We start from the raw sequence: 60,948 nt of genomic DNA, 5'->3' as shown, positions 1-60,948 counted from the left end.
ATTTTCATAAAAGCTATTTCAACTACTAAACTCTAACGCTATCATTACATTGCTAAACACTCATATTTTATCTATCAACTAATGGTTTGACAAACCATTAAAAGTTACTTGAAAAACTACTCAAAACTACCGAATGCACCCTTAATCTTGCTTATTTAAAAAAAATAAAAAAATTATACCCCAAGTATGTTAACAACTCGTCTTGTGCGTGGTTGGCCGCATCGTGTGACCACTTATAAAAAAAAAAGTAACTCTTGTAATATTGACCGAGTAACCCTTATAACACTGATTGAGTAACCCATATTACAATGACCAAGTAATCCCTTTAACACTGACCAATTAATCCTTTTAACACTGACCAAGTAACCCCTATTACACTAATGAAGTAATCCTTACAATGGTTGGCCACACGGTATGACCAGCCACATATAAGACTTTGTGGTACGCTAATTATATGGTATAAGCACGTATGCAGAATGTCATTACTTTGTTACGTAATCTCAGACCAAATCTCCTTATATTTTTTTTACCATAAATAGATATTTACACTCTAAAATAAAAGTATACTCTGCAAACATAATACGCATCATGATCTGATTTCACAAAAGATGAAAATATCTATCAACACTTTCCGCGCTTAGAAGGTGGAGATGAATAGATGATGACCACTTTGTTGGGCTTTAGTGACTAGCAACGATAAAAGATAGATATAATCGGGCTAGCTAAATTTATGCGGTGGATTGGTCCAAAATTCCATGACTAGTAGACTACAAACAGCAACAACAATGATATCATGAAAATCTTATAAAAAAAGAAAAAAAACCTCCAACAAAATCAAAATTAAAATTATCGATTAGTAGCAAAGCAAGTAAAAAAAATTTCGATATTGATTTGGCCGTTCTGACCACCCATACCCCCTCTCTCGTCTCCTCACCCCTTTCGCGTCCTCTCTTCCTTTGCGCTCTTCGTTCTTTCTCTCTCCTCTGCAAACAAACGCTCTCAACACTCTTCCAAACCCTAATCTCTCTCTTTCGTTCTCACAAATCTTCTTTCCCTGTTTTTCTCCTCGAATCTCTCTGCTATTGCCTCGAATTTATCGAATCTCAGCTTTCGATTTCGATCTCAATCCCTAACTATGGCCGACCGTAAGATTGATCTGCCTGACGATCTCCTTTTATCGACTCCCAAAGGTAAACCCTAACATTTCCTTCTTTTCGTCGTCAATTTTGATTTTCGATGTTTTCTAGATTTGATTTTTGTTTTCGTTTCGAGTTTGTATTGTATATGTTAATTTAGGGCTTATCGATCTGAAGAACAATGAATTTGCCCCTTTTTTTATTTGATTTTTGTTTCATTGCTGTAGTTTTGGATCAGATTTTTCTTTTATATTATCGTACTAATGTTGTATAAATATACTAGTATATGTGAATCCTTCTTTTTTATGTAATCTATCTGATTCGATGCTTTTTATTTTTTGTTTAATTATTGCTTTGCCAAAAGGTGCTTGTTTAGCTGAATGCTGTTGCTTGTGTAAGCATGTGTATTCCGTGGATTTCTATTAGTAGCTTTGAAATTTCTGGATATGTTTCACTTAACAGTGTCTCGTATTCGATTTGTTTCCAAAACTTGTGTATATGGAACTCAATTTATTTTGTATTAGAATGCAGTTTGAAGTTAGCCAATATTGTAATGATTGCTTATATGTTTGTTGGGGATGGCGGATTGTTGTGTGTAGTTATTGATTTATATTTGATACACCAAGCAAATTTGCCAGCTGGTTTTTCGGGTGATTGTGAGATTTTATGAGTTTTAAGCTTTAACGTGTCTAATATGCTTACCATGTGTCTTGAAGCCTCTCTAGAATATGATGATGAAAAGGTCTCTATGGGATTCCTTGATGAGGTTAAAGGTATAGTTCATGGTTGTGATGGGTTTGGATTTAATTTACTCACGATCAAGATTCTGTTTTTATTTTATTTTTTATTTTTTTCTGTACCTCGTGTTTTAAGTAGTGTTTGTGAAATCCTTGCAGATCAAGCAGCGTCTGATAACAGCATTCCTTTGTCCCCGCAATGGCTGTATGCTAAACCCAGCGATGCTAAGCCGGTATGGTTTTTGTTTATCATAAAGATTCAAGTTTTCCTCATTTCTTGTTTGAAAAGGTCACTGTGGCATCTCTATGTTTTGTCATAGAGGCATCTTGTTTCATTGCAGGATAAAGTGATTTTTGCAAATCATGGATTTGTTTCTGTTCTATGGCTCAAATTATTCTCAATTTAATTGAATCCATTTTTTAAAAAGTTGACTTGTATTGTTGTTTTCTTGGTGTAATGTTATTTTCTTGTCTTTGATTGGGTACTTAAGTTTACTTTACTTATCTAGTTATCTGTGATCAAGTTACACCTTTGTCATGTAGGGTTACAAAGTTTACCTTAACAATGAGCTTATTTTACAACCTTTTGTGGCTGGCGTTGCCTAGTCCTAGTGACTGGGTATTCTTACTGGTTTAGGATCAAAAAGTTGCTAGGCTATTGATTGTTGGTGTAGTACTTTGCTATGGGAAAGACTAGTTTTGGTCAATTTTGATTGGGAATTTTGTGGATACTCTTTGCCTTCTTGGATGGAAAATTAATTTCAACTATGATCACAAGACTCTAGTTAAGGGGTTTGATCTTAAGTCAAAGATGCTTTTTTCCATTAACAGGAATATGTTGTTTCATCTACTTTTAACAGGATATCCGTGGCCCAAACACTCTGTCTCTTGGAAACTCCATGGATCCATCTCAGAAGGATAGTGACAAGAAGGACTGGAGGAAACTTGCTGCTGAGAATGAAAGCACTAGGCGTTGGCGTGAGGAAGAAAGGGAAACTGGGTTACTTGGTAGAAGGGATCGCAGGAAAACTGATCGCCGCGTTGAAAATGTTTCTGTGAGGGAAAATTCAGAGGCAAGAAACTCACCCTCTTCTGAGCGTTGGCATGATGCGACCAATCGCAATTCTCCCCATGAAACAAGGCGTGATAGCAAATGGTCTTCTAGGTGGGGCCCTGATGACAAGGAGAAGGATTCACGATCAGAGAGGAAAACAGATATTGAAAAGGAAGACACTCATAATGATGGTCAATCCACTGGGAGTGGCAATCGGGATGCTGAATCGCGTGACAAGTGGAGGCCTCGCCATAGAATGGAGCCTTCATCTAATGCACCTACTCCATTCCGTGCTGCTCCTGGATTTGGCCCTGATAAAGGAAAGGTGGACGGTGCTAACATGGGATTTACTGTTGGAAGAGGGAGGTCAAATGGTGTACCTATTGTGAAGCCTGCACTGGGAAGTACAAGTGGCACTGTCAAAGTTGATAAGAATGAGCACATTCTTGGGAAACCAAATCTTGTGGCAGAGCAGTTTCATTACCCCAGGGCTAAACTTCTTGACATTTACCGCTCACAAAAGCTCAGTGGAACTTCTTTTTCCATGCCTAATTCTATGGAAGAAGTGCCCTCCTTAACTCAGGGGGAGGCTGTTGAGCCATTGGCTTTTGTTGCTCCAGATGCTGAGGAAGAGGTGAGAACTATAATTTATTTCTTTTAAATCCTGTAATGAATTAGGCATTTATGGGCTATTATTCTGTGCTGTTTATTATAACAGTCCCTTCTCATGAGAAATTTATGCATAGGCTATTTAGGAGTCTTGAATATGTCCCGGTTGCTATTATTGATATTATATGCTTTATACAGGCGCTACTTAAAGATATATGGAAGGGAAAAGTTACTGGCAGTGGGGCTTCATACAATCCATACAGACAAGGCAAGTTTTCTGAGGTTGCAACAGGTAATTCAATCACAATCACTTTTATTGTTATGAAAAGGAACTGCATGAACTATCTTTTCCTGATGGCAGTAATATGTTTTTCCCAGGTATTGGCAACATGGATCCTCTTGATGAAGACCAGGATGCCTTTCCTCCTATTGATGGGGAGGATATCAGTTTCCACGATTCAGCAAGTGGTAAACCTCGTCAGGCTGATGGTGAGGTTCCTCACTTTCATCTTCATGTTTGTGTATCTTTCAAAAGAATATTGTGTGAATGTCATTTCTAAGTTAAATATTGCTACATGTTTTAGGGAAAAATGCTCAATATGCTGTAGAATTCAAAGGCTGGAACATGGAATCCGAGGGACCAATGTCAGCAGTCTCAAGAATTGCTGATGCAGCACAGACTGATGATGAAAATTACCAAATCACTCCCCTCAAAGCTGCTGAGATTGACCGTGCTACTTTTGATATTAGTTCTAACCTTCCCGATGATTCTAACTCATTGTTTTTGTCAGAATCTCTTGAAGATAGTCGGGGTAACAGTTTGTTGTATGCCCAGAGTGAGAGAAATGGTAATCGTGTTAGTGATGGTGTACCACCTGAGGAGTTAAGCTTATATTACCGTGATCCTCAGGGAGAGATACAGGGTCCATTTCTTGGTGTTGACATCATCTCATGGTTTGAACAAGGATTTTTCGGCCTTGACTTACCAGTGCGCTTGGCAGATGCTCCAGAACATGCCCCCTTTCATGAGTTGGGTGATGTAATGCCACATTTGAATGCTCAAGAAGGGCTTGGTATCAATTCAGATTTAAGTTCTAAGATTGATAACCCTGGAGGGTCCACATCCACCTCAGAGATGAATGATGTGTCCGCTTTAAATAACCAAACTTGGCGGTTGTCAGAGTTGGACAATCATTCAAATCAATCAGCTCACACTCGAATGTTTGAGCATGATGTTTTAGCACAACATGCTTTTTCTGAAGGGAAAGGTTTCCATGATTCTTCTGCTCAAGATGAAGGTATTGCTTTAAGAATCGCCTTTCTGTGTTTAGTTTTTTATCACGTGTTTGTTGGTGAATGTGACTTTATAATGTTAACACCATCTCCTTGCTTGTGCTGCAGAGATTGTATTTCCTGGAAGACCAGGGACGGCTGGGAGTGGTGGTAACCCTGTTGGGAGACGTTTGAGAAGTGCTGATGGGCCTGTGACAAATCATGTTGGTTATCATACACATCCAAATGAAGCTAAAGAAACTGGCATGCCAGTTCAGAAAGATGATAAGCTGCACCCTTTTGGATTGTTGTGGTCTGAACTTGAAAGTAATTCAAACAGGCAAGCCCAACCTTCAAGTATGCCCTCTACCATGGGTATGCCTGGTCATCTTATGGGTCATTCTCCTGGGAGGAATGCTCCTTTTGGTGGCCTTTCTGATCAAAATAATGAGGAATCGTGGCCTAATTTCTATGATAAAGGTCCTATTTCTAATTCTAACATGTTTGGAGATGCATTGGAGAGCCAACATTTTTCTCACCTTGATCAAGAATCCAATCACCGTGAATTAGCTGAGCAGTTAATGTCAAGACAACTTCAGCAGCAGCATATCCAACAGAGAAATATCTTGTCTCAACGAAATCACTTGAATGAGTCACCTCTAGAACAAGTCCCTGGCCGAGGATCACTTCATCACCAGTTGTCAAATCAATCTTTGTCTGAGGTTGAACACATCTTGGCTCTCCAGCAACAGCGGCAGTTGGAGCTCCAACGACAGCTGGAGATCCAACAACATCAAAGTCATCAATTGCAGCCGCAGCAGCAGCAGCAGCAACAACAACAGCTTCAGCAAATTCTCTTGCAGGAGCAGCAGTCCCAGGCTAGGCAACTAATCCTTGAGCAGTTTATTCATGGTCGTGAGCCTGGCTTTGCTCAATCTCATATGGATCCTAGTTCAGGCTTGGATCAGATGTTGCTGAAGCAGCATCTTCTACGTGATTCCCAAACCCATTTGCATCAGCCTTCAAGGCACAATGATCCTTACTTGGAACAACTAATACAGGCGAAGTTAGGCCAGGTAACTCATCATGATCGCCAGGCTGATCTCTTGGAACTGATGCAGCACACACGGCATGAACAATTTCTGTCTCAACAATTGCTTCAGCAGGAGCAATTACAGGCTCGGCAGATGTCAATGGGCCTCAGGCAGCAACTGGAACTGGGGGAGGGAAGATCAATTGGCTCAGGTTGGCCAGTGGAAGAAGCAGAGCAATTTCTTCGCAACCCTGTGGCCTCTCAACGAGCTCATTCTGCTGCATTCAGCCCACCTCCGTTTAGCCCTCTAGATATGCTGCAGCAGCAGCGAAGGGCACAGCAGGAGGAGGAGCAGCAGCTAAGAGAATTGGAACGGAACCTTCAAATGCAGGAGCGATTGAAAAGAGGGTTATATGACCCTGGGACATTACAGTACGAACGTGCAATGTCTATGCAAGGTGGAGGTCCTGGTGTTAACATGGAAATGGCTAATGCTATGGCTCGACTGCAGGGTTTGGATATTCAAGATCCTAACAATCATCTACACTCTGCAGGTCAACTGGGCTCATTAGGTTCTGGCACCCATTCTCATCATCCTCATCACTCTTTTGTTCCTAATGAATTTAATGCTTCTCATTTTGATGGCGAGGGCCGCTGGCCTGACAGTGATAATCGCTTGTCAAATGATTGGATGGAATCCCATATCCAACAGCTGCATCTTAATGCTGAACAACAGAAGAGAGAGCAACAACTTGATGAAGATAACTCAAAGAGATTGCTCATGGAACTGCTGCATCAGAAATCTAACAATCAACCAACACAACCCCTAAGTTTGAATGAAGGTTTGGAGAGAAGAACTCCTGCATTTTTTTCTGGGCCTAGCTCTAATGACCATATGTTTAACCTTGCCCATGAGCGTGATGTTGGTTTAGCCAATCCTGCTGCTGTTCCATCCTTTGTCAATATGGCAGCTGAACAAACTCAGCTCCGACTGGCTGATGAGCAGGCTGGTGGTTTTGACAATAGTGGGAGATTGACTGGTCGATCCAACTCTGGAATAGTTATGGATGGAGATGCTATATACACTGGAATCAGTAGAAGTTCTTCGCTGAGGTACCCTAATTCTGATATGGGTGGTAACACTTATATTGATCGTGAATTCTCTGAGGTGGAGGGAAAGAAGTGGGCTCCCAAAATTGAAGATATGGTGAAGGGTTCGTTGATGGAGAATCCTGAGAATATTTCAAAGCAGCATGGAGTTACAGCATTGGATGGGAGGGAGATACCATCTAGTTCCATTAACAGGCAGGGCTCTATTGGTGTTGCTGGTAAATTTTCTGAGATTTACTAATACTAATGGTTCCAAAATTTTCAGAGTCGGAAGTAAATGTGGTTTCTGTTGCTTGCAGCTGGACAAGGAGGATTCTACAATGATAAAATTGGGCGATCTAATTCCTTTACTGAGGAGGTTGATAGGTAATGTATCTGAACGGTTATTAATGGTTATTATTACTGTTTTATGCTGGTGGAATTGTAATAACTGGATTTTTATGTATAATATTGTTTTTGACGAAGATTGGAAGTAGATTAACAAGATCGCTATCATGATGCACTATGTGCCAGGCTTGGATCTGTGTTTTGGTTAGATTGCCATCCATGTTGTCAATGTGGTCACTTTGATGGATATTATCTTATTCTCTTCAGAATTCTGCTTGGCCTGAACTCAGATGTTTAGGTGACACATTGGTAGTGATTGCTTTAAGAGGGGTGCAATCTTGGATAATTTGAAGGGAAAATAATCCTTTTTTTAAATCAGTTTGCTTCATTGTCTTTACCACTACCATTTGACTGTTTTAGAGACCTAAAACATGACGTAAAATCTAGATATTCAGGCCCATTAGTGTGTGGGATGGAAAAGGGAAGGAAGTGTGTCTTTGTGGCTATTAATGGCGCTTGGAGAAATCATCAAATTGTAATATTTGTAAATAATTTTGTAAAAAGATGGTTGTTAAAGAAATATAATACATGGTTGTTTGTGGAAAGTGAGATGTGAATGGTAGTTACCCACAATTTTTCCTAAATTAAATAATCAAAGTTTGTTGCCATAGGAGAAGGTATGCAGAGCAAGGTCTTGCTCTGAAGTACAATTTGCTGCTTTAACTGTATATGACGAGGCAAGAGCTAAGAGGAGACCAGAAGAGCTGATATTATTCAGGTGCTTTGGTAGATAAATATACAAATCAAATTGCTGGTTAGGTTACCATGTGGTTTAGTTGGCAGTTGACCACTATGGAATCTATTGCATTAGTTTGTATCTTACAGTGAAGGGCATGTTAAATATACTGAAACTGTGTACATTTAAATGAGATTAGAGAAAAGAAATTGAAATTAGACTTTCATCTTCTGCTCTTTTGTTGTAAGAGCTTTCAACTGAATTTGCCTTTTCCTCTTGATGTTTTAGCGTGCTTGAATTATGATTTCCCTCCTTTTATCCTCTTGCTCTTAATATCTACTATTGCCATCTATAAGTTGCCTTTTCTATCTCTTTGTAACCTTAGTTTTAGCCCACATTTTGTTGTTTTTGGTTTAAGCAACCCTTGGATATTATTTGATGTTTAGCTGAGAAAAAATCATGGTGGCAAGTTGAGTTCCATGATGCTCACCCCCCTATAGATGTTTACATAAGATTATTTAACTTTGAAGGGAAGAACTGTTTGGGGTCATGGTGGTGAGTTGAGCACAAAAATCTCTAATTCTCTAGGGAATGTGCAGCAATTATTTTATGGTCCTGGGCCCATACAACCTCTGAGTTGGATCAGTAAAGTTCAGAGTTGTATTGGACAAGCTCCCCTTAACATTCATAGACTGAATTTTCTTCCAAAAAATACTTTGTTTCCCCTGTGTGCAATCTTTGTGTGTCTGTGTGCAATTTTTGGGACCAGAACTATGCTGTTTAGGGTTTTTGTATAATATTGATGTCTGGTTATGGTGTTATAAGAAGAGAGGACTTGATTCTATTGATAGTAATTGCTCTGCTTTTTAGTCAATCTGATTGTTTCTTTGTTCTAGTAGACTCCTTTTAGCACTTATTGTTGAAAGTTTTTCCCCCTTAAATATGTATTTGTGATGCAGGATACCTACTGTTCTTTCCAGAGGTTCAGAAAATGTCATGTTTAAACGTCCACCTGTATCTCGCCCTTTGTCATCTCAGGAGGGGATCTCTTATCTAACAATCGATGCTCCCACTAAAGGAATGAGCTCATCTATTGGAAATCCTGATGGTATGTATACTGTTGCACTTAATTAAGTTTATGAATTGGAATCTTGGAGATCTGTTTGAGTGGCTCTGGTTTCCATGTTTGCTAATATTATCTTTGGCCTAAAACACAGTATAAGCTTTTTATTAATCTTTCCTGGAATTTGGTTGGATGTTTAGGAGTTGTGCATGGGTAGAACGAGCTATTATATACAAGTGTTGCCCTTTTTTATCCTTTTTTCAAAACACGATTTGACTTTAATGCCTCTCAAAGCACAACTTTTGACCATCAATATCATAAATTACTTATATCACTTAAATTTATATATAGTTGACATTTTGAAAGTATGCATTGGGACCAATTTAACAAAAGCTTACATGACTCTGGTTGTCCTTGCTTGTAAACCACAAAAGATAGTGAAAGGGGACTGTGTGAATAGTGTAAAATTACAAGTTGTGTAAACTAATGAAATGTGTGGGTGTCAACTAGATTAATTGGTAAAAGCTTTGGGGGTGGTACTCATTTCTTCGATTGATAGATTACTAAGATACACCAGAATCAAATTTTTAAAGGAATGTTATTGGGGTACGGAGTAATTATATGCTGTATCTATTCACATCATTCTTTATAGGACATAGCAGTTATGTTCGAATTAATATCATAGTAGTTGTCTGTTGTCTTCCTCTCTAGTGAGGACTGTTAATCACTCTTGCTACAAACCAGAGCTTGATTCATACCCTGCTGATCTGAGGAGACATGTTCAGGTTATAGATGTTTACATTGAAGACACTGCATGGAGGATCTCTGTGGTTTTCTTTTTCTTAGTGTTAGTTTATACTGTGATGCTGATACATAGACATTTTAGGTGGAAGACGGGAAAACGCAGCTGCACAAGCTCCTGATACCTCTATCAAGAAGGATATGCGTTTCAGACGAACTAATTCTTGTAGCGACTCTGATGTTTCAGAGACATCATTCATAGACATGTTAAAGAGTAATGCTAAGAAGCCGCCTCAGCCTGATTCTCACGTGACAGGTGCCTCAGAATTGGCTGATGCCCAGGGTAAGAGTGGGAAGAAGAAAGGGAAAAAAGGAAGGCAGATTGATCCAGCACTTCTAGGCTTCAAGGTTACTAGCAACCGTATCATGATGGGCGAGATTCAAAGGATAGATGATTAGCTTTTTTTTTTTTAAAAAAAAAATGTATTCATTGCTGTACCTAATTTTTGTTTTCTTTAGGTCTTTTAAGAGGTGTACAGTTTTTTTTTGTAAAGCCCTTTTCCCTCTTATTGGGAATTCATTGATTTTCAGGCCAATTACCCTGTTTTACCTGTTCATGGAAGGGTTGATAGAAGAGCTGATATAGTGTTTAGGCAAGCTTATGTATCCCGTGTAGTCACTGTAGTGTTCTTGTACATACTGAGCTGAGCTTTTTAAATGAATAGCAGTTGCAGAATGAAAATTTATCTATTAGAAATCTTGGTTTTGAGATTCATGCATCCGCATCTCCCATCGACTAAGGGTGTTCAAAACTACCTGTCCCTTTTGATCTGGCCTGCTGACCCGATTTAATTAGTTGGGTACTAATGCAAGTTTTGAAAAATACTTATCATGTCAATTGGTATGTGTTCGTTATCACACTATTAGAAATTTGTTGAAATCGGGTCATGGGCTGGCAGTCGGGTACCTGAATCCTGGTAATTAAATTCAAGTGTTTAATAATGATATCAATGGAAATTTCCTATTGATTATTAAAAATATTGTTCACATTAACACGTGTACCGATCAAACCGAGTTACGCAAATAAAAACTCGACAATGAAAACTCAAGTAATTCATGTGTAGGATGACTTCAACAAATAGACTAGATTGCACAATTGCACAATTATGAATGAACAAAATTAAAATCTGGCATCAACAAAATATTATTGAGGCCCTTTATAGTTTACCTTTACGAGCTTTATCTGAACCTTATATCTGATAATATAAAGGGGAGAAGAGGAACTGCAGACTGTTAAAATAATTATGCTGTAAAATAAACTAAGGTACTAATACCATATATTATACTGATGAAATGTGTCAAATTACATCAATGTAACGCACCTAAAATCATTCGAAGATAAGCCCTAAACAACACTTAACTAACAGTGTCACTCTTAAACAATAAAAATATTTTTAAAATTAGTTCTACTCTACCTCAAATTTTTGTAGATGAGTGTGAAAATAAGAGATCAATCACTTTTGTGTACACCCGGTTTTCAGTAATTTATTGTAAATCGGGTTCACTTTTGTCAAATTTAATGTCACTTTTGTCAAATTTAGTGTCACTTTTGTCAAATTTATCAATGAAGCATAAATAACTCTTATATATGTCAGAGTAACTTTTGTGCGTTTTAGTATAACTTTTACGCATTTTATTGTCACTTTATAACGGATGTTCATCAGTAATTTACTGAACATCCGTTTTATTTAAAAGTTTGTGATAAGAGATAAACCTAAAGAAACAAAGGAAGCAACGAAGAAAACCCCCCAATCCTTGTCAACCCCAACTTCCGACTCCGCGATGATCGTGAAGATGATTTTGTCAACCGTTAGGAAGACGTAGAACCACCAAAATGTCCAGAAATCCATGATCGAGAAAAGACTAATTTGATTACTTAATCGAACAAATTTACCTAATGAGAATCAGGATTGATGAGCTCAGAAAAAAGCAAGGATTCTTCGAGAGTATTCATTCGATCACCATATTCACCAATGAGAATAGCAGTGATTAGAGTGTTAGAGAGAGAGATGAGAGCAATATGGAAAGGAGTTGATTTCACTGAATGAATAATAACATCATTACAATTTACAACTTATAACAAAATTGACTTTTCAACCATCTAAGTCAATTATTAAGCATGTTACAAACATGAAAAAGAAATTTATAAGTATAAACCACATACTTTAATTATTTTTAAAAAAAAACACACACATTCATTCAAAGAAAAAAAATAAAAAGACGGGTAGGCGTTGTACGTACATTGCTATTTCATTCAATTCCCGTGTTACAATTGACAATGACATTTTCAAAATACACAAATCCTTTTAAAAAAAAAAAAAAAACTTCAATTGTACAATTGCAAAATACAAAATCTATAAAAAAAAATACTCCCATTGTACAATTATAAAAGTAACAACCCGGGACAACGCCCGCACTACTCACTAATTAATTTTTTAAAATAGGAATTATAATTGATACTTCCTCCATTATTTTCACTTGATCTGTTTATTTTGTCATCCTTTTCAATGCAAAATTTTAACAATTAATCACTTTTCTTTTGTTACACAAGTACTGTACCAAACAAGGCCAATGGCCAATGAATCGACAATTCGACATTGTTTCTTTGTATCCTCACCTAGAAGGTTTGCACATGAAATTAAAACTTAAGCTTTCTTATAATTTTCTTGTATCTTTTTTACCAAATACTCCTCCAAAGCAGCTCCCACCTCAATTATCTTTGTATGAGGTTTTATATCAACCTTAATCACCTCATCCAACAATCCATCCAATCTTTCCGTCTCCTCTGCCTGAGCAATTCGCGGTATGACTTCTTGCCAAGTACCAATATATGGTGCTTCACCATGTTTAAGAAGCTCTCCAAGCACCTCAAAAGCTCCTTCTATCCTACCCACATTACACAAACCTTTAATCAAAGAATGTGTGATTGAAAAATGTGGGGAACAACCTTTCGAGATCATTTCCTCCAAGTACTTCTTCGCTTCATCATACATCCCTTGATCAACCAAACCACCAACCAATGTTCGATAGGACACCAAATTTGGCAAACATACATTCGAATTCATATCATCCAAAATCTTGATGGCCTCGTGTGCACGCCCCTCTCTACACAAACCCAACATAACCGTGTTATAATGTATTATATTTGGGTTACACCCTTTAACTTTCATCCTGCATAGCAACTTATAAGCCTCCTTAAGCTTCTTCTTCCTACACAAACTATTCAACAAACTAGTATAGCTCAAAGTATCGGGCACGAAACCCTTATTAAGCATATCATCCAACAAATCCATAGCTTTTGTCACTTGACTCTTCCTACACAATGCCTGCATCAAAATCCTATAAGATTCAACATCAGGCAAAACTTCTCTCTTAAGCATTTCATTGAACAGCTTATAGGCAACACTTAATTCATCATTACCACAGAATGCCCTCATCAAAATGTTGTAAGATTTCACATTTGGGGTCACTTCATACTTACTTGCAATCCTAAAAAGATCAAAAGCAGGCCTAAGAAAATTCCTTTGTGCCACTAGAATAGCAAGAACATGATTCAGGTGTTTCGAGGTCGGCTTACAATCATACTCTACGATGCTATAGAACATCTTAAGGGCCTTTTCAGGCATCTGGGCATCGCCATAAATGCAAATTAAGCTCGAAAATAAGCCTGGGGTGGTGGGATAACGAAGGCGTTTGAGCTCAAGAAGAAGCTTTTCCATGAGAGAGAATTGGCGGGCATTTCCTAATTTGAGAATTAGAGTGTGATAAGTGGAGTAAGAATGACGAAAATTGGGTTGACGAGAAGCTAAATCGAAGATTTCTTTGGCTAAAAGAGGGTCTGATTGAGAGGAAATTAGCTTTTGGACTCGATTTGGGGAAGCAATTAGGGTTCTTGAGAATAATCGTATGGCATTTTGGGTTTCTGGGTCATTTGTTGATCGTTTATGTTGTTGTGATGATGGTGGTTTTTGTGGGTTGATTGAAGAAGAAGAAGAGTGGAAGAAGAAGAGATTCTTGGGAAGATAGAGATTACCAGTGATGCGTACAACAGAGTTGCATGATGATTGCAGAGAAGAACGATGCATTCCTTTTTTTTTGAAGGGGTTAATTTTAATTTCTGTTGCTGGGCGTTCTTCGAGTAAATGAGTAATTAGTTGGTTTGGTGGTCAATTACGGGTGGTTTGAGGGACCGTCGAGGGTGGTTGTAGATTAAACATCTTGGATTGTCCGGTGTTTAATAAGGATATTGGTATATCTTTATAGCTCTTTTTAAAATTTAGGAAATTTTGCAAAAAACCACCTTTTAAATCTTGTTTTTTGCAAATAACCACCTTTTAAAAAAAAATGTTGCAAAAGACCACCAATTTCAAAAATTTTGTTGCAAATTACCACTTTTTTAGCCAAATTTATCAATTGTTTTACATTGAATTGGTGGTAAATTGCAACAAAATTTTTAAAATTGGTGGTTTATTGCAACATTTTTTTAAAAGATGGTTAAATGCAAAAAACAAGATTTAAAAGGTGGTTTTTTGCAAATTTCCTAAAATTTAATTAAGGTCATTTTAAGGACCTATTTGATTGATTGAACTGAATTGAACGGAATATTTTATAAGAGGAGGATATTGGGAACTGGACTGAACTGAACTTAAGCTGAAGAGAACATGCCTTAAGTATAATAAAATCTAATAACAAGTTTCAATAAGGTTTAATAAGCTCAAAGATAATGAATATATGAATAAACCTTGTTAGAAATCAATATTACTCTGTAGTTTTGAGTATCAAACCAGCGAAACACCTTTTTTTTTAATTTGTTTTTTTATTTGACATTAAACAAGCAAAACTCAAAATAAAGTAAATTTGGCTCTTGAGCTCTTTTTTGACCATTTTGCCCGATTTAACTCATTTGTGAATTTGGATTGTTGGGATTCAATAAGAATACTCATTTGTGAGTATCAAACCAGCATAACTCGAAATCAATTAAATTTGGCTCAAACAAGTGGAACTCGAAATCCATTGAATTTGGCTCATGATATACAATGTACTCTATAGGTTTGTCTAAATGCACATAATTAATTTTTACACGACTTAGGGCCTGTTCACATTTACTTAATTTCAGTTCAGTTCAGCTCCAATCAGTTCAGTTCCAATCAGTTCAGTTCAGTTCAGCTCTTAATTTCCCTCTCACATAAAATATTCATTTCAGCTCAATTCAATTCAGTTCAGTTCAGTTCCAATCAGTTTAGTTCAGTTCAATTCAGCTCCAATCAGTTCAGTTCAGTTCAGTTCAGTTCAGCTCAATTCAGTAAATATGAACGGGCCTATAAGTCCAAACATTTCGCATAATTTCAAAAATAGATAAGCTAATAATAGCAAGTCCTAACTCCTAACAGTGCTTGTTGAAAACATTACCAAAGAGCGGAGTAAAAGCAACAATTGTATCGAGCTGACCTAGATCTTGAACTTCAAACCTAGCATTCAAGGATTTCAAGCCCTATGTAGCTCCTAGAAAACGTATAGACACCTTGACTAAGCTTTAGGAAGAAATCCAATGGCCTGGAAATAGCTTCATGATTGTTCCACCCATTATCCAATTCAACTCCGAAGCTGTCATGTTCGCTTGCTTAGCTATTAGAGACACGGCTTCTTTTGCTTCTTTGTAACCACATTCGGAAACCACAAATGGAAAGTCACTGCAATTGATAAATTGTTATTGAAATTTAGACTGCTTTGCTGGTTTCTAACCACATCCATTGATCTAGCATGATCGAAAACATATCATACCTGCCCCACATAATTCTATCAGCACCAAAACTTGAAATGATTTGAGAGAATGGAGAAGACAAGTCCTGGTATGGAAATGCCTCTCTCGAAATCCTGAACAAGGCACTGAATTTTACATGAACCTGATAATTTGACAAATTCAGACTGAATAGTCAAACAAATGATTATGAGCAATGAGAATGCCATGTTTATCACTCCATACATTTCAACAATCAGAACAAACTTTCATTGAAATCACTGGAATGTCAACAGAGAAAATTAGAAAAAGAGCAGTAGTGGTTAACTAGCAGATGATGGTTGAGTTGGTATGCTTCTTGGTCTAGAATGAAGTGCAATTTTTGTGGTAACAGTAAAACTATGTTAACCTCGCATGCTCGTGTCCAAGTGTCAGACTTGGGTATTATATAAATAATTCAATATTATTTGTCTATAGAATGAAGTGCGAGTTTCCATACGACGTGCAAGGTTCCATGTATGGTATGATGGTTACTTGAGGTGAGTTTAAGTAACATAGCAATACACCTATGAATGTTTAAGAAGACATATGAGACCAAATTTTCATGTACAACTACCCAAATTTCACCTGTGGAAAATGAGATAACTTCAACAGATTAGAGAAGGCCAAACTTTCATCGTCATTACTGCAATACAAACACAAGAAGTCCAGGTTTTAGCAATCGAAAAAAAAAAAAAGTTGAAGTTACTTTTGAAGAAATAGACTGACAACATTACGTTGGTGGCTTGCAGAAACCCATATGATCGATTAGCACAGGAGTTCTGGGGTATTCTGTACACAGTTCCTCAATCTCAGAAAAATGCAGATTTAGACCCTGGAAGTTCAACATTGAGTAAATAGATGTCACTAATTGTAAATAAATTCATTTCTTGCTGTTCCAAATAAAGACAACTATGTCCACAAAGATGTGAAGTAGCATGAGTGACAAAGGGAGGAAAGAGGGGTATGGGCATCAAAAGTCGAGCATTATCTCTAAGTTGTAAGACCTTCATACACATGAAGCCTACTGGTACACCAAGCTCTCCAGCCTTCGAAAATAGTGCCTTTCCTATCTTATTTGTCATCTGCAGAAGTCAGCAATTAAAACATCTCATATCATAATTCATATAACATAGACATTACTAAGTACTACGAAGTACATAGTAGTAGAGGAGTCAAACTGTTAAAGTACTTAAGTACAGTGAAAGAACATCAGAGAGAACGATATGATAAGCTGAGAAGATGGGTACCTTCTGGCCAGATGGCCATAGGTATGGATTGAAACGAACTGCACAATAACCATCCTGACAAAGAAACGACATTTTGTAAACAGGGGCAACTGGACAACTAGAAGTTTAAACCATGGTACAGGATTTGCAAATCAGGTAGATCAGTCACCTTGGAAACAAGATCCTCGAGTTGTTCAATCCCACTTCCGTCATCTGCAGGATTTGCAAGGCAACAGCCAGCAAATTTGGTGGGGTATTTCTTCAAAATGCTGAACAAAAGTAGGAAAACACTAGTCAATGTGAGGAAAATGAAAATAGAGTAATAACAGCCATTCCATTGGTTAAATTTAACTAAATCATATCAGTACAAGTTTGGTACTTTGGTTGATATGACAAAATTATGCTGCATATACAGAAGTTTTCTAATTCTCAGAATTTTCATAATCTCACCCATTATAGGACTTTGTTACGCTACTAGTTATGCTAGATTGCTAATCAGTTATCACTATGCTGCATCAATGAATGCCCAAATTTGCAATTCTAGGCCTCGACTTTTAATCTGATTAACCTAAGCATGATGTTAAAATTTTAAATAGATTTACACAGACCTTGTAACATAAGAATGATCAAATTTGTGGTTAATTGGCTGCACAATCAAAGCACCATCTACAACTGCTTCATCCATACACTGTCAAAACCAAAGTATAAAATCAGTCACCATTTTCATCTAAACAAACCACTAACAAAGGAAAATGGGGTATGCAAAAACTCTTATTTAGGCATGAAAATGCATAGACTAGATCTGGTTTATGTAACAGTGTAACACAATTTATTGACAAGTGGGGTGACATTTTCCAATATGAGACAGTCTCACACAAGAATTCGCTTCCCACAATTATACCAAAATCTCAATACTTTAATAATCTACATTCTTTGCAAATATAATACCCACTCAAAGTTTAAGCTATGATCAAAATATTGCGTGGATGTAAACTAACTTAGTTGGTTATAATCTTCGGGGTGGTACCAAACCCGAAATTGAATTGATCAAAACATCACAAATTATGTAAGAAGTCATTGATTGAAGTACATAACCTGGGAATTGTACCTCAAGCAAGAATTCAGCATGTCCAGGTAAGGTGGGTTCTTGGCCTGGGAAATAAGGGTATTTCTCTGCAGCCTTTTTCAGTAAATAAATTATATACAAGTAATAAAAACATTAAAATTAAACCCTTGAATTATCTGAAAAATAATGAAGAAAATTCAGGACAAATGCAAAAAAAGGGATTAACCTGTTGTGGAGAAGCCCAAACATGGAGGTGGGAATCAATGATTTTAGGAGGAGATGAAGGAACATGAGCAACAGAGGACATTTTGGCAGCAAATACATGAAAATGAGAGGAATTGGGAAGTGAGTGAGGTCTTAGTTTTGAGGTGAGGCCAATTGAGTTTGTTGGTGAATGGATTAAAATACAAGGTTGCAGTCTCAATACCATTTTTAAGCGTTGGGAATAATATTTGATGTTGCTTGTCGTCGATAAGGGCATGTATACTTGTATAGTGGTGAACTGGTGACCAACGGGCCTTAAAAGATATGACTCATACGAGTATTCATTTTGTGTTTAGTAATTATTCTAATCTTTATACTTTACCTTGTCAAAAAAAAAAAACTTGTATACTTTACATATTTTTAAATTGTGGAAGTCAATGTTAATACGAAGTATGATAATTAATGAAATACGGAGTATATTTTACACAATGAAATTATGCATAATAATCTTATTTTTAATAGCTAGCACAGGGCCTCCAAAATGTTTAGAGTAATATTATAATCTTGCTCTACTTACTAATGCATAGAGATTCTATTAGGAGTGACTCCCAAAACTTGTAGTGAACCTCTTCTTTGGTGTAGGTAAATTGACCATAAAAGGTAGCATCTTGATTTGTCTAAGGTGAATCTTTTCATTTTTGGAGAGACAAAATGAGTTATAACCTCATAAACTATAACATTTTAGAACAGTGTTTTTTTTTTTTTTTTTCCTCTCCTATTTTTTTTTTTACTCACACATTTTATCAATCTTATCAATACAAAATATATAAGTAAATTTGTATCAATAAAAACCAAATCTTCTTTAGTAAAAAAAAAAAAAAAAAAAAAAAAAAAAAAAAAAAAATCAATAAAAATCAATAACTTCATACGCCATAATTAAACACTAATCGATATTTAAATTAATTTTAATAAATACGTAAGAAAAAATTCGTAAAAATCAAGTGAATTAAACAAGACGGCAGATTTTAGCTAAAACTAAATTATCGAAAATTCGGAATATTCTTATTAAATCACCCTCCTATTCCGAGGATATTTTTCAGAAGGAACAAACTACTTTAGTCCTCAACATTGCCATTACCATTACCATTTACACCCTTACCAAATCTCTCTCTATTCTTCGTCACTGTTTACTCACACTGTCTAAAACCCATTTTCATACATACCTCGACCTTCATCCATCAATGGCGGCTTCTTTCGCAATCCAAGTATAAACCCTAGAAATTTCTTGCTCTTCTTTCGGATGATTGTTATTGATTTCAATTTCTCACTGATTGATTCTTGATTTTTCAGGCAAATGTTACTTCAATCTCCGGCAAAAGAGGCGTAGTTCCGATGAATTCAGTCGTTCGGAGTTCTCTCAAACTCCCAAGAATTCCTCTGTCGTCTTCTAATTCCTTCGGTCACGTGTCCCTCACATGCTCTTCTCCTCCATCTCTTCGCCGGGATCCTGCTTCTCTTACCACTGTTCGAGCTTCTGCTGAGGTGAGCTACTTCTTTTGATTCATTTGTCGTAATGTCTTCTTCAATTGGTGAATTTCTTGAGATTTTGTTGAATTTATTTTGGTCAAATTATGATTGTTTTAGTGTTTCATATAGTAAAAAATTAATAGTCACATATACTATTTCGAGATGTTTGAAACAAAAATTGTTGCGTCGCGTTCTTGATAATCAATATTCAATACATTCATCGGTTTCAAAATGTGAGTGGTTTTATATGATTTTTCTAATAATGCAATTTTAATTGAAATGAATATTACTACTTGCAGTGGAAGAAGTAATGTTTTATGATTGATTTCCCAGTAATTTCCCTACGTTGATTTGAGTTTGGCGAAACTGTGAAAGTATATACTATAACTGTGTCTTACAGTAAAATCATGATATATGGTTGATATGAGGTTTTGGGAAATGTGGCAAATAGGAGAACTTATTTGTTTATGAGATGATTTTATATGATGCTTTAATTTGCAGGACACTACGTTGCAATCAAATGTGACGAATAAAGTGTATTTCGATATCAGCATTGGGAATCCAGTAGGGAAGTTGGTTGGTAGGATTGTGATTGGTCTCTTTGGCGAAGATGTGCCTCAAACTACTGAGAATTTCAGAGCTCTTTGCACAGGTTCATCTTTTGAAGTGGATTCTTGAATTAAATTTGGCTGTTTGAGATTAAGTGTTTAAAACTTTTTGATAAAGTAAGTGTTTAAAACTTAGTAATTGTGCTGCTTTGTCTATCAGGTGAGAAGGGCTTTGGTTACAAGGGTTCCTCGTTTCACCGTGTTATCAAGGATTTCATGATTCAGGGAGGAGATTTTGATAAAGGAAATGTATGTAAAAACTTAATCTCAGCTTCCAGGATTTTAGAAACTTCCATGGCATTTCTTCACATGTTCTGCACATAATAGAAATCTTGTTTTAGAATTAGGATTTATTTGGTGTTATTGTGATATGGTCATCTCTGCTTATGGTGGTATTATGGGGGTCGACAGTTGTTCTATATTTATCTATGGCGATCTGCTGATCTGCAATATTACTTAAGTATGATTAAAATTTACTGAGGAAAAAAATAATCTAAATTAGCAATTGAACCTAAGCTGCATATTCAGAATCTTAGAAAGTTCTTGCCCACTTCTTCATAGCACTCATACCAAGTAGCACCTTCAGATGTGAGCTAATTTCGATGGAACTAAAAAGAGTGATAAACAGGTTTTGTTGATTGACATCATAAGCTTGGTTTTGGTATAACTTTAGACATCACTGTAAACGTTTTCAAGGGTCTTTGAGGATTTGAAGATCAAGACAGTTTCTAGAGCTGTAATATAAGGACTTTTAAAATCTTTAAATTTGGCATACAATTATGGAAATATGTCCTTCCTCTTCACAAGTATAACCACAATCACGTGCTTGCTCCCTCCATTAGAGATGATTTGTGTCATGCAAAACAAAGGAAGCCCTTCTCGTGAGGGATGCTGCATTGTTGCCACTGGTTCAATGCTATGGTATTTCCTGTTGTTATTTGTGGTGATGAATATACTAGTTGCTGGACTGCTTTTGAGGTTCATAATTGAAGTAGTATGGTGTTCTGTTACAAAGACCCAAATGATTCCGGTTCATAAAAATTCTGTAGGTACCCTTTAAGGGGCTCTTATTTTGGGAGACTTGATTGATATTGTTGTCAAGATTTGTCACAATGTTTGTGGACTTTGTAAAGGCCATTGGGCTATAGCTTCCAAAGAGAAAGAGGATCCATATATTTCTCTGAGTCTAGTTTATAGTTAGGTAGGCTCTGTTTTCTGCTAATATGGGCATGTTTGAGGCTTGTAGACACTGTGCATAGCTAATAATCTTTTTTGACTCTTTTTTGCCCATAAAAAAAAAAAATTTAAAAAAAAACTTTTCTTTTCAAGTGCCTTAAACTTATGTGCTCAAGTGTTCTTGTAAATTAGAGAATGGCTTCTACAGTTCTACAATCTTGAGCTCTTGAATTCTTGATGATAATATGGACCCTAGGCTTTGGCATTTTTTCTCTAACTTCTGATAAGGACTACATCGTCTGCATGTGTTTCACTTGTATCTTTTGTTAGTGTAATAACTACTATGAAATAAATGTTCATTTAATGTTTTCTTTGATAACTTGTACTCTTGGACAAACAAGAAAGTAAGAAACCACCAATGGTTTATAGGGTATAACTTCCCTTCGTCAATGTTTCAATTCCTTATTTAGGCCTTTGTATAGCTAAAGGCCTAAAGTTTCGTACATCTTCCGGTGTTATCTATGATCATGTGTATTGTTGGACAAACAAGAATAAAAGAAACCTCCAATGGTTTTTAAGGCATAACTTCCCCTCATCAATGTTTCAATTCCTTATTTAGACCTATGTATAGCTGAAGTTTTGTGCTTCTTCGGTCCCATTTTACTTGTCCCATTTCCTTTTTGATTAATTTTTCTCGACTTTTTCTCGAGTTGGGTCCCACACTCACCTATTCATAATTTTGTATTCTTGTGTAAAATTTAAAAAACATGTATACAAGGAATGAGGGAAGATATGCTTCTTGTCTTTGTACATATATCACTTCGTGATAGCTTGAAGGCACCCATTATTTGTCCCTATCCCTTCTCTACTTTTGGGTGACACCCCTTTGTGTCTTTTTAATCATAAAAAAAGAGAGAGAGAGAGAACATTATGGAGTATTATGGACCTTAAGAAGTGGTCGTGGTGATTATGATTTCTTGTCCAATTGTTTTTTCCTAGAATTAATGTGCTTAAAATGTGATGTGTAAATTTGGAAATGGATCTTTTAGAAGCTTGAAGCCTGTTCAAGTCAATGTGTAACTTATGGCCAGGACTCCCAAAATCCATAGAGTACTTGGGCTAGTATGATTACTTGTCACAGACTTGTTATTTTAAAGGCTTAAAGCCTTATATGGGCTCACAGTTGCAAGCAACCTCTAGGATGCATTGGTATCACTAGAAAGTTTTCATCAGATATCTATCATGATATTTGCAGAGATCTGACATTTATGAGAATGATCAATAGGTTCTTAAGGCTTGCTTAGGATACTTCAGCTTATGTTGAGACAAACATGAAGTATCCACCACTTGTCACCCAAGCGGAGGGGATCTGACAAGTTGGGGAATCAAGATTCTAAGCTTCCTTCATCCCTTATAGTAGTTATATTAAATTATCACTTTGCTATTGATATGGGTTATGTATATAGCCTTTTTGATACGGTTAGACTGACCAGATATTAGTTGGATTTAAACCATGTTCAATTAGTAGCCAATCCCTTATGTAGAGTTGATTGTTGAGAAGAACCAGTCATGTGAGCATATAGCTCAGCCAATCAGCCTATATAATCATATTTTTGCATACTTTCACACATGCTGTTGCATTACAACTGGACCTTTTTCCGCAATGGAGGACAATGGATGTATACAGTGAGCAATACTGTAATATGTATGGTTAGATACTTGCTCACTTTATAGCATGGTGTGGTACAGTCTAATTTTCCTGTAGATTAGCTGCTAGATTTCGCCTAAAACCTAAAGGCACTTGCCTTACTACATTGTTAAGATTTCAGGATAATCAGTAGGTGTGTAAGGATATATAAGTGTATTGGAAGGATTGTGACTTGACTCCTCACTGGGGATTATGTGGAGGAATGAATTGAAACCTTATTTTTAGGAGACAAGAACTTGAAATTCTCCTCTTGAACAGCTAGACCTTTTCATATTGATCACTGGACCAACCCATCCAATGATCTTTAACTGTAGTTGGCCAATAATCCCTTTTTTTTACTCGTTAACCTATAATCCTTTACTTGGGGATCTTGGTTGGTATATTGAGTGAAACTTTGTGTTTGGGCGTTTTAGTCATTGAATGCATTTTAAGGAAATGTAGACCTCGTCATACAGTATGGAAGACTAGCCTTCCGCCCTTGGACTCTGGAGCGCAAAGTAATAATACTGACATTACTTAATCTTACTTTGTAATGTTGCTCTAACAACCAATAATTTTGTAGAGGTGGATGATCCAATGGCTGAGGGTCATCTCATTCATATTTTACATCACCTTATACTTTCTTAGTAGCTTTTATTTTAATGTCACCTATCATTAACTATTGATGCTTTCTATCATGAAGGCTAAATATCAAGTTTACAACTTTATAAGTAAGCATATCTTAGTTCACGATGACCCACTTTATGGCTGAATGCTAACTATGAGAGATCTTTGTTCAATTGTTCTCTTTATTATTTGCATGGCACTATAGCAGTATGGCCTATATTTTCTCTTTATGGATGGAGCCTACTGAGGAATAGTTTGTGGTTAATTATCAGCAGTCATTCGTGTTTCTATATGAACTCTGAATGTGGATCTATTAATTTATATATATTTTTATATTAATTTTATTGCAGGGAACTGGAGGTAAAAGCATATATGGCCGTACATTTAAGGATGAGAACTTCAAGCGTAAGTTGAAATTGGTTTAGGACTTTACTTTTGAAGTGTTCTTGATTTATTGAGCTGTATGGGGAATTTTTAACTTTTACAAGTTCTTGCTGTGCTGTGTCATGTCTCATGAATTTATGATTTGTTTTTTGAATTCCTGCAGTGTCCCATACTGGTCCTGGAATTGTTAGCATGGCCAATGCAGGCCCCAATACTAATGGCAGCCAATTTTTTATATGCACTGCTAAGGTACTATATACCTTTGACATTTACAATTTATAATTTTTTGATCCAGCAATCTCTTTTGGCTACTAATAACATGGTTATTAACAAGAAATAATTTCAATCACCTCATTTGAATCCATGAATAATTATTGATGTGCTTCCTCAAGTGTCTCAATTGTCAGTTTGTATCCTGCCAAGCCCTGGGTCGGGAAAAGTCAAATTTGGAACCATTTACTCCAAATGGCATTATCCAACTGGGTTGCTGATTTCTACCGGGGAAATAAATAAATAAATAAAAATAAAATAAAAATAAAAATAAAAAATAAAATAAATAAACAAAACAAAACAAAAACTGGGTTGCTGACAACAACTTCAGATGTGACAATCTGTTTCTAAGGTTAAATCTGTAATTAAGGTTTGATTGGTCTTTGAAAATAGTTTTTTTTGTTTAGGGCTAAGGGGCACCTTCTCCATTGCTTACTCCTGTATAGCTTTGAATATTCAGTTCTGCTTTATTGTTCAAACACATAGGTCAGATGGAAACGCATACCTCATAGGTCAAAACTCAGAAGGACTCATAACAGCTAAGTAATTTTAACTGAAAAAAAATAATATGGACCTACATGAATTCAAACTAATTTTTGTATATGAAATACATATCATGTAGTGAAGTAATTGATCTATAATTAATATTTTCTTTTATAAATGTATATGTTTTGAAAAAGGAAAAATTATTAAATTTTGAAAAGTTTGAATGAGAAAATTCGTGTGCGCATCTTAAGTTTGTAAAACAATTGTATTAAACCAAATTCATTTTCTTGGGGAGAGAAAGGGGAAGTGGCATGAAAAAGGGTTTGTGGAAAGATGAACTATTAAAGGTATGAAGCCACGAAGGTGAACATGATTATGGCTGTAACCTTTGTATTTTAATAATATAATAATTGAGGGAAAAAAAAAAAATGGGCTGACACATAAAGGGTACCACATGGCATCATAGCATCCTCACGTCCAATGTATTAAATATAGGCATATATAGTATCGATGGGTGTTTTGTATTTAGTTGATTCTCGCGCATGGTAGAACTATTGTAGTCGGATGAAGGATTGGTATGATCGTAACTACGGTGAAGCATGGGTATCGAGTGTCAATGCCTGATCCACCCAACCAGATCCATGTAGTGTATCTATATGAGACTGCAGACGAGCCCCTAGTGAGCTAATAGACAACAATGAGACTGGCTAAAACTAATCTAGGTTATATGGGAAGGCTTTTGGTGTTAACAACTCACCATGACCAAATCAACCATGCTGGAAGAACTAAAGGCATCTTTGGGAGTGTTGTATAGACCTCTTGGGGCCATGCTGAAACTTAATCAGGGTTATGGGAGGAGGTTCCCTATGGTTTCATGGGACTTGGTTATCATACATAACACTAAAGCACGAACAGTATGGTATTGAAAGGACTTAGAGGCATTCTCTGGAGGCAGATTTTAAATTTGATAATAATTGCTAGACTTAAAACTATGGCTCTGAAGTTATGAGCTATTAAAGCCATTTTCTTGGGTCACCTTGGATCTATGGCATGCTCTGACCTAAAGGATGTAGGGTCCAGACTTTCTCCTTGTAAGCCTTGTTTGAAGGCAATAATTCATGCCTCAAAAACTATTGGGATCACCACTACCACAGAAACCACACCACGAGAACTCAAGGCATAGGGAGGTGTATTTGAATTAGGCAAATATCAATGATAAGACTCAATATTATGGGTCTACATTTCTACAACCCAATCATTAAGGACTTTGGGTTCAGAAAAACCCCTAGGGACCCTATCAAGTTAATTTTGCAGGAGTAATAATTCACACCCCATCGACGCTCACAGATCTAGTGCTTAAACTTAATGGTGCTATAGGGAAAGCTCTTTGGGTCATACTGCACCATAAGGATGGTGTAGAAATGAAAATACCATATTGAGGCATACTGGAATTCTGAAAACCAGCAGGAATTGTTCGTTAAACATGGGTAAGGGTCCTATTCAAGTAACCCAAGGCATACTGGAATTCTGGAAAACATATTGAGGTATATTGGAATTCTGAAAACACCATAATGAGGCATACTAGGTCCTGATACACAGTAGAAGCTTCCTGTGATCACTAGAGGCTCTGTGGCATCAGGTATCATAGTATGCTCTTTAGTTGTTGACAAGCCTTAGAGTTAAGTGTTCCCGGCATTGACAAAGCCTCAAGAGGTTGCCTACGTACCATGATGTATTGACATTGTAGTCGCACTTCAAGCAATCTCAGTCCAATGCCTTTTGATATTACCAACCTTACCCCCTCTATGGCTAAAGAGTCCTTTCTTGCTACAAATGTTTGGCGCAAATGGATTATTTACCATAGCTTTCATTTCATATAATTGCAAGAGCACTAGGAAACCATCAGCTTTGCTTCACTTGCATATCACTGTGCATATGTAGGCTAAATGTCTTGTGAATTCCTCTGTTTTATAGCCTGTAGCGCAGCCGAGTAAGGTTTTAATTTATAGACCCTGGAGTCTCCAGGTGCATGCTGCCAAGTTCTTAATTTTGAACTCTTTTTGTTCATAATTGCAAATTTTTTTGGGACGCATTGGGGGGGGGGGGGGGGAGGGGGAGGGATTTGGGCATGTTTTTAGAAGATGAGGGGCCTTTTGCATAGTACGGTGAAAAAAGTTTCATAACATAGCCTCTGTGAAAGACATTTCTCTTATATCTGCAGTTCCTGGTAATCAATTTATCACCTGGGGCCATATATTAAATTTGGCTTTGTTCATTTTGTAATGTTGTGTTAGCCTCAGTGTCTCAATATCTAGAGCAATCTTTCGTATTGGTATTTCATGCTTCTGATAATCTTACAGTTGCAAGTTTAGCATCTTTGCACCCAGCCCAAGTATGTGGAGTTGGAGAGTAGTTTTTGCCTTATCTAATCTTATTTTTACTGCCATACCCATGTAATTATAGATTTGTAGCTGACAAACACTGCTATTCCTGTGCTTTCCAAGCCTTGAGATCAGAGATGTGTTACTTTTTGTACTAATTTTGATTCATCTACTGGCAGACTCCATGGTTGGATCAGAGGCATGTAGTCTTTGGACAGGTTCTGGAAGGCATGGATGTAGTTAGGCTCATCGAATCACAGGAGACAGACAGAGGTGACCGTCCAAGGAAGAGGGTTGTCATCAGTGATTGTGGAGAGCTTCCGGCAGTATGATGCATAAATTTGTGGTGTCTGAATGATATACCTCGTGCTGCAGGCTTCAGTTTTGCCATTTATTTTATCTTAGAAGGCTTTATTCTTTACATGATTAGTCTATTTGTGCACGTCTCTCTATTCCCTAGTTTTTGCCGGCATAGAGAATCCAATAAATTTAGACTACATCGTGGTTGATGTATCAGGTACAAGAGAGCGTACACTACATTTTAGCCATCTCATAGAGATCTTTTTGGATAAGTATTGTGTACTGATGTCTATATTGCTGTTGTAAAATGTTTGCTTTCGTGATCTACAAATGATGCAGATTGCAGTTTTAGAAATTTCCTGTTCTCTCTAGTGTTTTTTTTTCCACGACAATAACAGGCGCTACCAGACGTCAATTGATGAATGCATAACTAGATAATTACTTGATTATATCCATTTAGGCTCTGGTTGAGGAGTTTATCTTTGGGAATTTTCATTTTCTTTTAGGCCCTGTTTGGTTTGATGTAAAATGTTTCTATGGTAAATGATTTTTCCATTTTTAACCCATTTTTCTTTGTTTGGTTTGTGAAGGGGTGGAAAATTCCATCCTTAATGATGGAAAATATTTTCCTAAAACAAAGGAAGTCATATTTTTCTCTCTCCTCCTTACCTCCTTTTTTTACTTCCCTCTCATTCATCCTTGCATTTCCACTCCTATTTTTATTTTTCTTGAACTTTTCTTGCATGCAATCAAACAAAGGAAAACTAATTTGTAATTGTGTTTTTCCTTGAAAATTTGTTTTCCATGAAATCTAATTTTCCATTGAAAATCTTTTACATTAAACTAAACGGGGCCTTAGGGTAATACCAAACAGGTACTATCTATTCTGCATATGCTATGGATTTAAAATACAGCACCTATCTATAGTAAAAGCTTAGATTGGACCTCAATTTGGTCAGATGGTCAATCCCCTACTAACTATTCATCAGTGGCGGTTCAACGAATTTGTCCATATGGGTTCGGATTTTCTAAACAAATATAATGAAATCAAATAAAATACAAATTAAAGGTGTGCACATGTTGGAAAAAAAATATACTAACTAAAAAGACAAATTACAATTGAACTCGATGATTAAATTATTAAAGATACACTAAACCCTTCATCTCTGGACAATAAACCAATACAAAATATGTACTCTGAAAATATTACTCCGCAATATTTAGTGATCCTTACATTCACAACATTAGAAATCCTCAAATCATATAATCGTACATCAACGTAATTATGACTTAATTAAAATAGTAAATCCAATGGCAACATATTAACACTAATTCTACAATAAAATATTAAAAGTTTAAAACCCAAACTTTGAATTGACAACATACAAGGTATAATTTATCATTTCACCTTAATTCCGATTAATTTGGCAGGTAGACAATTAGTTAATTGCAAAATACAAACAAGATGGAGTTTAGGAGATAGATGGAGAAGCACTGAAGCAGTGATTTTCATAGAGTTATCTTATGTAATGGCTTGGTAAAAGCCCAAAAAAAAAAGGTAAGCTGGGTGTTCTCGAGCGACATTTGATAAAAATTTATGTGCTCCTAGTCTCCTACCATTGGGCTACAGACCAAAATACATAATAATGTTTATGCTACTACGTATATTTTATTTAACTAATTTCTATAAACATAAAAAATGACCAGTTTTTTCTAGATTCAGTATGGGTTCAGCTAAACCCACTAACCATAGTGGAACCGCCACTGCCATTCATCAAGGTTCACTTTTAATTTTTAATTTTATGTGTTCATTTACTGGAAAGCAGTGGCAATATGAATAATGATAATGTACGAATTAAAGTATAAAAAATGGTTTTATATGTTAATTCAAGAGTGATTGAAAAGCACAGAACTATCTCTTATTTTTAAAAATATTTATTTTTCTATTTCAAATGCTACTCAATTGTAAGATATAGTATAACTTATTATCTGTCAAAAAAAGATATGTAACTTTTTTCGTCAAAAAAAAAATGTAATTCCATTACTCCCTTGTTTTTACCGGCCCCATCTAATCAAATATTATCATAGAAAATGATTAAATAAGGCAATAAAATGAGTTGAGGGAGGATTTTTTGAAGAGTTGAGGGAGTTCTTTTTCCTCTAATAAACTGCATTTTGTTTAGATATCATACAAAAAAAAGAAAAAAAAAAACATTATGTTTTATTGATTGAAAAAGATTCTTATCATACGGACTGTATTGCATGATTGCATCTATTTTACAAGTAACGTCTTGAATTTATTGCTTTGTAAATCTACAACTTTAACCATTAAAAAGTCAAAACAGTACATGTATTGTGTAACAAAGATAATATGATTTGGATTCCAAGAAAGGGCAAACCAATATGAAACTTATTTAGAATTCCCGAATCTTCCCTCCCATTGTCTTGGTGGTGATTGTGGGGATGTCAGATCCTCCAACAATTGGGAGTCGTCTTCTAACATATCTACATTTTAAGTACCCTTCATTCGTTCAAGTTGGTGAATGTAGGCCATCTTTTGAGCTGTCCATCCTTGTAATAAAACTAGTAAAAACTAAGCTAAAGCCCACTATAAGAATGTAGGCCCACCCGTTTGATATGATTCAGGATTCTTGAAAGTGGCTTTTTCTTTTGTTTTTGCACATTTTAATGTTTTTATGGTAGAGATCGACAAATCACTAGTTAACAAAAAAATCTAGCATTTTAGGCACGTGAACCAAAGAGAGGGAGTATGACTTGCCAATTATATTGGTATTCTTTTTACCAATTGAATGTTGAATTGGTGTAAGAGTGATCGGGATTATATTTGGTAGGGAGGACCAGTGTTCGATCCCCACAACAACAATTAAGAGGAGAATGAAACCTAATCCCCCAAAACTGATCTCCAAATCCGAATTAGCTTAAAGGGTGAAGCAGGTGGAACACCAAAAAAAAAAAATTGGTATTCTTTTTTTTGAAAGAAATTTTCTTTTTAATTAACTTTAACAACGAGTGATGAATACATTGGTGTATAAAAAAGTATTAGCAATTTAAATATGAGATGGCCTTAATTTGATATCAACATTACTTTTTGTATCTTATAGTTTCACTTTCATATATATTAAATCATTACTTCTTTTGATCAGCAAGTATGTTATGACTTATGAGATTGTTGCATTATATAAACATTGCTCTAAAAATGATGATAGGTACATTTATCTAAAACATAAGATATGTCTTTATTCCCTTCTCCAACTGCCACTACTTCATTTATATCTGCTCCCTTTAACATCTACTTAACATCATAGACACTTGCCAATAGAACATAGCTATATGTAATGTGAAAGAATCAAAGAACCAACTTGATTGAAAAAATAATAATAATAAAATTGGATGCCCAATTTATATTCTACTTTAAGACCCATCCACATGAATTAATTGTAATCGTGAACTGTGATTCTCATATAATATGATAAAAGTAAACGATAACTAATTTAGTTAGTTAAAGTATTAAGATCATATTCAAATCTATATAAAACTAATCATCAATATTATTCATATCGATATGTATTTTCAAAATAACAAATATTGATAATCTTTACTGATGAATAAAATAATAAAGACATTAAATCTTAAATTAAACACTAACAAGCGTAAAATTTTAATTTATAAAAATACGAAAAGAGTTACATTCAGGGCATGTTTTGATTTACTGGACTGAGCTAATTGAATCTGAACTGAACTGAACTGAACTGAATTGAACTAATTGGAATTGAATTGAACTGAATTGAACTGAAATTAAGCTGAAAATAACAGGCTCTTAAATACTCTATTGTGAAAGAAAAGAGGTCCACAAGTCCACATGATTGAAAGTAATGTTATGAGTCTCTACTACATTTATAGCATGCATGGTGAATTGGTGATCTAGCACTTAATGAAAGAATCAAGGAAGAGCTATATAATTCTATAATTATTGCAAAGACAAAAGTCAGAACACGTGCTTCGAAGAAGATTGAAAGGATTTTTTGGAGGGCCCTTGATTCCAAACAGCTTGTATTAAATATTAATATATTTAAAAAAAAAAAAAAAAAAAAGTGTAATACGTAGTCCACTTGACAATTAAAGCCCGCCCACTATTTCAGAAACCCGGGTTATACGGGCCTATCGAGAGTGATGCAGAAAGTGATACGTGTACTGAGATGTTCGCTGGTATCATCTTCAGACTGTGTGATTTTGTGAATCAGCTTTTCCACCTAACAGACTGCCCACTACACAAAGATTCTTGTCGGTAGACTTTTTACTACTCACTCGACTATCACTATTTTACTCCGTCAGTCTACTACAGTACTCCGTAGTATTACGGAGTAACTACTCGTAGTAAGGGCATCCTAAATAAACACAATTTCGTTGTCTAACCTTGTCGAATTTGAAAACGTTCTTCCGATGCTAAACTAGTTCATGTTTTGCATCAATTTTAAGAATTTTTTTAAAGATGGAGTGAATGAGTGGGGAGTCCCCCAAAGTTATAAAAATTGATTTGAAATCATAACAGGTCTTATTGCTGGTCTTCTAAGGTCTCGAGAATGAAATTTGGTGCAAATTTTGGCTATTTCGATAATCCACAATATTTGTAGTCAAGAAGAGTTGCTTGAGTCTAATTTAATCACAAAAGTGGCTCCCGGGGTACCGTTATAAGATGTCGAATGGATCAACGCCAGGAAATTAGGTCAACGGTGAAAATCCGATAAGAAGTAATATTTTACTCCGTACAACATTTTACCTTTTATTGGGTAGTTTCTTACAACATTAATTTATTAGGCATTTTCCCTCAAAATATGATTAGGTACTTTCTGACAAAAATATATTTCGTATTACTTTTAACCTATAGTCTTTTAAATAAAATATGCATAATTAGTGTATATATACTTGTATATCTTTTGAAATTCGAACGCATTACAAGCATATAGATATACTTTGTAATATTCTTATAACTGAAACTTAGTTACTTCTAATTCATAAACTGACTAGTATTTGGACTCGGACGATGCCCCAGGTTATAACCTCTACAATTTCATCATAACATATACTATATTATTCATGCACTACTCATTTTTAAATCAAGTTTCATATTTTTGGTGCACAATTTCATAGAAACCTAATAAACTGAAAGTAAAGTACAGAAATTAAAAGGGTTAAACATTTTATCATCCAATCAATAATATAATGCGTGTTTACCCAATAATTCTTCCAGCATGATCACCCAGCCGCCCACTTGGTCAATGGAGAATACATCATACGTTTAACTTGCTTGTAAGCATTGGATAAGCTCGTGATGACATGCACACTTATGCTTAGTATGAGATCATGCATGCAACACTTAATAGAATATATTGTCTTGTAGCAATTGTATTTTAGTAATCCAAAATAACCAGTTGATTGGATTTAATTTTAAATCTTGTTTCAAGATATAAAATAGATTGTTGACCTTGTTGTCAATTAGAAATTGATGTAGAGTATATTGGAATTACTTAATCTTTTTTAAAAAAAAATAAAATTAAATGGTTACTATGCTATATACAATTCTTAGATTTTGTTTGAATCTGATTTTGTGTAAAATTATTTTATTTACTTTATTGATTAATGTATACACTTTTTAAAAATTAAAATGCACTCAACATGAAAGACCTTTAAAATTATAAAATTTGCTTAAAATATTCACTTATACTATTATCATTTTGAAACCACCAACATTATTAGCACATAAAAGAATATGAAGTTGGGGCCTGTTCTCATTGACTGAACTCAGCTGAACTGAACTGAACTCAGCTAAACTGAACTGAACTCAGCTGAACTGAACTGAACTGAGCTGAGCTGAGCTGAACTGAAATGAACTGAATATTTTATAAGAGAAGGAAATTAAGAGCTGAACTGAAATAAACTAAACTGAATTTCAACGTAAGAGAACAGGGCCTTAGATTCCTTCCAATATCTAGTTTTAGATCATTACACTTTATAATTTTTGTATAAGTTAATTATATTTATGTTTTATGACGTGTTTTTTTTTTTTTTTTTGACAAGATTTTATGACGTGTTTGAAGAACATAAAAAGTCAAATAAGATAAATAAATAAGGATGTATAAATTACGAATTATCTTATTCTATTACATTATTTAAAATAAAAATAAAGGATTGTTCTAACTTATGTTCAAAATAAAATACTTTCAACAAAAAAAAATAAAATGTTTAAATAAAATATTATTGTGGTTGGTACATTATTGCATCAATCTGAAAAAGCAATAATGTAAGTACCAAATAAAAAAGTCTTCCAAATGTGGAGGACATCTTTAATTTTAGTCAAGTTCTGGAATCCAAACTGGCCACTTTCGGTTATTTGGATGGGACTCCATTTAACCTCAGACTGATGAAAACTTGAAAAATTAAATAAATAACATTTTTTTTTTTAAAGCTCGGTAAAAAATTTTCTTTTGGAATCTTTACCAGTATTATCACATTTTGCTGCACTATTTCGCCTGGATTGCTGACTCGTTGCTTTGCTCATCTTCACATCCATGATTTTTGTCAACATGGCTTCTAAATTTCCAGTCAAAGTTAATATAACGTTGTATACTCATATACCATATAATACTAATGCATGAGGGAATAGTGAGCTAAGCTTGATCAAATGGAAAGGAGAGCAAATTTCAAATCGACTTCTTCTAGCCCAAAAAAAGTTGTCACCAAAGTCTGGGTAGGAACAAGTCCCCCAATGGAATAGGAATAAAAATAGTTCTTTTAGAACCAATTTCGAACCATTTGCTAGAGGTTGTAATAATCATAAGGCTAGAAGTTTAATCCTTACTAATGAAAATTTGAGAATGGGATTCCCTTATCTCCCCACACTCCTCTCTCAAATTGTCTAGCCCGATAATTCGGGCACCCACGCACACAACAAAAACGCTAGGGAATATACAAAGTATCTAAGAGTAGAAAGTGTTAGAGATTAATTAGATAATACTTTAGTCTAGCTAGGGTCCCCTAGGGCCCATAGAAAGCACCTCAAGGTTGATGGAGATGTTAAGAAGTTACTTCAAAATTTCATCTCTATTGATTCGCGCCACATTTATAGAAAGGGTGATAGAGCTAGACTATGTTGCTTCTCTAGACCATTTTATACTAACTTAACAGCCTACCAGGATATCAATCCTTTTATAAATAGTAAATTTTCATTATATATTTATTTTGATAAGTTAGGGTATAGTCTTGAGAGAAGACTATCCTAACTTCTTATTTACCTTTTTTTTTTAAAAAAGTCTCAGTATTCAATGTAAGATAGGGACAAAAGTGCTTCAAAGTCAAAAGGTTATAAACTTATAGTGCATGATATCAAAATATTTCTGTAAAAATTTTCACAAACTCAAGCGGAGTTGGAGTTTGCATCTTGGTGTGATAAATAGTTGTCTCGTAAATTTTTTTAATTTTTTTTAATTAAATTATTATTACAAAAATTTATTTGATTTTGATCTATACTAGATGAAGCCCGTGCAATGCACGGTTATTTGATTTTTTTTTTATTTGATTTTTTTTATTTATTTATTTATTTTTGTATTTATGAGCTAAAATTTGTTATATATTTAGATAAAATTCCTAATATTAAAAGATAATATTTAATATTTAATTAATTTAAACTTAAAAATCTCATTCACCAATTTTGCTTACGTGGCATTTGAGTTATTTAATTCTAAAAGAAATTAATAATCTCTTATTTAATTGGCTACTACTAAGATTTATAATCCTACGTGGCGCGCCGAGAAAATTAGATCCTACGTGGCTCTCTAAAAACTCGGGAAAAACTCCCCTTTATATATATATATATATATATATATATATATATATATATATATATATATATATATATATATATATATATATATATATATATATTAGATTAGTGTATATCAACTTTTATACATTTGCTTTTAAATAAGTAGATACTTCGTATATTGTTTGAAGCAACGTTACAAGGTTCGCGGTACGTTGCTGCGAATCGCGACCTGATTCGCTCGTACCGGAACACGGTACAGACACGACTCAGTTCGCCGGTGGTCGCGACTCAAGTCGCCGGACTTTGCGACCCGATTTCGTAGCTTGGAACGTGTAAAAACTCGACCGTTATTTTGTGAAGACTCCATTGTTAAGCTTGTTGCAGACTCCAAAGAGAGAGAGAAGGGACAAGGCTACTAGGGTAGGTGGAAGGGGAGTTGGGTGGGACAGCTGTCCACAATGTGTGGTTTCTGATAGAGTATAAAACATATTCCTGGGCCTCAACCATCAGCTTAAGCTTTTGGTTGAGTTGGTCCTCTAACATGGTATCAGAGCCAGCGTGACACAAAGGTCACGGGTTCGAATCTCATCCGCCCCTCCTTCGAAGTGGAATTAATTCGCACTAGGTATGGGTGGGCCTATGTTGCTTCCACATTTTCAAGGCCAAAGGGCCTTTCATGTGAGGGGGAGTGATAGAGTATAAAACATATTCTTGAGCCTCAACCATCAGCTTAAGCTTTTGGTTGAGTTGGTCCTCTAACAGTTTCTTTTATTTTCATCTTTTATTTATTTCTTGACTTTTTGACCCCACTAAAGAAAGTCACGTGATAATTTTAGGGATTTCAATTTTCTATTTCATTTTCTAAAATTCCACTACTTTCAATTTTCCATTTAAATTTAATTGTTACATTATTATACTAATATAAAAATAATAAGTACAGTATTAAATTTTTAAACACATCGTACCCATCGTACCGGATTCATACATGGTAACGTACCACGTATCCGTTTCTGTACCGCGTTTCGAATCGTACCTCGTACCTTGTAACGTTGGTTTGAAGTTGTATACTATTATCAAACATAAAAGTTAATACATAGCACTCCGTATAAAACAATTTTACAAAAGAAAAATAATAATAATAGTAATAATAATAGTATTAATAATAATAATAATACTCTATCTTTCAAAAAAAAAAAAATAATAATACAGTAATAGTAATAGTAATAATAATAATAATAATAATAATAATAATAATAATAAAACAATGTCATTAAAGCCATTTTGAATAAATTGATTATCTTGAACATGCCTTGTGAATCTTCCTGATACTGTAGCAAACCAGTCATGTGGTCACTATGGTTGGTTTGTGATGAAAGAGAAATTCTAGGCCTCAACTAGTTATAGACCAAGTGGACTCAACTAAGGGTATTTTCGTTATCTGTAAGCACCAACGATCTATATAGACAATACCATCCTGAGTAGTATCAAAATACCATCCTATAACTTGTTGGTATCATCATTGTACTACGGTTGGTATCATATTAAACAAATATTATTGTTGGTATAATTAGCTTTATAGTTGGTATCCTAATTAAAACTTTGTTGGTATCTAGCTGCGTTCGATTGGTATCAGAGCCATACTATTAAAAGCTAAATTAGGTTGTAATTAATTAAGTAAAATTGGAGAATACTAGACCTTCTACTGAGTGTAAAAAGCCTGATTTTAAGCATTACTATCATATTTCAGAAAATTCTAATAATCTTGGCCCAGTCCTTAATTATATTGTAGATCAAATTGGTGAGCTTAAAGTAGAAGTTGGTAACGTACATTGTCGTTGCATGAGCAGTGAGCATAAGCTATTAACAGAAATATCAGAGATTAATAAAAATTTAAGTGAGCTAAAAGAACAAGTTAAACAAGTACAACTTGCTTTGACAAACGAGGTTAGACATCAGTTTAACAAAGAAGTATCACCTAGTAAGGAAAAGATTGTTCCATATAAATATAAATATCCTTTTCAAAATCTAGATAAAAATAAGAAGTTTACTGTATCACTTCCTAAAAGACCTATTAGTAATCAAGAGAAGAACCAAGAGACTAAAAATGAGCCATCATCTTCAGGAGAAAACACTTGAAGAATTACAAGTCTTATTCGATAAGGAAGAAGACCCTAATAAGCTTAACGAAATCATGAATTTAATTTCTAAAAAAGGGATATCTTCTATAGAAGAAAATAATTATGTTACTTTAGAAGAAGACCTATATCAACAAATGGGATTAATGAAGTTAAATGATCTGGATTTTCTACCCATAGAAGTAGTCCAACAAAAGATTGAAAATAAACTAGGTAAAAGAGTAATGGATAATAATGATGTGGGAGAAGAAATTATTTATGAAAACATTAACGTAAACAATGTTATCCAAAGACCTAGATATCAAGGAGAAGGAAGTTGCACACGACCAAGATACATACCAGGAAAAACTACCCGGTTTAGTGTCAAGGTTATGCCAAACCAAATTCCTAAGCAAGAAGAAGTAATTCTTGAACCCATAAGTCAAACTGGATATAAGCTTAAGTTAGATGGATTAAGAGATAGACAAAATGTATTAGATCAGTGGAAGAAGAGCATGAGTAGTGTACTCAACCTAAACACTGACTAGACTTCTGAGAATTTCTTAAATTATATCGAACATAGTTTTTATGGTTGTGTAGAAGATTGGTATGATGGTATAGATGAAGAAGTCAAAGCTACATTAAGAACTAGTGAATCTCCTACTAGAATGTTTAGGCAGTTATGTCAATTCATTGAGTTAGAATTCATTGGTCCAAGAGCTGATCCTAATGAAAAACGAATAGAATATCAAAGAAAGTTAAGTAATTTGTCCATCTGTAATATGAAATATGTTGAGAGTTACATTATGGAATTTGAAACATATTATTATAAAATGGGCGAAAATGAAACAAATCTTGGAATGTTCTATGATAAATTACCAAGTCCCCTTAATGAAGAAATTAGTGAAAAATATCAAGAATGGAAAGAAAAATTTTTAGCTAGGGATGCCCTAGGAAATAGAATTGCCTTTTTGAGAAAGTGGATTGAAAAGAAATGTAGAGAAGTTGCAGGAACTCAACAAATGAAGAGACAATTTCCCACTTGTTGGGATTTCCCAAATAACTATGGATGTGAAAGAAAAAACTATAATAAGAGAAGGAACTATAAGAAAAATAAATTTGACAGATCAAGAGGAGAAACCTATAAAAAGAAGTACTATAAACATAAATATAGAAAACCAAGTAGGTTTTTCAGAAAAGCAACATATTGTCCTGAGAAAAAGAAAACATGCAAGTGTTGGTCTTGTGGAGAAATAGGACATTATGCTAATGAATGTAAGAAAGCTAATCATAAATTAATGGAAGCCTTAAGTAGTTGGGATTACATAGAAATACCAGAAGACGAGGCTTTAGAATTGGCTTTAAGTAATAATAAAGGAATAGTAGAAATAATAGAAGAAGAAAATGAGTATAATGAAGGACCTGAAGACAGTGAGTTTGAAGATGAAAATTACGAAGAAATAAATAATATGATGGAAGGAGAAGAAGTAGAAAACTCAGAATCAGATGACAATGATGAGGATAAAAGCAAAATGACTATAGGTCAACTAAAAAGAGCCGAGTATTCTATTGATGATAAAGACCTAGACCAAATGAATAAAGAAAGTTGGAATTTTCCCCAGATTACTAAAGATAAAATATTTAAAACTTCTCTCTTCAAAATTAGAACTAAATATGTATGTGAAGAAATGGAAGGAAGTATAGTAATTGAGAATTGTGAAAAGAAAGCAGCAGAAATTAATATCATAAACTGGAAAAGCATTAAAAACCATAAAGAAAAAGGAAACTATAGTTACATTTGTATTGGTGCAGTGCAGGTATACATAACTCCTTTACAAGATTTTGGTAAAAATGTTAAATGTTTAAGCTTTGTCTGTGATGTTAGACATAAAGAGTTTTATGATCAGATTGTTAGTGGCATCACTTGTAGCTTAAGTCAAGGAACGGTAAGCTATATATGTGAACCAAGATATTATGTGAGCTTAGAAGATTCATATGCTCCAAAGTTTCTAGCGATCAAGTTATTAACTCTTGGAGTAAACATGCATATAGGGACTCGACCTATACAATTAAAATGGAAGGTAGTCTATAAGTTAGTAAACACTATAGATTCATCTTTCAAAAAACAAATAGTAGACGCTCAGAAGTATGAGCAAGGAGGAGGTCCTAAAAAGAAAATAAGCCCTATAAAGGTAAATCCTAATGATATAGAAATTGAAAAAACATGGGAAGAGTTCTTTATGAATCCTACGGTAAAAAATAGGTCAAGTAAGATGTTAATAGATGAATCAGGATTACTCCATATTGGAATAACTACGAATCCTAAAATGCAGAGAAGTATAAGTCTTAGAACGCCAAGTCTAAGTAGACAAAATTCAACTATAATAAGAATGAAAAAACAAGTCAATGAGAAACCCGAAGAAGATGAAGAAGAAATATTAGACTTAATTAGAAAGTTAAATGAAAAATATAAAGCTAAAAAGGCCCTAAAACAACCAGCAAGACATAGTATAGATATTGGTTCATGTTCTAATATAGAAGTGCATGAAGATCCGAATAATTCTATTATTGATAAAAGAAAAGTAATTGGATATAAGACTAAAACTGTGAGTGAACCAGTATATGAAGATGAAGTTAATATGCAAATGGAAGCTTGTAATGAAGTAACCAGTACTAATCCTAATAGCATTTATATTCCAATTGATATATGCATTGAAGACTATAATAAATATAAATTATGTGCGTATATTGATAGTGGTTGTTCTACGTGTTTTGGAAAAAGATCATTATTTCCAGAATTCTTATGGAAAAGGCCAAAAATCCTATGCAGGTTAGAATCGTTAATAATAGTGTCATGATGCATATGGAGATAATTGAAGATTTAAAAATAGAAATTGGAGGAGTTCGATGTGTTATTCCTATTTTATGGGCAACTGATCAGCCAAGTCATGATATGATAACAGGAAATAACTTTCAAAGGTTATACTCCCCATGCACTCAAACTATTGATCAGATAATCTTTACTATTAATGGTCATTATGTTCCTATACAGAAAATATCAAAGGCTTATACCCATCAGACTATGGAATTTACGCGCAGCCAGCGTGGTGATAGGGTTACACCTACACAACGAGAGGTTGCACTTAGAATTTCTGAGTGTGAATCATCATTAATAGATCAAATTAATAAGCAACAAGAAAAGTTATGTGAAAAATTATATTCAACAAATCCTTTAGAGCATTGGGAAAGGGATAAAGCATTTGCTAAGATAACTCTAACAAACCCTAATAAGATTATCAGAGTAAGACAAATGGTTTATACCTACCAAGATATATTAGAATTCGATGAACAAATAAAAGAATTGTTGAATAAGAAGTTAATTAGGAATAGCAAGAGTCCTCATAATAGTCCAACATTCATGGTTAGAAACCATGCAGAGGAAAAACGAGGTAAAGCTAGAATGGTCATTAATTATAAACAACTAAATGACAATACTGTTTTTGATGGCTACTATATTCCCAATAAAACTGTGTTATTTAATAGAATACAAGGAGCCACATGGTTTTCTAAAATGGATTGTAAGAGTGGTTATTGGCAAATTAAAATGGAAGAAGAAAGTATTCCATTAACTGCATTTAGTGCACCTCAAGGGCATTATGAATGGTTAGTCATGCCTTTTGGATTAAAAAATGCTCCACAAATATTTCAGAGAAGAATGGATAATATTTGTAGAGAACTTAATCATTGTTGTTTGGTTTACATAGATGATATTTTAATCTTTTCAAAGGATTTAGAACAGCATAAGAATGATCTTAAAGTTGTAACTCAAAAATGTGCTGAACATGGAATAATCCTTGGAAAAGATAAATGTGTATATGCTAAACAAGCAATTGAGTTTCTAGGATTAGAAATTAAAGCAGGACAAATAATATTGCAAAAGCATATCCTAGAAAAGATTGAAAATTTTCCTGATAAAATTGAAGATAGAAAACAACTAGAAAGATTTCTTGGATGTTTAACTTATGCTTCTGATTTCATAGAAAATCTTGCTCTATTAAGAAAACCATTACAACAAAAACTCAAGAAAGAATTAAGTTGGAACTGGAAGGATTGTGATTCTAAAATTGTTCAAAATTTAAAAGCTATGTGTAAAGATCTTCATGTACTAACACTACCTACTAGTGAAGATAACTTAATCCTTGAAACAGATGCTAGTAACGAACACTGGAGTGTTGTATTAAAAATAAAAGAAGGAGAGAGACTTTGCAGATATAGCAGTGGAAGTTTTAATAAAGCTGAGTTAAATTATCCTACAATGCAAAAGGAAATCCTTGCAGTTATTAGAGGGATCGAGAAGTTCTTAATCTTCTTAGCCCCTAAACAGTTCTTAATAAGAACAGATTGCAAAGGCATACTCGGTTTTGTTAAAAAGAATTTGTCTAATATGCAAGCGCAAGGGAGACTCCTGTGTTGGGAATTATGGCTTAACCAATTTTCTTTTACTGTTGAACATATACAGGGAACAAAGAATTCTTTGGCAGACAGCTTGACCAGAGAATTGGCTAATGACGAAGAAGCACAAGACATCGGAAAAACCTCCTGCCCATCAAATAGAAAAGATGGAGGCAGAGAGAAAAACTCTTATTGAAGAGACTGATAAAATAATGGAGCAGGTTTCACCCTCCACTTGGGCCTTGATGGAGGCCATGATCGTTTCATCAAAAAAGAGATCCCGAGATGGTTTGAGTAAAAGTTGTCATGTAGCTGTTCGAAGATTCCTAATGTATGAAGTAGTGATCATAATCCTGAGGCTCATTCCTAATATTCAGGATATTATACTAAATAAAATATAAGATAATAATTTTAAGTTTTGGTATGATCTAGTCGTATCAAGGTCACACAAGATGTATGATGTCTATGATTTATGGGGAAGTAGAATAATGTTCAATACCAATTCCAGAGTGGGTACTGTGTCAATTCATCCACATTCACTTGAATGGAGGGCACCTTATGTAGCGGAGCACTACAGAGCTTGGGATTACGGGATAGTCCATAGTATTGTGCTATCTCCTGATAGTAATACCATGTTCTTTGAAAAACTCACAAAATTCCAGAAGTATGCCTTTAGGAGAATTTATGAAGCTACAAGATACAAAGGAAGAGTTGAACAAGTCCAAGTACAAAGTGCAAACATCGACATGATTGAAGGAAAAAATAGCTCTCCTCATTTCCTGATCATGTTTGAAGACGTTCATCGCAAACTCAAAGATCCAATCTGTATCCAGCAGAAACGAGTAAAAGATCCTACAGAAGCAAGAGCTTATGGATTTTTCTATATTGCTCAGTATCTTAATCAGTTCATAGCATTAAAGGAAGAACCACCAGTCATAATACATGTGGGAAATACTACTATAGTGGCACCAGAATGGTTAAAGAATTATCTAGAGGAAGAAGTATTACATGGCGAATCAGTGTATGATTATCTAGAACAAGTTGAAGCTGGGAGATATTTATCCTTAGAAGGAAAAGAGACTTATTAGAGATCTTTGTCACATGGGATGAATCCTATACAGCTAAATATGTGATGGATCTAGGTATAGAAGAAGACAACCCAATGTATGTCTAATATGAAGAAAGTAAGGACAACAAATACAGTCTACAAGATATGATGGAGTTATGAGCCCACTCCAGCAATTATGTTTCTACTTTTACTGTTGTAGCACGTTTTATTTGTTTTAAAGAATCTTTTAAAAAAAAAAAAGCAGTGAACGATATTCACTTGCTGAGTCATGGTTTTCTGTAAACCATAGAAAGTGTCGGTGACCTTTGTAAGCCTTCCCCTATACAAAGGGCATTAGGCAAAGAAGTGAAGGCAGAGTTGGAAGAGTTAGCTAGAGAATTACTCTGAAAATAATAGAGAGTCCTCTAGAGAAAAATACTCACCTTAAGAGACAGATTGGTTCTCCATCTCTCTTAAAGTAGAGAAAACTCTAGTTCAGCTTATGTCTGTTTAAGCTTTCAGTTTGTGTGTGTGTTGTAATATATGAGTGTTGTAATCTTTTCAACTTAAATAAAAGTTTAGTTCAAGAAGGGAACGTTATCCCCTTGAACCTTATATATCAAATGAGTTATCTTTCTGTTTAAAAGGTTCCATCATAAACACAGTAAGAATTGTTTAGTTAGAGATTACGGTCTAAGGTAGGAAACGAAATAGATCTGTGCTGAGCCTGATCTAAGGAAGACAGGGTTGGGGTTAGCTACCTTGGTAAAGCCGGAAGCTCAGAACGCTGGAGGTTCCATTGTCGACTAAGTTCAGGTATTGGTCAAAACTCTCTAGTTAAATAATAATTATTGCGAAGCATGGTGGGCTATTAAACTGTTAAAATAACTTATTTTGATGTATAAGTAGTAGAGTTGTGATAACTAGTACCGTTAAAAGTCATTAATCAAGAAACAAGTAAACATTAGTTGATATTATACTATATATAAGTTTGTAAGAACCAGTAAGTTGTTCGTTGGTATTAAAAAGGTGTTAGATAGTATCAATAGTAATACCACCTAAAAGTTCGTAGGTATCAAAGAACAATACCATCTAAGCTTAAGTTGGTTGTTATTGGTATACCATCGACATTAAAAACAATACCAAACAAAAAAGACAAAAAGGTTAGTTGAATAATTCCAAAAAGGTAGGTTAGTAGAGGCCAAGTGGACTCTACTTAGTAGAGACCAAGAAAACCCCGTGATGAAACTACAAAGTACTGCTATTAATCATATACAGTACTGTACTGTATTTAAACAAAAGGTCAACTTTTCAAATTTGTTGGGGTTGGAGACTGGAGTAGATTCCAGATTCAATATTCAGTATTCCCATGACAAAAAAACAATCCAAAGAACAGCATCTCCAACAGTCAATTCCCTCCCCCCAAAAAAAAGACATGTTAAAAAAAAAAAAAAAAAATCAAATCCAAAACTTTAGACACAGAAATGAGGTTGACATAAAATAATTTGTATTTACAGTGTTCCTTCCTATTTAAAGGAAATGAATTTGACAGAATTTACAATATAGTACTATTCTGAAAGAAGCCTTTACAGGATAAATATGTGGACTGCAATTAAAAAAAAGCTTTTGTTGCTGAACCAAAGATTTATCAGAAGATCAGTTTAAAAAGCTTTTTCTACTGAATAGTTTGCCTTTTTTGGTCAAACCTAATTGAATTTTGTGCCCAAATTACCTAAAAAAGAGACATATACAGTGGGCTAATCACTAATTTGCTTACTACTTCACCAACAAACTGCTTAAGAGTATGACTTTATGAGCCCTAAATTGTAAAGGAATTTTTCTGATCTTGATTTGAACAGATTTCCTAGGGAAAACCTTCCACTTTCTTGAGGAGGTGATTTCGAGTACTCGTCTTCTTTCACTTGGAGAATTGTCAGCCCGATCTCTTTCCGAACTGCTTCAATTGTTTCAGGTTTCACCGGATTTCCTGAGGAATCCATCACGTAGAATACGTTCACAGCTTGAGACCCTCGAGTAGTTACCTCAGCTCGGGTGACTGACAGGCCATTCTCTCTGAATATTCGCGTTACATCAGTGAGCAGCCCAACTCTATCATCACTACATAGTTCCAATCTTATACCCTGCATAATAAGGTGTACAATATTTCCTTAGCACAAGGCAGGAAAAAGGTGAGGGTAAGGGAGACAGGATGCAATATAAACTCTTACCTCAGAAGTTCGTCTACTGATGGCAGCCTCTAGGCAATTTATTAGCCGTTGCCTCTCTGCTTCTGAGCTAATAGGGCATCCATCAGTGTGCCTAATGTAATATTCCTGTTGAATGAAGGGAATTAGATATAATGCCCAATCAATTAAACAAAAATCATAAGCAAATAAATGATCTTCGTAACAAAGAACATGTCACACAAATTACCTGAGAGGCTTCTGGGCTTTCGGCTATGAGAGTGGCATGGTAAACCACATACTGCATATCTGTCAAAGTGCAAACTGTATCGAAAAGCAGTTTGGGCCTATCAGGACAACGCAAGTTTACAACGGTGTACCCCCTCTCCAAGCAATTGTCCACAGTTACAAGTGGTTTTATAGGGTGACCAGATCCAGGATTTACACCATTCAAGTTCATCATATCATAATCACGGTCTGCATACATCATCTGATGTAACCTCCTCTCAGTATGAGTGCCTCCAACTGAGACTAAAGGATTAGTAGTCCTTTTGTTACGATCCTCCATAAGCACTGCTAGCAATAGGTTCTCAATCTTAGTAAGATGATCAGGATCATAGATAGCCGACCCTGTTGCTTCATCAGTGATATACACAACAGATGCCATTCTTGAGCTGTGAGTCCAGACTTCGGCTGCCACCACGTTGCATTTATGGTCTGTGAGGACCGCAAAGATCTCTGAGAGCAAGCCTGGCCTATCCCTTCCTGTCAGCTCTATGGTTGTGTGCTCCACAGCAGCTTGCACGCCCACAGATCTCCTTGATCGAAAGCTACGTGCTCTTGGCCCTAGTGACTGTCATGTTACAATCAGTTAGCTACTTGAGGATGAGGACTAAAATTCAACAAGGGGACCAAATATTTTGGTGCATATACTCCGTACAACATATGCTACAATGATATATCGACTCTTCAACTTAGAAAAGAACTAAAAAAACCCATTTTGGATATTTGATACTCCGACATGCTCACGGGCACTAAACACTTACACTAGGCCATATAGCACATAAATTCCACAAATCCTCACTAAATTGATAATGACAGAACAACATGTTACTTGTACAAGTTTTGCAAGAATAAAGTGTTTTTTTCTTGAATCTTTGAATATATGGTTTTCCCCACAAAAGATTGGAAACATACTAGTATATGGTCCAAATTGTAGGACACAATCAAGTGGAAAAATGGCTAATTTAGCCAAGAATGTGGGAACACCACACACTTTGTCCACTGCATTCAAGTGATTCAACTATTATCCTTCAACCCATACAAATCCAACCCCCCCCCCCCCCCCCCCCAAAAAAAAAAAAAAAAAAAAAACTGTACGAATTTTTCACAAAGCAGTCTACTCAGTGCTGAACCCTACACAAATCACATCCAACCAAAAAAAAACACAGGAGCTCACATGCAACCCACTGAAGATAAAAATTTACTAGTAGCTGGAATTCAGACTTGTAAAACCTTTTAACCACTTACTTAGGAGAAGAAGGGCTCCACCATTATTCCAATTATTGAACACAAAATTTGCATCATGTGAATCTAAACCCAAAACCTCCATTTGGGACCATTAACCATAAACCCAACCTTCATTTCTACGCGTACTATATACGAGGTAAATAGTTGTCACATTCAATACTGTAAGTGCGCGAAATATTTTTGGCACTCCCATTGTGAGAACACAATTTATTATGCTACTTTCACAAAGAGGATTGCCAAAGTCGGTTTCCACAAGTTGCACTAGTAATGTGACAATTAAATCGAGTCCATGCATTTATAAACCATGCACTACTACAGTACTCCATATAAGCTATTAATAGCAAATAAAAATGTTACTACTAATCTACTATGGAGTGACCTTAGTTATAGTTTTACTTTTACACAGTACATGTTACAGATTATTTGGATATCTAGGCAATTCAATGGCTACTACAGTACTCTTCATGTTCAATTTTCAGTAGGTAAGTGTTAATTAAATCCTGCAGCACAACATATCATTAATCCAATCAAAATGACTCTTTTAGAGTAGCTCAATTTCCAAGATAAATTTACCTGTTGAATTTTTTCTGCTACATCATCTTGATATAGCTTATTCCCATGTTGATCCGTGACATGAAACACTATAAAAACAAACAATAATATAATTAGATAAAATTTTAATCAATTTAGATAAAATTTTAATACAAGTATAAGATTAGCATCATAATTAATCACTAACCATCCATAAACCACTCTCCATCTGAAGAAATATAAGCCCTTCTGATGATTAGGTTCATGTCATTTAGAACTTGAACTACCTCCAACAAACTACCCCTCTTATTAGCACTATCTACCTACAAAATCCCAACAACACCACCAAAAAAATTAATGAGGAAATTGATAAATTTTATAAAAATCCAATTGAATTTCAATAAAAAGAAAAAAGTGAGAAATTACCTTAATCAAAGTGGCTTTTCTATTTGATGAATTATCCACCGTAACCCTGAAATCAGCAAACAAGAAAATTTAAAACCCAAATTCAATCAAATTCGACCATTTCTTGAGAAAATAAATTCAACCCATTTCAATTAAAACCCCAAAAATCAATCAAATTTGATCATCTCTTAATGAAAATGAATAAAACTTATTTCAATTTAACACCCCAAAATCAATCAAATTTGATCAATTCTTGAGAAATTCAATTAAACCCATTTCAATTCAACACCATAAAACCCAAAAATCAATCAAAATAACTCATTTTTCGAGCAATTGAATTAAACCCATTTCAATTAAAGCACAAAAAACTCATAAAATCAAAAGGAAAAAGGATAAACCTTGGTGGGTTCATACGCAAGACCAACTTTTGAAATTCCTCATCCACCTTAAGAGAAGACGTCCAAAATTCCATTTACAAAATCAATTCAGAATTGAAAACCACCAAACAATTAGAAAGACAAAATGGAACAAATATGAATTCCGAGTTGTTCTGTTTTAGGTACTCTGTTTTATCTCCTCTGTTTTTTTTTTTTTTTTTTTCTTCTGCCCAAAATTTAATTTTTACTGTGAGAGTGTGTATAAGTGAGTATGATTTTCCTTTAATTTTAATTAATTTTGAGGTGGGTGAAGAGTAGAGTTTGTGTGAGAGAGGAGAGAGAAAGAAGGGGTGTTTGGCTTTTGAGTTTGGCGAAGAGTTTTGGGAAAAATTGTAATTTAAACAAAGAAAATAGGAGGAGAGAGAAAGTGTGAGCCAAAGAGAGGGAGACGCATCCAAGCTTGTTGCTGGTTAAAAAAAGAGGGACCCACAATCTTACAATCTTTGATAGAGTTAGTACTAGGGGTGTTCAAATTCGGGTACCCGGGTTTTCGGGTACCCGAAAACCCGGGTACCCGGAGTTTCGGGTAGTTGTTAATCTGTCCCATGTCCCGACCCGAATATCTCGGGTACCCGGGTTTCGGGTACCCGAATTATTCGGGTCGGGACATAGGGTACCCGGATTTCCTTTTTTTAAAAAAAAAAAACACCATTATAATTGTATTAATTTTAGGTATTTATAATTGCTGTAATTTAGTTTTTTTTGTTAGATAAACACAAATTATAACCATTAATTTTCCAAAAATAAAATCCAAAAAATTACATCTGATTCCCAATTGAATTGCCAAAAAAAAAAAAAAAAAAAAAAAAAAAACAGTAATGTCGTAATGGAAGACGACTGGTGCGATAATGGGAGACAAATTCTTGCTTGGAGGAAGAGGCCATGGCAATGATGGAATCAGTCGCCGGATTTGTCACCTGAGCTAAGATTTTCCGACAACTCACGATTAATCGGAGGAGATGTTGTAGGGTTCTTGAGGTAGACATTAGAGATTTTTGGTGGGGTTCAATGGGGGTGAGAGATTCGGGATACAAAGGAAAGGAGGGAATGGAAATATTAGGTGAAAGTGGAGAGTTGAAGATGGGAAATCGACGGGAAAGGATTGAGGAGCTCAATTCAAGGAAGAAGAGAGAGAGAGAGAGGAGATGCAAGAAGAGAGAGAGAGGAGATGCAAGAAGAGAGAGAGAGGAGGCAGATGCGGGAGGGGGGTGAGAGGCGTGTGAAAGAGCCCTAATTTGGTGGGCTGGGCTTAGTTTGAGGGAGGTTTTTTTTTTGTTTTTAAGATTTCGGGAAATCGGGTACCCGGATATTACAAAATTCGACCCATGTCCCGACCCGGATAACATGCATTTTTCCCGGGTCGGGTACCCGTCCCGAAAAAACAGCTTTTTCCCCAAATTTCCCATCGGGTATTTACCGGGTCATCGGGAAATCGGGTCGGGACATTCGGGTCGGGTTTTTTTGAACACCCCTAGTTAGTACTCATATAATAACACTTGGTCTTTGTTTCTTTGATTTATGTGAAAATTACATGCTCCTCATGCCTCCCATCAAGGCGGCTTCTCTCATCATTAGTCAATTCTTCCACTCTTTTCTCCCTATTCACATTCTTTTAATACCCCCCCCCCCCCCAATTTAATAGATTAGTGGTTATCTAGTCAATGCTTAAATAACCAAAAATAAAAAAAAAATAACATAAAAATTATGTAGGTTTTTGTTTCACGAAGTAATTTTAAAAAATCATTATAGTGACAATGTGAATAAAAAAGGTAAATTTTAATTAAGATAAATCGCACCTGAATATTATTTATGGGTTGCTTTTACATGTAATTGAACTTGTTTAGGGTAAGGCTCATTCCAATAAGGAGTGCAAGAAGTTCGGAACGAAACTACAACTGTTTAGTGGTCATTTTATGAAACGTGAAAAGTAAAGTGTTGATCCAAGCATTTCTTTCCTCGTTACCATATGTTCATTAGTATTGGGAAGTAATTATTCTCGTGTTTAGTGTCATTCACTTATGCATTAATGTATAGGTATGTGTAACTAATGATAATTGTTCAGTTTTTCACATTATTGATTTGATTCATACACAAACTTTTAAATAAAACGGATGTTCAGTAAATTATTGAACATCCGTTATAAAGTGACAATAAAATGCGCAAAAGTTACACTAAAACGCACAAAAGTTACTCTGACATGTGTAAGAGTTATTTATGCTTCATTGATAAGTTTAACAAAAGTGACACTAAATTTGATAAAAGTGACACTGAATTTGACAAAAGTGAACCCGATGTACAGTAAATTGCTGAAAACCGGGTGTATACAAAAGTGATTGTGATTCATATTGTGTGAAGTATTGTGATTTCTTACCATATTATACGACAGGATTAAGTTTTTCATAGGTCATGCATACGTGTATTGATTTATGTGATTTCAATATCTGTTTATTGAGATTCTTAACTATATATAATTATTTTATTATGATATTGTTAAGTATATTGTCCATATATCATCATTTTAAATATGTGGAATATCTGATTGTAACAGCCTAATATAAGTGTGAATTATATCAATGATTTTGGACCTAATTATCCCATCCGTGAACCGATATTGACTCGAAAACAACGACCTTAATTGATCATAAATCCGAAATTTACTCGACTTGTACTCGACCTGAAGTGAAATTAACCCGACACCCGAAGTGACCTAACCTGATTGTACCCGACTCAAAGTTGACTTGATACTCAAAATCGACCCAACACCTGAACTTCTTGAAGTGACCAAATCCAATTTTAACCCGAATTAATAACAAACCCGATACCCGAAGCGATCTGAGCTAAAATTACCTTATACCTGAAATGAACCAGAAATACATGAGTAGGTTGCTACCCAAACGACCAAACCGATTTAAGCTCGAATTAGGGCCTGTTCTCATTGACTGAACTCAGCTGAACTGAACTGAACTGAACTCAATATTTTATAAGAGAAGGAAATTAGGAGTTGAACTGAACTGAACTGAATTTCAACGTAAGAGAACAGGGCCTTACTTTAGCCAAAAAACCCAAATCGAAAGTAAGCATAACCCAAACCGTCTTGTGTGTACTTATTCGATTTTGTCACAATGAATGATTTATTAATTTTTAATTCTTACTCCCTCCGTCCCTTAATACAATGCCTAGGGGTGTCTATTCGGTTTTCGGTTTGGATTTAGGCTATATCAAATCCGATCCGAAATAAAATTCGGTTTTTGATTTTTAAAACCAATCCGATCCGAATTTCTCATGAATCCAATCCGAATTAAAATTCGCCTATTTGGATCCGATCCAAACATCTGAATTAAAATACATTGTAAATTTTTAAGGAATTAAGTGATAATAAAAATAAAAATGCAATTATAAAAAGCCTAGTCTTAAATACATAGTGCTTATGATTAATACAAATATTAAAAACATAAATTTTATTAATGTAATTATTAACAAAATTTTACATGATTAATATAAGGGAAATTCTCACTGGTAATCACAAACTTTTATTTTTTGTCAGTGGTTATCTATGGTAATCACTAATTAATAAGATTAAACAAATGGTAACCTTAATGATATTAAAACATCATTTAATGATTAACTAAGGTTAAATCTTAGTTAAGTAACAATGAGTTCACATTAATACCCATAAAAAAAAAATCCAACCCCTCTCCTGCCACCAGTCAACCGCCAGCCCCCTCCCCTGCCACCAGTCTCAATCTATCCCTTCCCCCGTCGGAGACCCCACCACCAACATCCCAATCCCAAAACAAGCACCCCCTCCCCTGTTCCCGACCCACCTTTTCTCCTCTAATCACCACCAAAACCACTTCTCGAGGACGCCAGAATCAGTCCCTAGCTTGCACGATTCCCTCTTATCTCCTCCTCGATTCCCTCTTCTTCAATTCTCCGATTCCATCTCCTTCCCCGATTTCCTCTCCTTCCCCAATTTTTTGGTTGAAATTTCTAGGTTTCAAGGGCGAATTTATCAGTTATTTACAATCGTTATTTGCGCAATTTAGGCTATTATATGGGGTTTTGGGTTAATTATTGCTCGAAAATAAGGGGTTTTGATTCGGATTTACTCGAATATGAGGGGGTTTTGGCTTAGATTTGCTGGGGTTTTTGGTTGGTGGTCGAATTATGTAGATTTTGGGGTCGATTTGTTGGTTTTGGGTTGAATAGGTCGGGGCTTCGATGTTGAATTCGCTGGGGTTTGGTTTTGCTGGGTTGGTCGTTCAGAGGGGCGCGGGAGATTGAATGCCGACAGGGGGAGGAGGTGGCTGGTGGTTTGGATAGGTGGGGGAGGAGGTCTGTTGGGACGGGGATGCGGTGGCTGGTGGTTTGGATAGGTGGGGGAGGAGGTCTGTTGGGACGGGAATGCGGTGGCTGGTGGCTAGAAGTGCAGCGGGAAGGAGGAAAGAGAAAGGAAGAAGGAAGATTGGAGCGGGAAAGAGAAAGGAAGAAGAAAGAATTGGTAGGGGGGTAGGTGTGTCTTTTTGCAGCCCAATATCTAAACCATGGTTAAGGAATTAACAAATTGTTTAACTTAAGTTACTATTGGCTTCCCGTCAAAAAAAAAAAAAAAAAGTTATTATTGGCTTAGTTATGTTAACTTGTGATTACCATTGATAATAAAAAAATTTAGACTTTACTATTGAGAAAAAATAAAAGTTTGTGATTACCAGTGAGAATTTCCCTTAATATAATGTATCCTTATTTGTAAAAGCATGGTTTTGCATTTCGGTTAATTCGATTTTTTGGCCCTACATATATAATTTTAAATTTTAATTAAGTTTAAATAAGTAAAAACCAATTAAATTAAACGCACCCTACTTACCAAATTGTACATACAACTATACAAGTGTTGTCAAAATTCTATAAAGGTATAGTATATTCATATGAAATCTAGTACTAGTGTTGAAATAATACACCCACCATCCAATAATTTCTCTTCAAAATTATTTGAAGCAGTAACATCTATTTTTGTCCGACTTTATCCATTCCAACTTTCTTCCATTCATATAATCACATCACGTTTAATTCGCCCATTTTGCGTCTTCACTTTTGCTCGTACATGGCGTACATGCATGTAATATTAGAATTTTTTTGTAAATGCCAACAAATTATCAAAGTTCCAAGAAACGAAACATTATTTTGTTTATAAAAAAAATAAAAAAAGTACTTGTCGACTTTTGTTTGTTGTATTCTCATTTCTCACCCATAATTTATATCGAAGAAAATCTAAGTGAATCTTCTAGCTTTACCAATTACCATTGGTATCAAGGGTAGAGTGGGTACCTCTTGTCTTTACTTATTCTCTTTCCAAATCGAGCACGATTCTGCTCTTGCTAAAAGCCTGATTCTTTTTACTAAATGCCTTCACTTTCGATTCAGCATATATAATAACAATTGTTAGCCTGTTAGTCTGTTACCATTCTTACCAATCCTGGCTTTTAAAATTTTTTAACTAATGAGGGTTTGCCGTTGTTGCCAATTAAAATCGAGGGTCCATATCATGTATTATTCCCGTTTCTAAGGGCCTGTTTTAATTTACTGAACTGAATAGAGCTGAAATGAATTGTTTATGAGAGAAGGAAATTAAGGGCTAAATTGAACTGAATTGAACTGATTAAAATTGAACTGAACTGAAATTAAGCTGAACTGAACATACCCTTACTTATTATTCAAATGGTCAAAATAAAATAACTTTGACCATATTTTATAATTTATACTCCGTATAATAGAAATAATTTAACATGTGTGATCTTATTAGATTCTCGTTATTATAAATTTTCCAAATATAAACTTTTGGAAAATTTGCAAATTGCAGCCATTTAAAACTTGTATATTTAAATTGCAGCCATTTAAATTTTTTTTTGCAAATTGCAACCCAAAAGTTGTTATAAATTGTAAATTGCAACCCAATTCAATTTTTCATTGGTTTGCGTTCGGTTAAGATTTTAGAGGCTATTTAGTTCTTAAGGGCTCAAATTGAGCTCGAAATTGACAAAAAAAAATTAACGTAAGTGCCTTGTATTTACTAGGAAAAAATAATTGCCCACAAATCGATACAATTTTGTTACGCAAAACGAGGCACTTACGTTCCGAGCTAAATTCGGATTCTTAAGGGCTAAAATGACCCATAAAACCTTAAACGGACACTTTTTGACACGCATATTGATGAAAAAATTGAATTTGTCTATGTATAAGTGAAAATTAATTGCAAATTCGCAATTTATTTTTAAATGACTGCAATTTGCAAAATTCAAGTTTTAAATGGCTGTAATTTGTAAACTTTCCGACTCCGTAAACTTTTTATAATTTTCACTTATACATAGACAAAGATATTCATTTAATACCTTGTAAAATGAGTCAAACTTTTAGAAATAGAGGGAGTACCATCTGTCACAGATCAAATGCCTCTTCCTCAATTAGTTTCTAATTAGTATAGTAATGTTTTTCTGATGATTTCAGCTATCACTGTACAAGGGAAAAGAGGAGAAATTAGTATAGTAATGTCTTCGTCTTTATTTGGATTTTTTTTATTATTATTTAATTTAATATAATACTTTTATTAGTGCCATATGTTCTACTCTACTTCGTATATTCTTTCCTTTCTATTCAATTAAGGAGTATAAAATTGTTTCAACCCTTTGCAAGCAATAATTATGATTATTATTATGTATGCGGTATTCCCCATTGCGGTTTGAAAAAAATAAAAAAAAAAATGTATGCCCCAGTGCTCATGATCTAATGATGAAAACACATTTAATTGTTAGTTAATCATCAATATCGTCCTCCGAAGCTACCACATTTTCTTCAATTCACTAGCATCAACAGTGCAGCTGCTGCCGCTATATCGCTAGATCATAGCATTATTACACCTTTGCACAATTACAAGCCAGTGATGCCATCACATAGTCCTTGATATGGTCAATTAATAATTCAGAAATTTCATGTACATACTTATAAGAAAATAGGAATATATCTTCCATAAACTTTTGCACAATTAAAATACAATATGATAGTATGTAGCAATGTAGCATGTACGTATTAAGATTAATAACCTCGCTAGCTAGTTAGGTCATAAAAAGTGAGATAAAGGATGTGTGTTGCTCGAATGGGCATTTTTCTACTAATAATATGGTTAACTTCTTTTGTTTCTAATGGATACTAATAATCGTACTTTATATTCCAAATAAATTTAAGTGGGTTCAAACTCTTATTAAATTAGCTACTTAATGAGCACTTCTACTATATTTTAAAGGTTTTAATAGGTTTAGTCATTAATTCTCTTGCCTCTCCTCTCCTCTCCTCTTCTCTCCTCCTCTCTTCTAGGTTTTTTGACCAATTTTATTTAGTTTTGCAATTTAGATTTCAATAGATATACACAAGTAGTGTAGATATTCGTCCGTCTCCCTATAGTAGAGTCGTTAGTTAGTTTTAGTTAGTTTAGGGCTTGTTTGGCATCATTTTTGGTTTTCAGTTTTCTTTTTTTTTTCAAAACTAAAAACCAAAAACAGGAAACAAGAAAAAGGAGTTTCCACTTTTTTGTTGCCAGTTTTCAAAAATATTATGATTTTAATAAGTTTATATATTTTTTGATTCATTATGTGGCATATATCATATACTTTCATATAACAAAAAACCAAAAAACAGAAAACCACATCAATGCCAAACGAACCCTTAGTTGTTTGTTTATGTTTAGGGTTTGTTTGTGTGTTCGGGTTTATAAAAAAGGTAATCATCTTTTGCCTTATTGTCAGTTCTTTGGTAAAGATTTGTTCGGGATTGCAACAATTGTCAAGTTTCAAATGCGTTCAAGCACATCAGATGAAAATCATTCTTACAGCTACAATAAATCGTTAGACCGTCTCTTCGAAAAGGCTGTATATTCCAGCGATGTGTGCTTGAAATGTACTACAGTGCAAGATTTTTTGAACGATCGTAGCTTTGATGAAGGAAACCCTAATATGTTTCAATTTTATGTATTTATTGAATTTAGATTTTATTTGTACATGCCGAATGGTTTTTTATATATTATATTTTGTGCCATTGTGAGGAGTCAAACGTTGCATAGTATGAAAAGTAGTGCTGCAAAGTAACATGGACTAGAAACGTAAATCACATAGTAATATACTCGTAGTATAGATCAATGCATACTTCCAAATGCGAAATACTTTTCATGGCAACATTAACATGTACTCCGTAGCTTTAAATGACATTTTAACTAGCTAGTTCAACCACATACGTATACAACATGCACGTACTCGTAGAGTCGTAGGTCAGTAGGTGTACATTGCACAACAATGTACTAACATTCTCAACTTTGTCATGGTGATTTGAGTACCTGTACTATTCGATCTGTTCATATTAATTATGAAGTCAATCTCCATTTTATGACAAAAAATTTATTCATCTTCAGATCTTCTTATTAATTAACTACTTCGTGCGGCAATGGGTTAGTAGGTGTTTTATTAATTACATTCTTTACTTCTTCGCGGTGCATGAATTGTGTCTATATTTCTGTCATACGTACATACTCGATCTGTCTCGATCGATTATTAGCACTAACCTCGGCCTCATCCATTCTTCTCCAAACAAAAATTGAGCGGAGCCTACTATATTGATGTGTACGTCGCACTACCAGCAACAATATATGCATCGCAACGTACTATGGTGTCTTCGTCGTGCAATTAGTACAGTACGCTTTTTTGCTTGTTAGTGTTGATTGTAAGATACAGCAACTATTTCCCATGTGAATCATACAATATATATATATGTAGATCGAGTACTTGGTTGTTATTTCATTCTTGTTATCTAACCGTCCTAGTTAGGAATGAAATGTGATTTACGGAGTAGTTAGCAGTTGATGATGACCTCTCTTTGCACTAATTGTACCAGCTTTTACACGGCTGTATTAGACTATATGCAGTAATATACGAGTATACGTAAAATCGTCCTACAAATCTACAATAGATAATTTTGTACGGAGTACTACGTATGATAATTAATGATTCTTCTAATTTCAATTTTAAAAATTAAATTTAATCAAATAGGTGTAAGTAGTCATTTACTCATTTGAGTAACTTGCTTGTGTAAAGTGATACTCCATACTCCATATAGTCTAAGTGTTCATAGTATTGTACGGTAGTAGAACATTATTAACAATCATCTACAAAGAGCCGTGTATGATACTGGATCATTCATACTCTTGTTTCCGATATAAGTTTAATTTTCTCGGCGACTTAGCGTCATAAGCTACATACTCTTGTTGAAAGAAATTATCATCCATGCTTTTGAAGTTAAGCTTTCCAAGGTCATTCCAGATTAATATCACGTCTTAAAGATCAAAACAATTCAGTCCATACTAAAAGCCTTACTTCATGCCTAAGACCTATATAAGAACATATTTTCGAGGCTGTCACAAAGCCTTCTAGGATGACTTCAGGTTCATAACTGCATCATATTGATTTTCCAAACCATTAACCAACATTTTATCAACTTGATGTCAGACCATAAGTAAACATACTAGATCATCCAAAATAATCTCGGGAAAATGTTTTGTAGACTACTCCATCTAATTCACTTTAGTTTAGACTTTTTCATAACTAGCACCATAATAATTATGGGCCTAAAACTATTGCAATCCATTGAACATAATAGACAGATTGTGGGCCAAATGAGACCACATATAGTTCAACCAATATATGTATTCATGTATAGGCCTACAACTAGAAGTCCACTGGTTGGCTCAGATTAGTTCATTGGGTTAGTCATTAGTCAGTACTTACCATTTGCTGCAAGACCATGACATAATTGAGTGTTCGAGTTTGTAGGATTGGCCCAATCAGAAACACTTGGGTGGTCTTGTTTAGATGGCCCAACGTTTTCCTATGTACATGTAGCTAATAGGAAACCATTACGGAGTATCATGTAGCTAATAGGATACCATTACGGGGTAGCCATTTATAATTCCGTTTTCCGCAATCGCCATGCCACCTGGCACCTAGTTTAAAACTCTTGCCAACATTTGGCACGAGGACTTCATTGGCCATGCCGTATAACACCAAGACCAAGCACAATATTCTTACTTTGTTATGTAGAAGTTTGTGCTCATGTTTGTCCGCCCGTAAAATCAAAGGCACAATCTATGATCCATTACACACAATATTGTGTCGTATAGTATGTGGTTTGTTATCGTGTGACTCGTGTCCTCGCTAAATCACTCGTTGACAACTGTTATTCATCGTCAACTCTAGGTGTGACTGTGTGAGAGCTCTAAGAATGGTTGCATCTTATTAATTGACATAATCAATATAATTAATGACTTCCTTTTAACTTAAGGAAAATTAAATGCACACTTAATTCATAATGGTAAAGTAACAACGGTTTAACAGAGATTCTCTTTTTTTCTTTTTTTGTTGGGTGTCAATGCTACTTGCTAAACAATGAGAATTTGATCATTTCAAAAAAGAACCAATTAGAATCTTAGAGTAACTTTACCAACATTAACAAGGTATCACTGATTCACTGAATTTCATGAACCCCAAATCAAGCATCTCCTCCAAAGTTCTAAGTTCAAACCACTACAATTTCCATTTTTGTTCAACATTTCAAATTCATCACATACAAGTACTTGTACCTCGCTATATTACACACATCTTTACTTGAATTCTTACCATATCTAGTACATCAAAATGAACCAAATTTGAAAATTGGAAGAAACCAAAAAAAAAAAAAAAAAAAAAAAAAAAAACAAATCTGTAAAGTTCAAACTTCTACCTCATTTTCCTCTCCCACTCACAAAATTAAGAACCTTTAACCCAAAAAAGGGAGGAAAAGAGTTTTCCAGAATAGTAAAAAAAAATTCTTACATTGATGACACAAGATTAACTTCTTGTTTCCACACTAGTCCTTCAAAACCTGGATCAATAAAACTCACCAATTTAAAATTCAAAAAAAAAAAAAAAAGTTATGATCTTTGCAAGGATTTATCTTGAACATTGAGAACCACCATCATCAAGAAATTTCTCCTGTTGATCACAGCTAAAACCAGCTTCTTCTCTGCTCTGCCTAAATTGTTGATACATTTGATTAAATGCACCATAATTCAATACACCAAAATTAACATTATCTTGTGACAAACCAAGCTCCAAAGTATCCCTCCCTTGTTGTTGTCCAAAATTCATAAAACCCATATTCAAGTTTGACATTCCCATTGTTTGATGAACCCCAATTTTAGGCCTACAATCCAAATTCTCCCTCATCAAACTCGAGCTCGAGCTCGAAAAACCCGGGTCCGGTACATGAACCGAACCAGACCCATATCCCCATGATCCAGTTTGAAAATGGGTTCGTCCCAAATTATCATTGATCAAACTTAAACCCCCAGAAAATCCAGAAACAATGCCAGAAGAAACAGAGGTCCTCTGTTCTGAAACAGAGGACCCTGAAGTTGATGTGAATGATGCTGGTATTGTTCCAGTTCCAGTTGCTGCAATAATCGCTTGCTCTGAATGCTGTAATAGCCATTGGATCGTTTCGCCATCCGATTTATGACCCAATTCTTTAGTCAATTGGAAGATTCTAGCAGCACAAAGAGCAGGCATCCTAATTCTTCGTCCTCTGCCATCAACTTTCTTATGCCTATCTTTGTTTGATTTTCTTTTTGGTGGGTTTTGTTTTTTGGTGATTGAATTGTTGTTATCATCTTCAAGATTAGTACTAATAATTTGGTTTTGGTTGGAATTTGGGATTATAATTTGAGATTCTTTCATCTCTAAATAAGGATTTGTTGGTTGTTGTTGATGATTTAGGAAAGTGGGCATTTTTTCTTGGGGATATTGCTGCATAGAAAGAGGGTTTTTGATGGGTTTTTCAGCCTTATTTTCTTGAGTTGAAGAGAGAGAAAATGAGGAAATTGCTGTTGTTTTTTGGGAAGATTGATTGAAGAAAGAAAGAAAAGAGGTGGGTATTTGTCAAGGCAGTTTCTTCAAAATTTTCTACTGTGTTTTGTGTGTGAGTGTGTATGTGTGTTCAAACCAATCAGTATTTGCTTTGTGTCTTGTTTTGAAATTTGAAGCGACTTTCCTTGTGAAGTTGCAATTTTAACCCCCTCATGAAATGGAGGGAGGGAGGGAGAAGTATCTTTTTTCTCAATCACTTATGTAACAAACTTGTAATGGTTTTAATTACATAGGACAGATTTGTGTAACAATAAGTTGACATCAGTTTTGGATTTTAGGGCAGGAATGTGGAAAGATGCGACATCATCGATGAAAAGTTTGAAATTTGCACTTGTGAAGTGACTAATAGATTGTTACTTGTAACATGAAATTTATTTTTTCTTTAATTGATAAAATGATGAGTTGACACGTCAATAAATTATAAAGTTGAGTTCTTTAGTGTTAATAACCGTTCTCTTCTATCATACAATTGAGAAAATATCTACATGTTTTACTTGTAAAATTTCAATTTGATCATTTAAATTTAATTGTAAGATCGATTTAGTTAAGACTTAAGCTTTAATCAAATAAAGTAGATTATCAATAAAAAAAATTGATCTTTTGGAAAATTACAAGTTAATAATTGAAATACAAATAAATAATAAATAAAAATAATACTCCTTAACTTTAATCAAATGTTAGATTATTATGTCCACTCCCACTTGTTAATCAGCAGTGTCTAAAAGTAAATCGCCAAACAAGACAACAAATTAGTGACAAATTTAAAAAAAAAAAATTCTACAAAGTGTCAATTTCTTTAATTACCTTTTTCTT

The 60,948-nt window shown here is 34.8% G+C and overlaps 6 protein-coding genes across 11 annotated transcripts; 2 read left to right on the top strand and 4 right to left on the bottom strand.

Annotated features, from left to right (window-relative positions):
- Window positions 1–873: 873 nt before the first annotated feature.
- LOC145600128 (uncharacterized) lies at window positions 874–10,591 on the top strand. 4 transcript variants are annotated; one of them, XR_014104243.1, is made up of 11 exons: window positions 874–1,190; window positions 1,853–1,909; window positions 2,033–2,106; window positions 2,734–3,561; window positions 3,735–3,828; window positions 3,915–4,025; window positions 4,121–4,834; window positions 4,938–7,169; window positions 7,251–7,317; window positions 7,950–8,056; window positions 8,974–9,108. XR_014104243.1 is itself a non-coding variant. In XM_081656019.1 (11 exons), the coding sequence occupies exons 1-11, from the start codon at window positions 1,136–1,138 to the stop codon at window positions 10,275–10,277; spliced, it is 4,686 nt and encodes a 1,561-aa protein (XP_081512145.1). In that variant the 5' UTR covers window positions 877–1,135; the 3' UTR covers window positions 10,278–10,591. The 4 variants fall into 4 exon arrangements, 3 of the variants coding, with proteins under 3 accessions (XP_081512145.1, XP_081512144.1, XP_081512146.1); XM_081656019.1 differs by lacking the exon at window positions 7,950–8,056 and adding an exon at window positions 9,964–10,591 and having other exon boundaries at window positions 877–1,190; window positions 1,862–1,909; window positions 8,974–9,122; XM_081656018.1 differs by lacking the exon at window positions 7,950–8,056 and adding an exon at window positions 9,964–10,591 and having other exon boundaries at window positions 877–1,190; window positions 8,974–9,122.
- Window positions 10,592–11,789: 1,198 nt separating this feature from the next.
- Window positions 11,790–14,162, bottom strand: LOC145602373 (uncharacterized). Its single transcript, XM_081658568.1, has one exon. It carries the CDS (start codon window positions 13,961–13,963, stop codon window positions 12,524–12,526), a length of 1,440 nt encoding a protein of 479 aa, XP_081514694.1. The 5' UTR covers window positions 13,964–14,162; the 3' UTR covers window positions 11,790–12,523.
- Window positions 14,163–15,211: 1,049 nt separating this feature from the next.
- Window positions 15,212–18,419, bottom strand: LOC145601440 (uncharacterized). 3 transcript variants are annotated; one of them, XM_081657461.1, is made up of 10 exons: window positions 18,176–18,417; window positions 17,992–18,063; window positions 17,492–17,571; window positions 17,053–17,152; window positions 16,905–16,958; window positions 16,662–16,739; window positions 16,392–16,489; window positions 16,243–16,300; window positions 15,660–15,781; window positions 15,212–15,568 (listed from the first exon to the last, which is right to left on the bottom strand). In XM_081657461.1, the coding sequence occupies exons 1-10, from the start codon at window positions 18,377–18,379 to the stop codon at window positions 15,412–15,414; spliced, it is 1,023 nt and encodes a 340-aa protein (XP_081513587.1). In that variant the 5' UTR covers window positions 18,380–18,417; the 3' UTR covers window positions 15,212–15,411. The 3 variants fall into 3 exon arrangements, with proteins under 3 accessions (XP_081513587.1, XP_081513589.1, XP_081513588.1); XM_081657463.1 differs by having other exon boundaries at window positions 17,979–18,063; window positions 18,176–18,220; XM_081657462.1 differs by having other exon boundaries at window positions 15,432–15,568; window positions 15,660–15,752; window positions 18,176–18,419.
- Window positions 18,420–19,269: 850 nt separating this feature from the next.
- LOC145600167 (photosynthetic NDH subunit of lumenal location 5, chloroplastic-like) lies at window positions 19,270–27,954 on the top strand. The gene is made up of 7 exons (XM_081656066.1): window positions 19,270–19,418; window positions 19,504–19,695; window positions 20,182–20,332; window positions 20,449–20,537; window positions 24,129–24,183; window positions 24,326–24,411; window positions 27,479–27,954. The coding sequence occupies exons 1-7, from the start codon at window positions 19,395–19,397 to the stop codon at window positions 27,629–27,631; spliced, it is 750 nt and encodes a 249-aa protein (XP_081512192.1). The 5' UTR covers window positions 19,270–19,394; the 3' UTR covers window positions 27,632–27,954.
- Window positions 27,955–44,530: 16,576 nt separating this feature from the next.
- LOC145601407 (ACT domain-containing protein ACR4-like) lies at window positions 44,531–48,459 on the bottom strand. Its single transcript, XM_081657422.1, has 7 exons — window positions 48,101–48,459; window positions 47,724–47,769; window positions 47,506–47,620; window positions 47,340–47,407; window positions 45,487–46,089; window positions 45,282–45,386; window positions 44,531–45,194 (listed from the first exon to the last, which is right to left on the bottom strand). The coding sequence occupies exons 1-7, from the start codon at window positions 48,172–48,174 to the stop codon at window positions 44,850–44,852; spliced, it is 1,356 nt and encodes a 451-aa protein (XP_081513548.1). The 5' UTR covers window positions 48,175–48,459; the 3' UTR covers window positions 44,531–44,849.
- Window positions 48,460–58,661: 10,202 nt separating this feature from the next.
- Window positions 58,662–60,311, bottom strand: LOC145602661 (transcription factor TCP20-like). The gene has a single exon (XM_081658827.1). It carries the CDS (start codon window positions 60,019–60,021, stop codon window positions 59,161–59,163), a length of 861 nt encoding a protein of 286 aa, XP_081514953.1. The 5' UTR covers window positions 60,022–60,311; the 3' UTR covers window positions 58,662–59,160.
- Between the last annotated feature and the right edge of the window lie 637 nt (window positions 60,312–60,948).

The sequence above is a fragment of the Chenopodium album genome, chromosome 21 (assembly GCF_948465745.1).
Source record: "Chenopodium album chromosome 21, dcCheAlbu1.1, whole genome shotgun sequence".
In the NCBI taxonomy this organism is placed as follows: Eukaryota; Viridiplantae; Streptophyta; class Magnoliopsida; order Caryophyllales; family Amaranthaceae; genus Chenopodium; species Chenopodium album.
The sequence above is the reverse complement of the archived record's forward strand: the minus strand, read 5'-3'. Positions and strand labels throughout refer to the sequence as shown.

Excerpts from the sequence above, each read along its gene's own strand:
- LOC145602661 (XM_081658827.1), bottom strand. The coding sequence starts at position 60,021 with ATGCAGCAATATCCCCAAGAAAAAATGCCCACTTTCCTAAATCATCAA.
- LOC145602373 (XM_081658568.1), bottom strand. The coding sequence starts at position 13,963 with ATGCATCGTTCTTCTCTGCAATCATCATGCAACTCTGTTGTACGCATC.
- LOC145601440 (XM_081657461.1), bottom strand. The coding sequence starts at position 18,379 with ATGGTATTGAGACTGCAACCTTGTATTTTAATCCATTCACCAACAAAC. Across the intron at positions 17,153-17,491 it reads GATCATTCTTATGTTACAAG|CATTTTGAAGAAATACCCCA; the intron begins GTCTGTGTAAAT and ends ACTTTTGTTCAG. Across the intron at positions 15,782-16,242 it reads AGTTATCTCATTTTCCACAG|GTTCATGTAAAATTCAGTGC; the intron begins GTGAAATTTGGG and ends TCAAATTATCAG.
- LOC145601407 (XM_081657422.1), bottom strand. The coding sequence starts at position 48,174 with ATGGAATTTTGGACGTCTTCTCTTAAGGTGGATGAGGAATTTCAAAAG. Across the intron at positions 46,090-47,339 it reads TAGCAGAAAAAATTCAACAG|TCACTAGGGCCAAGAGCACG; the intron begins GTAAATTTATCT and ends GTAACATGACAG. Across the intron at positions 45,387-45,486 it reads AAAGCCCAGAAGCCTCTCAG|GAATATTACATTAGGCACAC; the intron begins GTAATTTGTGTG and ends TTCATTCAACAG.
- LOC145600128 (XM_081656018.1), top strand. The coding sequence starts at position 1,136 with ATGGCCGACCGTAAGATTGATCTGCCTGACGATCTCCTTTTATCGACT. Across the intron at positions 3,829-3,914 it reads GTTTTCTGAGGTTGCAACAG|GTATTGGCAACATGGATCCT; the intron begins GTAATTCAATCA and ends TGTTTTTCCCAG. Across the intron at positions 9,123-9,963 it reads ATCTATTGGAAATCCTGATG|GTGGAAGACGGGAAAACGCA; the intron begins GTATGTATACTG and ends TAGACATTTTAG.
- LOC145600167 (XM_081656066.1), top strand. The coding sequence starts at position 19,395 with ATGGCGGCTTCTTTCGCAATCCAA. Across the intron at positions 19,419-19,503 it reads CGGCTTCTTTCGCAATCCAA|GCAAATGTTACTTCAATCTC; the intron begins GTATAAACCCTA and ends TTGATTTTTCAG. Across the intron at positions 20,538-24,128 it reads GAGATTTTGATAAAGGAAAT|GGAACTGGAGGTAAAAGCAT; the intron begins GTATGTAAAAAC and ends ATTTTATTGCAG.